The following is a 72,089-nucleotide window of genomic DNA, read 5'->3' on the forward strand; positions in this document are numbered from 1 at the left end:
TTTCAGGGGTTTCTATCCATGACATATGTGAGGCGGCTGGCTGGGCCACTCCGCACACATTCATGAGGTTTTAGAGTCTGGACCTTCCCTCTACACCCGGTGCACGAGTGCTTTCGTCCTAGTTTGTGCCTGAAGACAGCTTCACACTGGGATGAGCGGGGTTCGTTGTGGTATAGTGGGTATCTCGTTCCCCTAGTGTCGTAACCGACGCAGTTCGAGTTCCCTCGAAAGGGAACGTCTCGGGTTACGTATGTAACCCTTGTTCCCTGAGAAAGGGAACGAGACACTGCGTCGGTTCGCCACACCTCACCCCGCCTGGAGCACTTGCTTCATAGCAAAGAGCTTACCTTGCTTGTGCCGGTGTGCTCTTGTACACATCCGTGTATGCCGTCACTCGCTACGTCATCTCGCAAAGCCAATAGGATTGGATTCGATTTCATTCATGGATTCAGACGCGCTACGCTGAAGGGCGTTCCCCTAGTGTCGTAACCGACGCAGTGTCTCGTTCCCTTTCTCAGGGAACAAGGGTTACATACGTAACCCGAGACGTTATTCTTTGTTGTAAGTTGATCTATATATTTTTTTTTGTTTGTTTTCTTTAATGTTAATAAGGATACAATGTTATGCAGAGGTGTACTTATAACAATTGTATAGACAAATTATACTATTTACAGTCGCGGCATAGAGTTGGGGGGCGCAAAATGTTTACTTCTTCCTAGGGGGGGCGTAACAGAAAATAATTGAGAAGCGCTGGTCTAGGCAGTAAAATCTAAACAAGCAATAAAAATAGAAAGCCAATATAATAACAAACACAGTAATCACACGAATCACATAAAAGCCACCCTAAAAAAAGTAAGTTTTAAGGGATGATTTAAAAACTCTATTCTGCATTCCTAATCTCAGAGGGCAGGGGATTCCACAATTTAGGAGCAAAAGAAGAAAAAGCCCAATCACCCATAGTTTTTAGCCGTGTTGTTTAGACAGTTAAAATACCAGCTTCAGAAGATCGTAAAGAACGTGTAGGAGTGTAGGGGGTTAAGAGCTCACACAAATATTTAGGGGCCAAGTTATTCAAGGCCTTATAGGTGAGCATGAGAACTTTAATATCAATACGAAAATTAACAGGAAGCCAGTGCAATTTTCCAGGATAGGTTTGATGTGCTCCCTTGCACTGGTCCCAGTCAGAACCCTAGCAGCCGAATTTTGTACCAACTGTAATTTACTTAGGATAGCTTTAGAAACTCCAGCCAGCAAAGAATTACAATAATCAATACGTGAAAAAAACAAAGTGTTGATTAACTTTTCAGCCACAGAGAAAGTCAACATAGAGCGTAATTTGGCAATGTTTCTGAGATGAAAAATGATGTTTTGACTGTGTTACGGATATGATGGTCAAATGTTAAATTGGCGTCAAATATCACCCCCAGATTTTTTAGTTTAGTTTGCAATTTCAAGGCAGAGCCATCCACACTTAAGGTTATGGACTCTGCTTTACGCAACTGATGAGGTGAACCAATAAGCATCACTTCAGTCTTATAACTGTTTAGACAGAGAACATTTTCAGACATCCATTTCTTAATCTCAGTAAAACATTGAGAAAGAAAAGACAGGCATTTTAACATCAGATTTTGAATGTATATAGATCTGAGTGTCATCGGCATAAAAGTGAAAGTTAAGACCAAGTGTTCTTAAAAGTTGGCCAAATGGAAAAATGTAAATACTAAAAAGTAACGGGCCCAAAATTGATCCCTGGGGAACCCCAGAGTGCACCACACCGACCTCAGACTTGCAATCATCCATCACAACAAACTGCTTACGACCAGAGAGGTAGGACTTAAACCACTCTAATACAGAATCAGAAACTCCAAAGATGGTCTCTAAGCGGTTGATTAAAACAGAGTGATCTAAAGTGTCAAAATCGGCACTAAGATCAAGAAGAATCTGTATAGATAGACGGCCAGAATCAGAAGCCATTAACAAATCATTAGTCACTTTGACCAGTGCTGTCTCAGTGCTGTGCAGTTTCCGAAATCCAGAATGATGTGGCTCAAAAAGATCATTAGAGGAAAGATGAGAAAGTAGTTGAGAAGCCACTGTTTGTTCTAAAATTTTGGCGAGGAATGGAAGATTGGAGATGGGACAAAAATTATTCTGATTATCAAAGTCCATGTTGTTAGTTTTTGGTACAGGGGGGACAGCAGCAATTTTAAGTGCTGCTGGCACAATTCCAGTGCACATAGAAATTTTGGTAGAAATTTTGAGTTATTGATAATTCTCAAAACAACAGGAGAGAGAGAATCAAAACATGATTTAAAAAGACAAGATGGTATGGGATCAACTCTAGAAGTTGAGGCTTTCAGTTTTGAAACCGTATTACACAGAGACTGGGAGTCATGAATTGCTAAATCTTGCACCAGAAAATTCTAAAGTATTTGAGGAGGATGCAGCAACGGTTTGAGTGGCAACAATGTGGTTACGTATATTGTCAATTTTGGTGCTAAAAAACTCCAAAAACATATTACAAAGGTGAGTTGAAGCAGGAACATTAGAGAGGTTGTGATTTTTAAGCAGCTTGTTGATTGAGTGAAACCGTTTTTTAGGGTTTCTCTGATTGCTGACAATTATCTGAGAAAGATAAACAGATCTAGCTGACACAATTTCAGCCTTATATTTGAGTAAGCTGTCTTTCCAGGCCTGGTGATGTACAGTTAAACCTGATATGCACCATCTACGCTCCATTTTGCGACACAAAGTCTTCATAGCATGCAGATCATCATTGTACAAAGGAGCAGAGCATGCAAAAGAAACAGATCGTGATTTCAAGGGAGCCAGCGTGTCCAGGCCAGACAACAGTACAGAATTCAATACAGAAACGTTGTCATCCAGATCATAAGATAGAGAGTCACAGTTTAAAAGAGAGTCAATAAAATCAGAAAAATCAGAGGGCTCAATAGGTCTCCAATTGCGATAATTTATGATGCGAGAAGTGTTAGTGTTCATGACAGGTAATTCCAAATTAAAAAAGACAGCCCGGTGATCAGACAGACCTAAGTCAGAGGTTGACAACTGAGACAAAAAATGAACCATTGGAAATCACAATGTCTAAAGTTTGGCCTTTGTCATGCGTAGGACAGTCCACTAGTTGGTCTAATTCAAAGCACTCCAATATGGACAAAAAGTCTTTTGTTATTGCGGATTCTTTTATATCCATATGAACGTTGAAATCCCTCGGTAGAAGTATTCTTTCAAATCTGAGGAAGAGAAAAGACAACATATCTGATAATTCAGATAGAAAGTCTTTATTTGTCTTAGGAGGCCTGTAGACTGTAGCCACTGCAGTAGAAAGGGGCGCAGAGACACTCAGAACAAGACATTCAAATGAGTCAGATTTGGGAACAGCCACGGGACACAAGTTGAACTGTTGACTGTGCAACACAATGATATCCCCACCTCTACCAGAAGAACGCGGGAGATCAAATAATCCATAGCCAGCAGGAGTCAGTTCATTAAAAAGAAGGCCATCAGATTCTTTGTGCCAAGTTTCAGTTAAACAGACAAGGTCCAGCTTTTTTTCTAAAATAATGTCAGATAAAAGAACAGCTTTGTTGTTGACAGAGCGCACGTTAGACAGTGCTGATTTCAGCAGACGAGGGGGAGCAGATGAATCCGGTGCAACCTCCTCACGCCTGAATGCTGATAAGTTATTGAAATTGACCCCTGTAGGTCTAAACGGCAGTCTATGGGGTTGCGCAGAAATCTCGGATAAGCGACAGGTTTAGATGTTGAGCATAAAACACTACGCCTTGAAGAGCGATGTATGTAACGCTTAGGTCGTAGTATTCCAACATGACTGCAGAGAGCACGTATATCATTCGCCGTACCTAAATGTCCGTTCAGGTTCAGCAACTGGCGAGCAGTGTACCTGATAGCCATTTGGGGAGGGTCCACACCAACAGCAGCCTCACAGCGGTGTAAGCAGTGTACGTATATATCTGCACAAGTATAGTAATAACAGCAAATGTTGACCTTGTGGGGACATTTTCTTTTGGTTCCTGTGACAAAACAAACTTTTAAATCATACAGAATTATCTTTTTTTGAAAATCTAAAATACTGTAGCAGAACGTTTTCTATGATGGGTTTTGGGCTAGGGTTAGTCTAGGAGGATATAATATAGTCTGTACAGAATAAAAAACATTACATCTATGGAATGTCCCCATAAAACGTGTGTGTGTGTATGTGTGTGTGTGTGTGTGTGTGTGTGTGTGTGTGTGTGTGTGTGTGTGTGTGTGTGTGTGTGTGTGTGTGTGTGTGTGTGTGTGTGTGTGTGTGTGTAAACATGCAAGAGACTAGTTTTGTAATTGACTTTTCTTAGTATAGTTAATTAGCTGGAAAATGGTATTCTGATGAAAATGACTGAAGACAGAAGTAACACTAATGGAGATTTGGTGAGGTGAACAATAAATCTGCATGGATAAATGGCAGTACAATTGATTTTGAGAATAATCTTTTAAGTCTCGATCACATTAATGAGAAACGTCAGTCCTATATGGCGGTGGTGATGGCGCAGTGGATAAGACACATACATGCCTTTGGTGTGAGAGACCCGGGTTCGAATCCACTGTGAGACACCAATGTGTCCCTGAGCAAGACACTTAACCCCTGGTTGCTCCAGAGGCGTGCGACCTCTGACATATATAGCAATTGTAAGTCGCTTTGGATAAAAGCGTCAGTTAAATGAATAAATGTAAATGTCTATAGGGCAATGTGGTAAATTAGTAATGTGGCAAAAAGTCAGCTGGGTAAAAATAATGTAGCATTTCCAGCAAGATACATTTTAAGTAGCAGTGTAACATAACGAAATTCTGCATTGTTGTTTTTAATGTCACGCTACTGTGCAATCTAGTTTTAAAGTAGTTCCCATGTGAAAAAAATGCAAAAAATGTGTCTAATAGTCTACAATGGTTTGAATGAAAAGAGACAAACTAACAAAACTAGCAATAAACCAACAGAATATAATGAACTTTTCCTGACATGCAGATTTATTAAATATATAATTTGAAGATGTTGAACTGACATACAAATTTGAACAAAAAGCTCCACTACACCACTTTAAATGAGTCCATCCCTAGTCAATTCAAAGTTCAAGCCCACCAGATGTCATGGCATATGGCAGTTACAGCTTTATATGGACATTTATAACTCTTGCCACTCTTTTGAGACTTACAATCCAGACCAAATCCATTCAAATATTTTTCCACTTGGCATTAGTATTTTCTCACACTTCATATCTATACTTTGACATCAGGATAGAATAAAAAAGCTTTAGTGAAAAGGAAGAAAAAAGATTTGCTTTGCTGTCAAAACAGGCACATTGCATGTTTTTAATCAGGTATGGCAGTGACAGGGCCATTAGTTTTGCATCAATGTTTGTAATCTGACACATTTGTAATGTTAAGACGGCCAGCATAACTTCCCTGCTGACAAAACACGTAGTAGAGAGCTTGTTATAGGTGACATGATACATACTGGGTCTCATTCCTGTGCAGAAATTAACTCTTGTGCTGTGGCTTAGAGAACTATCTGTCTGACTAGCACATTCCGCCATAGCAATTAGCTGCAGCTTCTTTTCTACACTAATTTGATGCTTCTATCATGTGAAAAAATTGCCACTATTCCAGCCATTTCCCTATGTAAATGATGCATTTAATTATTTTATGGTTTAAATGGAAAGTTGGCCTAAAAAATTGTTGACACTCATGTTGTCCCTAACAAGTAGGCTATGTCAATATTTCTTCTCAAAATAAGCATTTTAAAGCAATTTTTTTATATAGTGACTGTTCAGACTGACTATCAGGCTTCGAGTGAAGAACAGACTGACATTTATAAGTTATTCACAAAATACTTTAAAATACTTGATGTTATTGTTGTCCAACCTGCACTGAGACATGGAATATGGTGCTTGCTTATTTATTTGACATTTTTGGAGCCTGGCAGATGTGGTGGAGATGTTAAGTTTCAGATATCAACTTTTGTGTTCTAAAGAAAGGAAATAAAATAAAATCCAAATAGGAAAAAATCCCATTTAAAAAAAAATCAATCAATCAATCAATCAATCAATCAATCAATCAATCAGAAAAAAAAGCTTTATGGAACAGTCAAAGATCATTATTTTGGTTATTATATCCCTCTTACAAAGTCTCAGTCAAGTTCTTTCCAGTGTGGGCATCTGAGGATGTATTCATGCGAGCCCAAGGCTAGACCTAAAGCTGACTGACTGTGGAGGCGTACTACCCACTCACTCTCAGCTTCAGGCTTCTGTAGTATTTTCACCCTCAAAATACCCAGATGAGCACATACAAACTTGTCTTACTCTCTGGTTAGGTAAGTCAGAGTACTGGGGTGACTCAGCATTCACAAAGGTTTTCGGAAACATCTGTTTATGTGGTTTCATGCTTTGCTGTAAGCTTTAGGAAATCTAACCTTACTTGAACTGACTGCAATGCTTTACTAGCTGGCCTCTTCATTGCATTACACAAAATATACAAATATGATTAAATGTATTAAATAAAACATAATTCAGTCGCTGGTAACGATGTTACCGAAAGGTGCCACGTCTCAGGCCACATTTACACATAGCCAGGTATTTAGAGAAACTAATATTTCCCCCCCTCCGTTTTCAATAATAACATCGTGCACACAACATCGTTTTCAAAAAAGTTGTAATTTACATCAACCCGCATAAATACGCTGTAGAGCGCCATCATAACTATGCCAAAGCTATGGTCGGCAGTTTAGGTAAAAGGAGAAAGCCATGCAAGCCAATCAGAATCCTCAGAATTGACAACAACGAATTTAATATAGTAGAGCAGTTGTATTTGCAAATGCAAACAGGCCAAAAGCGTTTGTACAAAAGTAAAAATGAGTACCACCATAACAGCATCCATGATCAGTAGCCAAACAAACTGTAAACATAGGACGCTCACATGACATTAAGCATTTTCTGACGCATAATGTGACGTTTGAGAACCTAAAACCCCGATTCTCCCAGTTGACACGGCAACACATAACCGGCGTTATCAGAAATCTCCACTTTGGCCGGAGTTTTTAGAAATAATCGTTTTCTGTGATAAAAATGGGGTTTTCGTGTAAATGAGAGTCCAAACCGCAGGGAAATACCTTCGTGTAAAGGGGCTTCAGTGTTTGTTTGTATGTTCATTAGTCACATGTCTTCATTTGTTCTGCTTTCCCGCCACTCATTTGTTTCCATGGCAACCCTCATTAGTTCACCTGTCTCACCTGTTACCTCGTTAGTCTTGTCAGCTGTGTCTCGTTTCCCTGATCTGTTTCCTTATGCATTTAAGCCCTCTGTGTTGCCTTGTTCATTCTCCGATCTCCGTCCTATAAAGTGTCAAGTCAAATCATCCTCATTTATATAGCACTTGTTCTTGAAAAATGTTTTTTTCCAGCTAAAGTTAGTTTTGATTGATTCACTTCTGTCTAAATGATCATTTGTTATTAAATTAAGGGCCGCTAAGACGACACCGTTCTCTCTTAACAGACTTTAAACGTGAATCTGTGTAAGACGCTAATGGCGTTCACATACGCATTAAGAATTGAATCTATAGTTATGTGCGTTTGAATATATGTGCGCAGGTTTGTAATTCCTTACAAACCATGCCTAAACAAACTACTTATCTTGTCTATAAATTTTGATGCAGAATTTAATTTTATCTTATCACTTTGGGTAGGTACGCAAACCGAAAAATTCCACAACGGTTTATCTGTAGAGTGGTATAGGGATCCTCTATAGGGAGAGGCTAGTTGGCACTTCAGCACTGCATTGTCATCAGGTCCAGGCGAAAGTCCTTCGTCAGATCTGGATACGGCCTGGATCCGGCAGGTTGCGGGAAAACCTCGGGATAAACAAAGAAACTAAAATTAGCGTAGATGCCATTCTTCTTATGATGTAACGAGTACATCAGGATTTAAGGGAAGTGTTCCCAGTTCCGGCTGACCTAATCTAAGCAGCATAATATTGAATTATAGAAGTCTATAGAGTGTTATTTGAATGCTAGGTCAAAGAGATGTGTTTTTAGTCTAGCTTTGTACTGACAGACTGTGTCTGCTTCCCGGACAATGTTAGGAAGATTGTTCCAAAGTTTTGGTGCTAAATAGGAACAGGATCTACCGCCAGCAGTCGATTTAGATATTCTAGGTATTATCAACTGGCCAGAACTTTGAGATCGCAATAGATGTGAAGGACTATAATGCGTTAAGAGCTCGCTCAAATACTGTGGAGCTAAACCATTTAGTGCTTTGTAAGTAATCAGCAATATTTTAAAATTTATACGATGTTTAATAGCGAGCCAATGCAGTGTTGACAGAACCGGGCTAATATGGTCGTACTTCCTGGTTCTGGTAAGAACCCTAGCAGCTGCGTTTTGAACTAGCTGTAGTTTGTTTATTAAGCGTGCAGGGCAACCACCCAGTAGAGAAATTACAATAATCTAGCCTTGATGTCATGAACGCATGAACTAGTTGTTCCGCATTTGTCAATGAGAGCATATGATGTAATTTATATATATTTTTAAGATGGAAAAATGCGGTTTTACAGACACTAGACACGTGACTTTCAAATGAAAGATTGGTATCAAAGAGCACACCCAGGTTCTTAACTGACGACGAAAACTTAACAGAGCACCCATCAAGTGTTAGACGGTATTCTAGATTATTACGTGTGGAAGTTTTTTGTTTTTTGTTGTTATCAACTATGCATTCCGATAATTTTGTGAATTGGTGAGTTTCGTTAGGTTTGGAAGAAATATAGGCCTGAGTATCCTCAGTGAAAGCTAATTCCATGTTTCCTAATGATATCTCCTAAAGGTAGCATGTACAGAGTGAACAGCAACGGTCCTAGCGCTGAGCCTTGTGGTACTAGCCTCGCGAGACCATCCTGATCTCGCGAGCTTTCAAGTTTTCACTCGCAGATCAGTCTGGATACTTTCCGTTAAAGAAAATTTGGGAGCAGTTCACCAAACGAACGTCCAATCAGCGTTGGCTTAGAGGCGGGTTGAGGTGTGACGCAACGAGAAGTGCGACAGTTCAGTCTAAAGAACATGGCGGCTTCAGCGGATGAAACTAGCATCAGCGTGGCTATCGAGCAAGTTTTATCGGAATTACCGAGTATTTCTTCACTGAAAGAAGAGCAAAACACTGCTCTGGAGGCTTTTCTCAGAGGAAAAGATGTTTTTGCTCTTCTCCCGACTGGTTTCGGCAAGAGTTTGATCTATCAATTGGCTCCTCTTGTCGTGAAGAAAATAGGAAAGGTGAAAAATCCCATAATAGTGGTAGTATCTCCGTTGGTTGCCCTGATGGAAGATCAGATCAGAGAGGCTGGGAAGCTTGGAGTCTCTGCCATACAGCTCGGAGGAATCAACGATACAGACATCCTCCATGGCCGAATACAGTTGGTGTTTGGTAGCCCTGAGTCTTGGTTACTCAATGAGAAATGGAGGGATATGCTTTCCTCCGAAGTATACCGAGAAGACTTGGTGGGGATTGTCGTTGATGAGGTGCATGTAACATATAAATGATAAGTTTAAAAACGTTAACGTTAGTTACGTTACCTAACTTAATTGTATGTTAAACAATGGCATTAGGTCCTTGAAGCCAAACAAACGATAGCTAACAATATGCACTAGCAATTTGTTCATAAGCAACGTTGGCTCAGTCATATAGGATGAAGATTAAAATGTTTTTTGTATATATACACGTCTATATTTATGTTGTATGTGAACGCCAAACAACCTATACAGAGTGATGAACTAGCTAGCGTTACCTAAGTTAACATTGCCCTGGCTGTAAATGCTCCTATTAGAATTAGAATTAGAATTAGAAAAACTTTATTAATCCCCAAGGGGAAATTGCAGTGTTGCCGCAGGATTTAACACACAATACAAACCAAACACAAACATACATATACTAATAAATAAATAAAAAAGATTAAATAAATAAAAATATTACAATGTATCTTATCAAGTATACAATTTATACACAAGTGCAAGATGTATACACAAGATGTGAAGTTAATATCACATGCGAATTTTGAGTGTTAAATATACATTAAAATAGTATAATGACCTTTATATTCACTATCCATGTTATCAACCTTTACTCAGTAAGACTCATTGTTGGATCTCTGTTTCTCTGTTTTGTGTCGACCAGGGGAGAGGGTGCAAAAGGGGAGGCTGCCTTCAGGGAGAGCTTTGCCAGACTGGGAGAACTCAGATCCCTTGCCAAAGAAGGTGAGGTACTTGAAATGGTTATTGGGGGCCAAAGCAGTGAAGCTCTGTAATCATCCATCGTGTTTATACCTTTTCTTATTATGTGTGTTTGCCTTTTTGTCTTTCAGGTACACCTGTGTTAGCGCTGACAGCATCAGCTGATACTAAGAATAGATGCCGTGTGACCAAGCTGCTGCGTATGGAGAATGCAACTGAAGTTACTGTGAGCCCAACAGGACAAACATCAGGCTTGGACTGACACAGGTTCCTTCCAATGATCTCAGCTGCATGGACTGGTTAGTAAAGGATGTCAAAGATAAGGCACTGTCTATGTCCCCCATCATTATTTATTGCAAATCATTGAAATCAGTTGGAAAGGTGTACAGCTATCTTAAAGCTGAACTTGGTGAAGATGCTTGGATTGACAGGGACAAGGATCATAAGGCTGAACACCTTCTGATAGGAATGTTTCACAGTAAGACACTCACACAGTATAAAGATCGAGTTCTGGCATCGTTTAATGGAGAGGGGAGCTGCAGAGTTGTTGTAGCAACAACAGCTCTCGGGATGGGATTGAATTTCCCGAATGTTTCTCATGTTGTCATGTATGGATCACCAGACGACATAGAGGATATTGTTCAACAGGTTGGACGGGCCGGCAGAAATGGTTTGCAATCACATGCAATTCTGTATGTTATCAAACAGTCTGTCAAGGTTGATAAAGTAGTTAAAGGAGTGATTGCCACAGGCACACACAGCTGCTTTAGAAAAGCTTTATTCTGCCATTTTGAGGAGCACACCACAAGTGTGGAGCCAGGACATCTGTGTTGTACCCATTGCCACTCTGTATGTTCATGTGCATCTTGTGTTTGTGGAGAGCCTATTCCTAAATATGAGTTGTTAGAACCAGATGTTTGCATTGATTTGAAATGTAGATCGGTAACAGATGATGATAGAACCTTAGTAAGGGATCTGTTGGAGGAGTACAGGAGCTCTTTACTTAAAGACACAGCCCGTCTCTTCACTAGCAGGTCAGCCTGTACAGGATTTAGCGCTGAACTTATAGAGGCAGTGGTAGAACACAGCGAACACATATTTGACTTGACTTACATTATTAACAACCTTCCAGTATTCAGAGCACGCCATGCAAGAGAAATTCTACTAGTAATAAGTGAGGTTTTTGGTGATATTGAGTTGGACATACAGCCTACTTCCCACGAGGACAGCTTCACAGAGCCAGACATTGATTACACAGGTTATTTTGATGATGAAGATGAGGACTTAAGTGAGATAGGAACCCCATATAGCAGTACAGACTCAGACTATCACCACCATTCAGGTGCAGGCCATTAGTGTCTTGTATTTTGTTAAGATTTGAAATTACTTTGACATGTACAATTTTTTGAACCAATGCAATTGATTAAAGTTGAATGTCACTGTTGCTCAAAACTGTTTCTTTTCACTTGTTAAAATAGATTGATTAATGATACTTGCATCATTATGAAAAAGTTTGGCATTTGTCTATGTGTGATAATAAAACAATGACACATGATACCTTTGTTTGTTTTTTATTTAAGTTTCAAAAGTGACAGCTGGTAAACATGCAAGTGCAATTAAGCAAATATTTACAGTTTTATTTACAAAGTTTTCAAATGGGTAAGTTCCTCCACTCTTTCAATTTGGACCTCATCCATCCCCGCAACTCACTGTACTTAAGTTTTGAGAGAATGTCTCTATCAAACTTGGGGAAGGCTGTAAACTCTCTGCCTGGTTGGTCTTTAAACAGCTCGGCCTCTCTGATAACCTCTACCAGGATCAGGATGTCCTGATTCTGGCGAGCAGCATGGTGGATGCCACTGGACTTTGACACCTCCAGCTCCTTGTCGGTGGTGTCCATCAAGTCCTTCAGAACCCCAATGGACCTGCTGATCCTGTCTGCGGCTTGTTCAGTCATGTTGGGGCCCATGCGCCTCAAGAAGGACTTTAAAAAGTTATTGAGGTGTTCGAGGTGTAAGTCAAGGGAAATGTTCTTTCCCGCCCCTCCCTTCCCATTCCAAAACCTGTTCCAGGTGAGGCTATGAGCCAAGCGAGGGGAGAGCATGGCGTTGACCTGCAGGGTCAGTAAGAGTGTACTGTAGGCGTATTGTGTATGTCCGTAGGCCTTATAAAACAACAGTGCTACTGTGTACAACCTCAACAGCCTCTTTCCATCTCCCTCCTTCACTGCATCCTGCATGTTTGACAGAAACAAGCCAAAGCAGAGTCTTGCTTCGGTATGTTCTTTTTTGTGGTCCCTTGAAACTGGCCTGGTTGTATTTGACACAGACACTGAAGCTGCAGCAAAGCCATGTTGTTTTCGCTCATGGTTATCCCTTGCTTTTCTGTACTTATAGACCGCCTTGCAACCTGGCATGCGGCATGGGAGTTCCTGTTCCTTTAGAGGCTGTTCGCTAGCAGCATCTCTGGCTCCAGTTAAAATGTCAGCAGTGTTGGGAAACACAACAAATCTGTCCACAACTTGGGACACAACTTCATGCAGCCAGCTCCTTCTCAGCTCCAGTGAACCAGTCTGGATGTGGTCAGGGATAAAGCCTTCTGGGATATCTGTTGAGACATACAAAAAAGTAATGATGATGATTACATATTTTTAGAGGCAGCATTACATATACATGACATTTCACTTGCTTCAGAAAACATTGTGACTAGTCACTGGTATTCCATGTATAACTATGATTTTGCTCAATTGTTTAAGCCATTAAAGCCGTGAAAGTTTATGTTTAAGTCGTTGTACCATTAAGTTGAATTTTTGGTGTAATGTTGACTTGGTGCTGACAAAACAACAAAAACACCTGAAGGAGTAGCTGCTGTGCTGACCAGAGTTGTTCCATTTTAAATGTTATTGTCCTGCTCTAGCAAACGGCTATGTGCTCAGCAACTTTTATCTAGAAGAACTCGTACCGCCAACATCCTTCAGTCCAAAATGCTCCAGCGCAGCGGCCAAGAAGAGAGCAGCCGTGTCCTTCTGCAGAAACTCTTTATATGCATTGAATATAATATAGGGCCTTGTTTCGCATTGCTGCTCCTGTAAAAGGATAAAGATTGCATGTGAAAATTTTTGTTTTTGTTTTAGGAGCAGACTCATGCCGAATTCATGGTGGCAAGTCTTAATCTCCACAGTACACGAGTAAAAAAAATACCAAGCCTTAATTCATGGTGGCTGGAGTTCATCTGCACAAAGAATAGTCCTGGAAAAAAATATGTACATGGTAGTTAGAAACACTCGTAGAATGGCAACACATGCATGCAGAATATGTGTACATACAAAACGCACATACAAAGAACAACAAATAAAACCACAGCGAAAAATGTTCAAAGTGCTACTGTTCTACAATCAAAAATACTTGTTTTTCATGGTGTCGTTCATGATAGATAAATAGATAGATATATAGATACTTTATTGATCCCTAGGGGAAATTCAAGAAAAAAGTGAATGGCTACCCAGGGCCAAAGCCACTCAGACTGGGGTGTATGGGTGTGGAAGGAGTGTATGGGTGATAGGCAAATATACAGACCTCAGCCTGTTCATGTTAGAAAGCAGTGTCCCATGATCTCTTTCAGAGCCCTCTTTGAAGAAGACCTTGTGATAGATCTAAAGGCATAGATAAACATGAATGAAAAGACGGAGTGCTCAGGAAGAGCCCATTAAGGCAATATGTCTGCCTTGCCATCCCAGCCTTGTTACCACCTATTGACTGTTAATGCAGTACAGTTTTGGTTAAAGTTTGAGGTCAAACATTTAACTTCACTCACCTCAAACAAGTTTCGGATTGCATGCCAGTCCTCAAACTTGAAAACAAGCCCTTCAAGTCGGTCTTCCACACTTTCCCCTTCAGCAAAGCTCCACTGAAGGTTCCTACTGTTCCCCTCCGTCAGCCGGTCACCGCCGACTAGAATGCTCTCCAGTCCATCTGGGCCCTTTGGAGCATACCTACATGACACATAAGTAGATTTTCATGCTTTATCAATACCAGCTAACAAGATTACCCCTTGGGCCAAATGCCGACTGTGACATTTTCCCAAAAGTGAAATTGTCCCCTGCTGCCCTAGTTCACACATACTCTTTCTGGAGGTGCTGTAGAACATCCACCAAGTCTCCAGATTTGTTTTCATCCTTGAACAGGATTCCAAGAGGGTACTATAAAGAGAGGATGCATGGATTGTGGCGACAATAGTTTGTGTTGAAAAAACAAACCGGTACAGTGGTTCTTAAGCAACACAAAGTTAAATGAATGTCCAACGCACAATGTAGTGTATATCATAAATACTTACGTGGGTGGAGGCCTCTGACATAATCTTTGAAAACTCATGAGGGATGTGACGAACCACGACTCTTGAGAAGGGCTTGAAGGCATCCAAGTGCTGTGTGAGGATGCGGCTGCCCAGGACTATGTGTTCACGGCGCATATGGGCTTGGGTTTCAGGACCCGGGAGGGAGTACCCAATGTCGTACTCCATGATTGGCTGAGTGGGCTTGTCCTTGCTGAGATGATGTGAAGGCACTCTATCTTCCACCGCAAGGTGGTGGATCCAGTGAAGTGACTTGTTCCCTCGGACGACAGACTGGTGGTGTGTGCGAACAAAGAAGTCAAGATTATCAAATATGATGGCATATGTAGGTGGTGGAGTTGAGCATGTTGGCGATGCTTCGACGGGCAATACTGCAACACCCAGATGTGCCATTTCCTCATCAGTACGTGAACCAAAGGTGAACACAGTTGTGCCATCGGCAGGCCCCTGGTCAGTCTGCAGATCCGTCTGTAAAGTGCTGGTAGTGGTGCCAGTAGCTCCATGTGTCGCAATGGTGCCACCTGAAGTGCTTTGGGTAGTTTCATCTGTAGAGAAACAAAGAAAAAAAAACACAATGTATAAGTGGACTACACAAGTTAGCATTGAGTGCTGACACATTAATACCCCAAAAGCATGAATAAGATCTCTGACAATTGTCCTGGACAGAGCAATTTGGCCATCTTAATGGCTGGTCCCTCTCACCTGTTAAAATGCAATGTTCCTGTGACGAACAGGACGGCCGAGGGACGTGAGAGAACGGCGCGAGGCCGGTGGTGCGATTGATAATGAGCAACACCTGTGAGCACACCGGTCTCGCATCTCTCACGGAGGAGCGGAAGCATAAAGGAGGAGCGACGACGTTGATGATCGAGAGAGGAACAGGCCTGATTTTAGTTGTTCTGGTTTTTGTATTTGTGTTTTATTTTAGCCAGCAGTCGTCCGCGAGGGGCTGCTGGCCGTTATGTTTTATTTTGGGTAAGCCAGCAGTCGTCCGCGAGGGGCTGCTGGCGGTATTTTAGTTTGTTTGTTTTATTTTAAATAAAGTTTATTTCGATTGTTCGCCGGTTCCCGCCTCCTTCTTCCCTGAACATTGCTACACTGGTGCCGAAACCCGGGAAGAGGGAGGAACGCGCTGTCAGAGAGTCCTCGCCGCTGTGGGGAATCCGCGGTGTCATCGAGCATGGTGCGCGAGTCGCCGCCGCTCGCCGTGGGCCGGAGCCTGCTGCCATCCGCCAGAAGGGGAGGAGCAGGGAGCGGGGGACTCGCGGCCATGGACGCTCGAGGCGGTGCGCTGGAGAGAGTTGCCGGTTGGACGGTCGAGCTCGCTGCCGGCCGCCTGTGTATTGGAGGGGCGGCTGCCATCCGGGAGGGAGAGGAGGAGTCGCCGCCGCTCGCCGTGGGCTGGAGCCTGCTGCCGTCCACCAGAGAAGGTGAGGTGCAGGGAGCGGGGGACTCCTACCGTCTGCCCAAGGCACCCGAGGAGCCGTCGCCGTCCACCGGGCGGCGGAGGGGCGTCGAGCCGTCCACCGAGGGCCATCCAGCGTCACCGCCAGGCACCGCGGAGGAGATCGCCCAGCTGGTGGGGGACCAGATGGCAGCGCGTTGTGGGAACCGGACCATTTTTTTTTTTTTTTTTTTTTTTTTCCTCTCTCCCCTCTCTCGATCTGTCGCTCCTCATGCTTCCGTCTCCATTTCCCTCGGCTTGTCGGTCCATACCCCCCAGGGATCGCCGCCGCCGGGGGGGAGTAGGCACAGGCTCGTGGGTACCCCCCGGCCTGTGAGGGGCGATGGGGGTATGTGACGAACAGGACGGCCGAGGGACGTGAGAGAACGGCGCGAGGCCGGTGGTGCGATTGATAATGAGCAACACCTGTGAGCACACCGGTCTCGCATCTCTCACGGAGGAGCGGAAGCATAAAGGAGGAGCGACGACGTTGATGATCGAGAGAGGAACAGGCCTGATTTTAGTTGTTCTGGTTTTTGTATTTGTGTTTTATTTTAGCCAGCAGTCGTCCGCGAGGGGCTGCTGGCCGTTATGTTTTATTTTGGGTAAGCCAGCAGTCGTCCGCGAGGGGCTGCTGGCGGTATTTTAGTTTGTTTGTTTTATTTTAAATAAAGTTTATTTCGATTGTTCGCCGGTTCCCGCCTCCTTCTTCCCTGAACATTGCTACAGTTCCATGCTTAGCTTAGCTGTGTCCAGGTCCACTGTGTCACTTAGTGCTCTTGTTGCACTAGCTCCCTCCACATCCGTGCCTCCATGTTCCTTTTGAGACTTGAGGAAGACTTCATGGGCTACTTTTAGTAGCTGTAAGTATTCACCGCATGTAGTTGCGAACTGTTTCTGTTTTCCAACAGCATGATTGTGTGCAGTAGTTATACACAGTTTGCTTAATCTTTTATAAACAGCTTTTTTGGCCCCACCATACTGCAGCACACTGTTTACATAGTAGGCAAAGGCCGACAAGCGTGGTTCCCTTCCTCGCAAGGCTATAGCAGCAGAAGCACAAGTGGGATGGTGAGAGCCTTTGGTGATTTTTGAAAAGATGGAATATGTGAATGGTGCCATAGACTGAAGATCTGACTGAAGGTTTGCAAAAGAAAATGCCTTCAAATCAGCAGCTGAAGACCGCCAAAGCATGAAACCCTTAAGCGGGTTGCAAAGGAACTTTATCTCATCCTCAATAACTTGAAGGATGTTTTCCTTAAGTGCTTCTAAGAGGTCTTTGTTTTTGATTATCTGATTGGCAGCCCGTGACCAATTCTGCTTTGCAGTGTTTTCAACAATAGATGCCGTGTTTGCCTGACATACAATTCTGTCACCCTTTGGATGGGATGGGTAGTGAATAATAACCTGAAACACAAATAAAAAGGGTTAATTAGTAAACAACCAGTATACTCAGATTCAGACAATTATTAATATGTTATCATGGGGTGCAAAATCAAAATGCATCAAGCCTTTAACAACAATGTAGCTAAATTCCCGATATCAAGATGTTATCACAAGACAACAGTGTTTATTACAGATCAGAAAAAGATACACTTTTTTAATTACAGCCGATCTGTACACTATAAATACAAGGTACTTGTGTGGTTGAATTGTGTATGTCATATGGATATAAGTAACATGGGTGTGTATCCTATAGCTATAATAAATAATAATAAAAAAACATGCTGGTGAGACAATCTAGGCTCAAGAAGATTATCTTACATAGTCTACTGTGTAAGGAATGGCGTTTGATGTTCGAGGATGAGCTTTTCTTTTAGTCCTTTGGGATCCTAGCAGCTACATTTCCTACCCGTGTACTGGGTCTGACGTTATACATCAGTGATATCAGCACTTTGACAAGTCAATAACAGACTTAACCAAACACAAGTTATGGTTCACATTCAATTCAAATTACCTCCGTCAAACTTTGCCGTCCCGTCTTTGGGGTTACGTTGTCTGTCGGCCTCGAGTATTTTGAAGCTCGAGGAGCTGTTGGTGTTGGGGGTTGGAGACACTTGGAAGGGGTCGGCACTCTGTCCCGTTTCTTGCCTAGTGTTGATGATGTGTTTGAAGATTCGGCACTTGCCTGTGATGTGCTGGTTGAGGTTGATGCTTCTGCTGGGTTTGAGTCTTTCTCTGCTCTTTGCCATCTTCTAAAAACGTTGAAATCCTCCTCTAGTCTACAAATCAAGCGGAAGCAACGCAAGCAAATACGACCTGATCTAGAAACATTTTCAGACAGCGGTAGTCCTATTTCTTTTAGCCGCTCGCTAATGCTTTTTTCTCTTGCATCCTTCTTGTTAAATATAGACCGGGCACCTGAAATGGTGCCTTTTATTCTCAAATTGTCGTTACAAAAACGGCAAATATCCTTTGCCGACATGTATCTTATTTGCTGAGCTAACGAGCCTTTACCTGCAGCAGCAATAGTAGCCTGGCTTGTGGTTGTGTTTTCGTCGTCGCTGTTAGTACGTCATATGCTTCGTTGATCTGATTGGTTGATTTGGCCCGTCTATCACCAATATAGGCCAATCAGCTAACCAGTATTTACGCCCCTTCCCAAAACTACTTCAACGGAAGGTTTCCAGATGGATATGCGGAGCAAATCCATCTGGCGGAGTCAGGTTATTGTGGTACGCCATACTGAACTTGTGATCGATAAGACATCTCTTCATTTACTGCTACAAACTGATAGCGGTCAGATAAATATGATTTAAACCATGCTAATGCAATTCCACTAATGCCAACATAGTTTTCTAGTCTATTTAAGAGAATGTTGTGTTCAATGGTGTCAAATGCAGCACTAAGATCAAGTAACATTAATAGAGAGATACAACCACGATCGGATGATAAGAGCAAATCATTTGTGACTCTAATGAGAGCTGTCTCAGTGCTATGGTGCGGTCTAAATCCTGACTGGAAATCCTCGCAGATACCATTTCTTTCAAGAAAGGAACACAGTTGTGAGGATACTGCCTTTTCTAGTATCTTTGACAGAAAAGGTAGATTTGAGATTGGCCTGTGATTGACTAATTCTGTAGGATCAAGTTGCGTTTTTTTAACAAGCGGTTTAATCATAGCCAGCTTAAAGGTTTTTGGTACGTATCCTAGAGACAAAGACGAATTAATGATGTTAAGAAGAGGATCTATGACTTCTGGAAGCATCTCTTTCAGTAGTTTAGTCGGTATAGGGTCTAACTGTGATGCTGTAGTAGACGGTTGTATAGTTATAATTTTGTCCCTAATATTATCAATCTTATAAGTGAAGAAGTTCATAAAGTCATTACTGCTGTGTTTCTTTGAAACTTCTGGGCTTGAAGCTTTCTTTTTCGTTAGTGTAGCCACTTTTTCAAATAAATACCTTGGATTATGTTTATTTTCTTTTAATAGGGTTGAAAAATAAGCAGATCTGGCAGCTTTTAAAGCCTCTCTGTAAGCAATCGAGCTCTCCTTCCATGAAATCCGAAATACCTCTAGTTTTGTTTTCTTCCAGTTGCTCTCCATGTTTCTGGCTGCTCTCTTAAGGGCCCGGGTGTGCTCGTTGTACCATGGCGTTGGACTATTTTCTTTAATCTTCTTTAAGTACAACAGAGCAACTGTGTCTAAAGTGCTGGAAAGGAGAGAGTTAAAAGTTTCTGTTGCAATATCAAGTTCTTCTAAGCTATCTGGGATGCTGAGACGATGAAACTGATTAGGAAGATTATTGATAACGCAATCTTTAGTGGCAGAAGTGATAGGTCTTCCATACTTGTAACACGGAGTTGGCTTTGCAGCCATGGCTAAATGTAATTTACATGAGACTAGATAACGATCTGAGATGTCGTCGCTCTGCTGCAGAATTTCAACAGCATCAACATTGATAACATTTGATATTATTAGATCTAGAGTATGATTACGACAATGAGTAGGTCCTGACACGTTTTGTCTAACTCCAATAGAGTTAAGAATGTCTTTAAATGCCAATCCCATTGCGTCTTTTCCATTATCTACATGTATATTAAAATCACCAACAATTAGGACTTTATCTGCAGTCAATACTAATTCTGACAGAAAGTCAGCAAATTCTTTTATAAAATCTTTATGGTGGCCTGTATACAGTTGCCAGCAGAATTCTCAAACTTGATTTATCGTTTACATTATATATTTTTACATTAAGCACCAACACTTCAAAAGAAGTATATTTAAAACTCGATTTTTTAGTGGTTTTGAAAATATTACTATAAATTACAGCAACACCTCCCCCTTTGCCTTTCAGACGAGGTTCATGTTTATAACAGTAATCATGAGGGGTGGACTCGTTTAAAGTAGTGTAATCGTCTGGTTTTAGCCAGGTTTCTGTCATACACAGCACATCTAGGTTATAATCTGAAATCATATCATTAACTATGAGCGCTTTTGAAGTAAGGGATCGAATATTCAGCAACCCAAGCTTTATCGTTTGCTCATCTGTATTATATCTATTTTTTTATTTGTTGAATATCAATTTCATTTTTAACCTTATATCGGTTTGGACGTTTTTTGAACGTGTGAACCTTCTGCCTGTCTGTACCTGTTTGTATTATTATATTTTTATTAAACCTTTGCTTTGGAATTCTATTTTCCCTCGTCGTCTTCTGCCTGCACCAAACCGTAACAAAAGGTTTACTTAGAATTTCATTGTCATTTGTTTCATTCAATATTTAATATTTTGTATTAAATGTTTATGCTTCTATAAATACAGCATGACATAAAATCATTAGAAATGCTTGGATGTAATGTCCGTTCTTTAAATACAATATAACTATATGACTTGTCTATTATTCAAAATTCTCAGGAATTTTGTTCAATTATCTGCCTCTATTCAATAACTACTGATGGAAAGAACCAAGACACCACCCTACTTTTGTCACAAAGCAGAAGAAAAGTTCCCTATCTGTCAGTTACTTTGAAGTTATGTCGACTGATAAATGGGGTCTCACTTGGGAGCAAATAAAAAAAAAGGCCAATGAAATTGGCAAGTGAAATTTGCTTGCAAAGCAAAGGGCATGGATGCGGTGGCACACAGCTGGCCCCAGGGCCTACACAAATATGTGTTTCCCCCACTGCCGTGCAAAGGCAAAATACCGTCTTTGTTTTTGGTTGAAAATGAGTTATTAATATATTTGGCACATTCAAGACCTCCTTTATCATGTGGATAAGTACCTTGAGTCAATTCCGTTGTGTTTTCGAGAAAATAATGGGTTGTCTTAACATTAACTTCCAAAAGCCCACAAGAATCCAAGGCAGAACATCGTAACACCAGTTACCGCTCTTTGGCTTTGTTTTGGAACACTCATATTGAGTTACGGTACTCTGCCTTTGTTTAGCTGTGCGTCAATATAAAGTTACTGTGCCGTCTTTCTATCAAATAATGCTACCTATCAGATTATACGGTGTTCTGCCTTTGTTTTACACTATATTTAAATTGAAAATACGATGTAGCCTGTGTACTTTGTACAGCTGCCATCAGTCCCTATAACTTCTGATGTCCTCAGAGCTTTGTCCTGCACTAATGCGGTCAGAACATTTAGTATGCTCTGAACCCGCTCCATCGACAAACGTGCGATATCGATCACAAAGGATATGAAGAGTTGACAGAAAATTTTTACACATGCTGTAGCAGGTGAATACAACAAAGAACTAAAGCCCCGCCTCACCCAGTTTGGGTAGCGGACCTGGTTGAAACAATCATGCATCTAGTTGGCAGACTGCCAAAACTTCGCCGACGCCTTCAGCACCGCCCTGAACACGGTCGAGCCGACGCAGAACTAATACAGTTCCTTCTCAAAAAATTAGCATATTGTGATAAAGTTCATTATTTTCCATAATGTAATGATAAAAATTAAACTTTCATATATTTTAGATGCATTGCACACCAACTGAAATATTTCAGGTCTTTTATTGTTTTAATTCTGATGATTTTGGCATACAGCTCATGAAAACCCAAAATTCCTATCTCAAAAAATTAGCATATCATGAAAAGGGTCTCTAAACGAGCTATTAACCTAATCATCTGAATCAACTAATTAACTCTAAACACCTGCAAAGGATTCCTGAGGCTTTTAAAAACTCCCAGCCTGTTTCATTACTCAAAACCGCAATCATGGGTAAGACTGCCGACCTGACTGCTGTCCAGAAGGCCATCATTGACACCCTCAAGCTAGAGGGTAAGACACAGAAAGAAATTTCTGAACAAATAGGCTGTTCCCAGAGTGCTGTATCAAGGCACCTCAGTGGGAAGTCTGTGGGAAGGAAAAAGTGTGGCAAAAAACGCTGCACAACGAGAAGAGGTGACCGGACCCTGAGGAAGATTGTGTAGAAGGACCGATTCCAGACCTTGGGGGACCTGCGGAAGCAGTGGACTGAGTCTGGAGTAGAAACATCCAGAGCCACCGTGCACAGGCATGTGCAGGAAATGGGCTACAGGTGCCGCATTCCCCAGGTCAAGCCACTTTTGAACCAGAAACAGCGGCAGAAGCGCCTGACCTGGGCTACAGAGAAGCAGCACTACTGATCTCTTCTGGAAGCTGGTTCCAGCTGTGGCTGGCTTAAGAGCTAAAATCAGACTCTCCTTGCTTTGTGTCAACCATTGGTATTTCTGACTTGATCTGTGTGATCTGTTCAGTTTAAATTCAATGAGCCAAATCTCCCGACCACTATGTCGGTCTGAGACAGCGAGACCTAGACAAGACCGAGAGGTCCGAGACCAAGATAAGACCAAGACCAAAGACCGTCAAGGCCATGACAAGACCAAGACCACGTAAAAGTGCACAAGACCGGTCTCGAGACATACATCACTAATGACTGCCCCTACCTGGTGGATTCCCCTGAGGAAGGACCTTTTTTCTTAGAGACAGGGCACCATGTGGCACCCCCGTCCGGACTTCTGGAACCTCCACACGTGGCGTGGAGGACTTAAATGGCCTACCAACAGCTGTGATAGACACTATCACTCAAGCCAGAGCTCCCTCTACTAGGCAAGCTTTGAAGTTTTGAAGTGAAGTATGTTCGCTGAGTGGTGTTCTTCTTCAGTGAAATATGCCTTGAGTTCCCACCACTCCCTTTCAGGACCAGGTGGTGAACTTGCAAGCACTGCCCTAAGAGGAGACAGACCCAGCCCTTGTGTTGCTGTGTCCCGTTTGCACCCTGCAGAAGTAAGGAACAGCAGCTAACATCCGTCTCCATAAGTCCTGTTCATTCCAACTTGAAGCCATTGAAGGTACTGGGTAGGTTACGACTTAGGCAAGGCAAGGCAAGGCAATCTTATTTATATAGCAAATTTCATGCACAAAGTGCTTTAAAATAGTCAACGATCACAACAGATGCATAAGAAATAACAATAACAATAAAAGCAGAGAATAAAACAGTTCTAAATATAATTAAAAGAATAAAAGATCATACATAGATAAGATAAACTCCAATCAATCGGACATACAGTGACACAGTGCTCATTCAGTAAATGCAGAGCTAAACTGATGTGTTTTGAATTTGGATTTGAATGTGACAACTGTTGGTATCTGATCTCTTCTGGAAGCTGGTTCCAGCTGTGGCTGGCTTAAGAGCTAAAATCAGACTCTCCTTGCTTTGTGTCAACCATTGGTATTTCTGACTTGATCTGTGTGATCTGTTCAGTTTAAATTCAATGAGCCAAATCTCCCGACCACTATGTCGGTCTGAGACAGCGAGACCTAGACAAGACCGAGAGGTCAGAGACCAAGATAAGACCAAGACCAAAGACCTTCAAGGCCATGACAAGACCAAGACCACGTAAAAGTGCACAAGACCGGTCTCGAGACATACATCACTAATGACTGCCCCTACCTGGTGGATTCCCCTGAGGAAGGACCTTTTTTCTTAGAGACAGGGCACCATGTGGCACCCCCGTCCGGACTTCTGGAACCTCCACACGTGGCGTGGAGAACTTAAATGGCCTACCAACAGCTGCAACAACTTGAAGCCATTGAAGGCACTGGGTAGGTTACGACTTAGGCAAGGCAAGGCAAGGCAAGGCAAGGCAATCTTATTTATATAGCAAATTTCATGCACAAAGTGCTTTAAAATAGTCAACAATCACAACAGATGCATAATAAATAACAATAACAATAAAAGCAGAGAATAAAACAGCTCTAAATATAATTAAAAGAATAAAAGATCATACATAGATAAGATAAACTCCAATCAATCGGACATACAGTGACAGTGCTCATTCAGTAAATGCACAGCTAAACTGATGTGTTTTGAATTTGGATTTGAATGTGACAACTGTTGGTATCTGATCTCTTCTGGAAGCTGGTTCCAGCTGTGGCTGGCTTAAGAGCTAAAATCAGACTCTCCTTGCTTTGTGTCAACCATTGTTATTTCTGACTTGATCTGTGTGATCTGTTCAGTTTAAATTCAATGAGCCTATCTGCAATGTATTGAGGTCCTTGGCCATTTAGTGATTTATAGGTAAGTAAAAGTACATTAAAATCAATTCTGAATGTATCTGGAAGCCAGTGCAGGACTTGAGGACTGTGATGTATTTTCTGTTTCTGCTCAGAATACCAATTCTTTTAAAGGTTATTCTGAAAATGTATCTAGCCTATCTATATATTCATAATTGATTGTAATTCATTGTAATTAATTATCCATATATATAGATACAAATACATGGGCTGTGTATTCCCTTTTTGGGCGATTTAAAATATGTAGGCAATTATCATAACCTGTCACGGCAATAATGGCAAGGAAGCAATATGCAAGTAAAACTCTTCTATTTTAATGAATGTAGAATCTGATGGTGACTTGACACGGGGTGTGGCGCAGGGACGTCGATGGCCAACAGAGGCCAGGTGGAATGATGAGAAGAGGTGACGATGATGATGGTGGTGAGTAATCCAGAACACGGAGACGAAGACACGACCGGAAACCAAGGGGAGGAAAAAAGAACATGAACTGGACGCCAACCAGGAACACACACACGACAACACCAAACAACGATCTGACAAAGGAGAGGACAAAACGGTGAGTATAAGAAGGGTAAGGTGGATGAGCTGCAGCTGGTGTTGAAAGTGAAATCAGCTGCGCGCCGATCAGCGATGATGGGTTGGTCACGCCCCCTACTCGCACACCCACACACGTATAGCAACAAAGACAAGAGACAAGAAGGAAACAATGAATTCATGAACCGTGACATAACCATTATGATTAATTATTAATTATATATTCCTTTTTTGAGCTAATTCGCTACAGTGTCATCGGCAAGGCTGTGGTAAGCAATCTGGTGCTTTCTCAGTAAATGGTTCAGTGGAATCATATACAGGTTGAATAGGAGTGGGACAAGAATTGAGCCTTGTGGGACTCCACAAGTCATGGATGTCCACTCAGGCTTATGGTCATCTATGTTCACAAATATGTGAACTAAGTATGACCTGAACCAGGTATCCCAGAAAGCCAGACCCAGTTTTCCAGCCTGTCAAGAAGTATGTTGTGATTTTAGGCAATAGGCATGCTAAGCTAAGCTGTTGTCCCGAATCCCGAATCTGGCCCCAATTGTCCCGAAAATAATACTAAAGCAAAATCTTGAGTAGTTATTGTCTGATTAAACATGAAAAACTATCCATGGAGGTTAAGTCATCCTGCAGCCAGCCCCCGCCGGCTGCTCATTGGCAGCAGCATCTTTTTTGTTTCTTTATTTGAAGTTCTAGAAATATACCATAGGCATGAATTTAGATATGCATTGTTAAGCTAATTTTCATTCATTTGTTTCGTTGACATGGCTGGTGTACCACAACCCCAACAAGCCCGTTAAAAAGAAAAAACGTCTCTGCAGGTACCGGGAAGAGTGGGTGGGAAAATATTTATTTTATAGACACAAATATGTTTGGTTCAGGTTTGAAATGCATTATCTTTTTTTATAGGCTATGTAGTCTAATCAGATATCAATCTAATATCTTAGTAGGTCCGAATTTCAGCCAGTCTCATCTGGTCACCCTAGTAGTCTCAACTTGTATTGTTTCTCTCTTGGATTAGGTCCTTTGTTTAGTATTCTCATTTTTAAGTTGCTTTGGTGTAAAATCATCTCTGAAATGTACTGTATAAATGTAAATGTTGCATTTACACTGTTTTTAGCCGATTGAGGCCTACTTTGACACTTCAAAGTCACTTTGTCAGCCTTGACAGAGAGGAAGGTTTGAACTCAAGTAACATTTTTTTAAGCTTTGGAAATGAATGTGTATGACCATTTGAGGCTTTTATGTGACTTGATTCAAATTTTAATAGTAAACCCTTCTGAGCTTCACCACAGACTGGACAGCTATGGAAAAACAACATTGCATCAATCAGTTTGTCCGTGGAGGGTGGAGAAAGATAAGAAGCTGTAGGTGACACTCACATCTCAACCGTCTCTTTGAGCACTTCAATAGAGCCACTGCCTCACTTTACCCCTCAAGAGAGCTTTGAATGACCCTTCACCATTACACAGCCTTTATTTTCCCCTTAACACACAGATACAAATGGCATCTCTCATGTTTCAATGCTCCCTGTCTTTGTCAAGAACACAAGTGGTTTGCATGCAGTTCACTGTAGCTGATGTAAGCGCTCATGCATACAAAAACTGTGGTGTTAAATCAAGGCTTATTTCTTTTTTTTCCCCCTGTCATGGTTTCAATTAAAATTGATATTTTTCCATGGAAATGAGAGCTAGTTAACACCAATTCATGAAAGGTGGCATTTAAAGTTCATTATTGTGGTCAAGGTTTGCAAACATTTAAAAACGTTCCTCATTTGAACTCTTAGCTTTGACCAATGACACTAGAATAAGAATAAAGAATAACCTTGCAGTGGTTATTCTTGATAATCACCCAAAAAGGTTATAATTCTGCCATCATTTACTTTCATTTACACACATATTGTAAATGAATACATGTACTTATTTTCTTCTGTGCAACACGAAAGGAGACAATTTAAAGACTTGCTGGTTGTTTCTTTGTAATTTCAATTGCTTTCGAGTTTAAAGGGGACCTATTATGCCCCTTTTTACAAGATGTAAAATAAGTCTCTGATGACCCCAGAGTGTGTATGTAAAGTTTTATCTCAAAATACCCCCCAGATAATTTTTTATAGCATGTTAAAATTGCCACTTTTTGGGGTTGAGCAAAACGCGCCGTTTTTATACCTTTAAATGCAAGGTCCCGGCCCCCTTTCAAGAAGAGGGCAGAGCTTTAAGAGCTTATGCTTTGGCATACTGGCAAACAGCAAATCATGATAATCTATGAATCGCTGTACAGGAGCTCATGTGGGAACTGTTGTAAGATGCCTTCAGAGCCAAAGAATATACTCTAGATGGAGATAGAACAGATATAGTTTAGTTTAATGAAGGTTATAACTTATGTTGTCATCTTGCTTTATCTATTATTAGGACAAGCCTATTGTAGTGTTTACTGCTGAGTTTTATAAAGATTATTGTGCATCACACAAAATATGAAGCATCTGTTTTTTTTTACTCCAGAAAATCACCGTAAGAGCTGAATACACAGTACAAGAAGTGTGGGTAACACTTTAGAATATGGTTCCTTCGTTAATGAATAACTACACAAGAACCAATGAGTAACACAATATTAACAATCTAGTAACTATTATTAACTAACAAGAAACTCTGATTAACGAATTAGGAAGTAATAGTGCTCAGATGAAAGTGGTACTTCATACTTCTATGGGAATAACTAATTATTTGGATCCGTATTCTAAAGTGAAGATCATGGGAACTAACTAGTAATGACTCAAGTGTTACTACATGATCTAGTCATGATTTGTGCAACCAAACACAAAAGTCATTTCAAGCTTTTGAGATTCCCTTTCAAGGGAACTTCGAGCTGCGTCAAACGCTGCGGGAACGCCCCTGCGTTGTGCGTCATGAAGCACGTATGGAATCAGCCCAATGGAGAGATGAAACGTCATAGGCGGGTGACGTCATCGACCAGGAAACTATAAAGCACCCCAAAAACACAAGCGCATTAGCTTCTGTGCTTTCAGTCGCGCTACATGTGAATCTGTCCCTGTGTGATATTGTCTGTCTTACATACCCTGCACCACACAAACAATTTATCCCTATATATATATATATTGAGAGATTATGGCGGACGAACAGCAGTTTAGAAAGTGTGTTCCTCCCTGCTCGCGTTATTTAACGAGCGGGGATACACATGATCTTTGTGTTGTTTGTTTGGGAGTTCAGCATGCCCAGTTTGCTCTCGAGGGAGCAGACTGTGAGCATTGCGAGCGTTTGCCGTTAAGGACGCTCCGCTCCCGCCGGTCGCTCTTTGAGGAGAGCGGTTCGGTGCGCGCTCCCCGCGGTTCGGGTCCCGCTTCTGCCGAGGCAGAGCGGCGGCGCTTATCGTGGGGATCGCAGATGGATCTCACAGCGGGGTTTGAGACGGGCTCTGCCTTATCTCTCCCTTCACCTGTGAGATCCAGTGCCTCAGTCCCGGGTTCGGAAGCACGCGCTGCGGTTTCTTCCGCTCGGGCTGAGGCACCAATGCTATCCAGTTCTGAGGAACTTGATGTTGTTAGTGTTGAGGGAGATGTGGAGGATTCGCCACCCCACACTCCTGAGAGTGATGAGCTTATGGAGGTGTTAACAAGAGCTGTTGAAAAACTTAATATTGAATGGCCAGTGACTAGACAGGAGTCTGTTTCTAAATCAAAGTTGGATGAGAGATTTTTGCCGTCACGTGTGCAGCCTCCACGCCGGTGCCTGCCGTTTTTCCATGATCTCCACACCGAGGTGTCGAAATCATGGAGAAAACCGGTGTCATATAGAGTGTTTAGTCCCCAGACTTCAACATACGCTAATATTATGGGAGCCAAGGCTCATGGTTATGGTGCGTTGCCTCGTGTGGAAGAGACGCTTGCGAGCCATCTCTCCCCCGAAGCAGCATCATCTTTTAAGGCACCGGCATTACCCACCAAGCCTTTAAGAAACACTTCGGCTTTGGTGGGTAAAGCATATTCGGCAGCAGGTCAGGCTGCGTCATGTCTGCATACTATGTCAATCTTGCAGGCATACCAGGCTGATCTGCTAAGGGACATGAGTGAGAGTGAGGAGGTCAGTACTGACGTAGTTCGCGAACTGCGTCAGGCTGCTGATTTATCCCTGCGTGCCACCAGAGAATCGGCCAAATTAATGGGTCGTTCTATGGCAGCTCTGGTGGCCGCAGAAAGACATTTGTGGTTAAATCAGACTAATATTAAAGAGAGAGAAAAAGCTTTTCTTTTAGATGCTCCTCTTTCTCCCATGGGGTTGTTTGGTGATGCTGTGAATTCAGTTATCGATAAATTCCAAGAAGAAAAGAAACAAACTGCAGCTTTTAAAAAGTTTCTTCCCCTTAAAGTTCATGTCCCTGGGGCTGCTGGGCGGGAGCAGCCCCGGCCGTCTTCGAGCTCATCACATAGAGCGCAGCAGAGGCAGAGTGTCGCGTCTCGTGCTCCCCCTGCTGGACAGTGGGCTCAGCCGCGACACTCTCAGCCGAAGCCTTCTCCCAGTAGAACTGATCTGAGGACAGTTATATTGGCTAAGAAGGCTTCGGCTAAGAAGAAGTCCTGACGCCAAGCCGTTCAGGATGCTGAGGGTGGTCCCCACCGAGGCGGAAAGGTGTTCACCTCTTTTTACGGTGCCCATTCCTCCTCGGTGCCCTCAGGGGCTCGTTCTGCCAACCCCGCCTTTATGCCGGGGCACAGACGATCCCAGCGAGCGCTTTCCCGAGGGACGCTCGCTCCCTCTGAGGAGGGTCTCAGAGCGGTCAGACCAGTTGTTCCCTGCCGGTGCGCCGTTACAGGGCGCTGCGTCTGCTGCTCAAGTTACACCAGAGGCCAGTCTCGAGAGGCTGGTACCCTTAGTAGAATTTCTGGCAGAGTGGAAAAGCCTTCCAAAAATATCTCATTGGGTCCTGCAGACAGTAGAAAAGGGTTATGCTATCCAGTTCAGGTGTCGTCCACCAAAATTCAGAGGGGTTCTGCACACAGTGGTGGGCCCCGAGCAGGCTCTGGTATTGGAACAAGAGGTGAAAACGCTCCTTCAAAAAGAGGCTATAGAACGGGTTCCTCCTCCCAGTTTGGAGTCAGGTTATTACAGCCGATATTTCATCGTTCCAAAGAAGGATGGGGGGTTGCGTCCAATTTTAGACCTGCGCATATTGAATCGCTCGGTAGGGAAGCTAAAATTCAAGATGCTCACTATCAAGCAGATCGTGTCTCAAATCAGGTCCGAGGACTGGTTTGTCACGATAGATCTGAAGGACGCATACTTCCATGTGTCCATCCTTCCACAACACAGGAAGTTCCTGAGGTTCGCCTTCGGGGGCGAGGCGTACCAGTACAGGGTTCTTCCGTTTGGCCTAGCTTTATCTCCCCGCACTTTCACGAAATGCATGGAGAGACTGTTGGGTCTGATGGCAGCAGCGTCCAACGTTATACCTTGCGGCCTGTTGTACATGAGACCGCTACAGTGGTGGCTCAGGACCAAGGGATTCTCCCCGAGGGGAAATCCGCTCCGCACGTTCAAAGTCACGCGGCGCTGCCTTCGTGCTCTGGTCATGTGGAGAGAAACTTGGTTCCTATCCAAAGGTCCTGTGCTGGGGGCTCTTTGTCGTCGCATAACGCTAACGACGGATGCTTCCCTCACAGGGTGGGGGGCGGTCATGAGTGGTCGCCCAGCCCAAGGTCTGTGGCAGGATCATCATCTTTCGTGGCACATAAATTGTCTAGAGATGTTGGCTGTGTTTCAGGCTCTGAAACACTTCCTAACAGACCTGAGAGGCCATCATGTGTTAGTTCAATCAGACAACACGTCGGTGGTCTCTTATATAAATCATCAGGGGGGCCTGCGGTCTCGCCGGCTTTACAAGTTGGCCCGTCAGATCCTCCTGTGGTCCCAAGGGAAGCTACTATCTCTGAGAGCAATGTATCTCCCTGGGTATTTGAATGTGGTAGCAGACTCCCTGTCGAGGCAGGGGCCGAGGCCAGGGGAATGGAGACTCCACCCCGAGGTGGTGGAGCTCCTTTGGTTGAGTTTCGGTCGCGCCGAGGTGGACCTATTCGCTTCCAAGGAGACCACTCATTGTCATCGGTGGTTCTCCATCACTCTTCCAGCCCCCCTGGGGTTGGATGCTATGGTGCAGCCGTGGCCGAGGTCACGTCTGTACGCCTTTCCCCCGATTGCTCTGTTACCAGGAGTTCTGGAGAGGGTCCGCCGGGACGGGGTCAGTCTACTACTAGTAGCCCCGTTCTGGCCGGCCCGAGTATGGTTTGCGGACCTGATTTCTCTCCTGGACGGTTCTCCTTTGGAGCTCCCGGTCAGGAGGGATCTACTCTCCCAGGCGGGGGGCACGATACTTCACCCCCGCCCAGAATTGTGGAAACTGTGGGCTTGGCCTCTGAGGGGGCCCAGCTCATAGACTCCGGTCTCTCAACCGAGGTTGTTGAGACCATTCTTAACTCCAGAGCTCCATCCACGAGGAAGCTTTATGCCTTGAAGTGGAAACTTTTCACTTCTTGGTGTGGAGAACACCTGCAGGACCCAGTTAACTGCCCAGTGGGTGCAGTGCTGGAATTCCTGCAGGAGCGCTTCTCCACAGGGTTATCCCCCTCCACACTAAAGGTGTATGTGGCGGCACTAGCTGCTTACCACGTCCCTTTCAGTGGAGTTTCTCTTGGGAGACACCCGCTTATAACTCGTTTCCTCCGTGGCACTTTGAGGCTGAGGCCAGCAGTTCGTACGAGGGTGCCGACTTGGGATCTGGCCATTGTATTAGAAGGTCTTTCCCTAGCTCCTTTTGAACCTATCGAAGAAGTTCCCGAGAAGTTTCTCACTTTTAAGACTATCTTTTTGCTTGCTATCTCTTCACTAAAAAGAATCGGAGATTTGCAGGCTCTGTCGGTTTCACCCTCGTGCCTGGAATTTGCACCTGGCATGGTTAAAGCTTTTCTGCATCCTAGACCAGGTTACGTTCCTAAGGTTCCTACTAATATTGTTAGACCTACGGTTCTGCAGGCTTTCTGTCCTCCTCCATTTATGTCATCGGACCAGGAGAAACTTAATTCACTCTGCCCTGTTAGGGCATTAGACGCTTATGTCCACAGAGCTGCCCTGTGGAGGAAATCAGAACAACTTTTTGTATGTTTCGGGCCACCCAGGAAAGGGTGTCCGGCGTCTAAACAGAGAATGAGCAAGTGGGTGGTTGAGGCTATCTCACTTGCTTATGAGTCGGCTGGCCAGCCTTCACCTTTGGTTGTCCGAGCTCACTCTACCAGGAGTATGGCTGCTTCTAAAGCTCTTTTGTCGGGGGTTTCCCTGAGTGATGTTTGTGATGCGGCTGGATGGTCTTCACCGCATACTTTTATTAAGTTCTATGACCTAGACTTAAGCTCTACCCCTGGGGCACAGGTGCTCTCGTCCTCTGTGCGCTAGTCTCACATGACGGTCATTTGGTCCTATGGCGACGTGGGTATTCGCGTTCCCGCAGCGTTTGACGCAGCTCGAAGTTCCCTTGAAAGGGAACGTCTCGGTTACGTATGTAACCCTAGTTCCCTGATAGGGAACGAGACGCTGCGTCGCTCCGCCATACTCCCGGCACTCCCGTTAGCGCTTCCTTCAAGCCTATCAGAAGCTAATGCGCTTGTGTTTTTGGGGTGCTTTATAGTTTCCTGGTCGATGACGTCACCCGCCTATGACGTTTCATCTCTCCATTGGGCTGATTCCATACGTGCTTCATGACGCACAACGCAGGGGCGTTCCCGCAGCGTTTGACGCAGCGTCTCGTTCCCTATCAGGGAACTAGGGTTACATACGTAACCGAGACGTTTTTGGTGAACTTTAGTATACTTTTAGAAAATTTCTTTCGAAGTATAGTAACACTTGAGTCATTACTAGTTAGTTCCCATGATCTTCACTCTAGAATACGAATCCAAATAATTAATAATTCCCATAGAAGTATGTAGTAACACTTGAGTCATTACTAGTTTGTTCCCATGATTCTTACAGTAGTTACTTATGAAAAGCCAATAAAGTGTAGAATCTTCTCACTCACTCACAAGACGCACGCACGCACGCACACACACACACACACACACACACACACACATATATATGAGCTAGGAGACATACATACAAACATATTTTTTGTGAGGTAAGTTAAATAATATAATCACTCTATATGGTATTTGGGTGGCTGATAATAACTCAATATGTTCCAGTCGTCACCGTTACTCTAGTGATTCAATGCCAGTCCAGAGGAATGCCGGAAAATTGGCCGCAGGACAAGTAAGGTCCCGACAACTGCATTTAAAAATCAATTTCTTTAAAATTATTCAGTTGATAAATAGACAGCATAGGCCAATTATTAACAGCTTTCCCAAATCATAAGTCTGCTGTGCTATTACATATTGATAATGTAATCAACCTCGTGTATTCGTTTACAGTAGCAGTTCAAATGTTAATGTAGTGCTAGTCATTTATCCTGCATTGGTTATTGATTAGTTTATGAAAATTTTCAGTAGTTCTCTGGGAAGCATACAAAAATATAGTAGTTATTGAAGTACCACTTTCATCTGTGCACTATTACTTCCTAATTCGTTAATCAGAGTTTCTTTTTAGTTAATAGTAGTTACTAGATTGTTAATAAACTTTTTCAGTAGTTCTCTGGGAAGCATAAAAAAAAGTAGTTATTGATTAGTTAATAGTGAACTACCACTTTCATCTGTGCGCTATTACTTACTAGTTCGTTAATCAGAGTTTCTTGTTAGTTAATAATAGTTACTAGATTGTTAATATTGTGTTACTCATTGGCTCTTGTGTAGTTATTCATTAAAGAAGGAACCGTATTCTAAAGTGTTACCCAAGTGTGCATTAAAGTCTTATCCATAAATCTCTCTCTCTGTCCCTTGTATTATCATGAACATACACAGTGAATTACACAAAAACACTCGTTACAACTAACAGTAAACAAATACATACATGCCTTATGCCTTTTTGGAGGTGCTTAATAAACTGGTAAACTTTATATATGTAAAACAACTTTATTTATATCTGTTAATGAACTGTAATAAAGTGTGTGCTTTCCCTTTCATTACTGCCGTAACCAGTATCCCTCCGGAGACTATAAGCTGGATCATGAACAGTTGGTACTGATCCATCCTTGAGTAATAACTTTTTAGCAAAATCCTGCTTTGTATTGATGTAAAATGGTCTCAAATGATTCACGCATACATAAACGAATTTAGGTATATGGGGCCGCATACCCTTCAAATACAAAACTAATCCACTACGTCTTCAGCAGCTCAGATGTCGGGAGTAAATGAAGACAGCTATGTTCATTCTTACATCCAACAACAAAGCACCGCAATCGCTTAGGAGACATTATTGGATTTTTATTATTATAGGGTGGTTTTGTAGACACACTGACAACACACATTTATGTTCAAACACCATTTTGCATAATAGGTCACCTTTAAATGAATTGTGAACCATATCAACCGATTCATTAAATAAATCCATTATACATTTATGACTTTACTCAAGATTTTAAGTGAATAAAGTCTTACATTTCTATTTGTTTCTCAGACAAAGGTTTATTATTGCTCATGAGTCATGTGAACCACTTTTTAAAAAATACCTTTTAGTGCTTCTGTGTTCTTTTTTGAAGCGTGCCACTTACAGTCCCAATTCATTATTATTGAATGGAAATCAGAAGGCAGTCTTAAATGTTTTCTTTTGTCTTCTCTTGAAGAAGGAAAGAAGGTAAGTTAACATGAGGGTGAGTAAATTATGACAGAATCTTAATTTTAAAGTATGACTGAAAAATATAAATCATGGTGGAAAGAAACTGAGTCACAGTGTTTAAAGGACAATGCCAACATGGTGAATGTAGTATGTCTGGGAAAGTATTTGTAATACACACATTCATACTGACAGAATGTACTTCATCTGCATTCAAAAAGTAAGTTCTTAACTGAATGCAGTACATTCTAAGAAAGTACAGTAATTCAGAGGCATTTTAATTTATGTGCAAACTGCCAAAGCAGCAGTGCTCAGGATCTTGTGAGAGTATAAGTGTGTGCATTGAAATGTGCAGATCTGTATCTATTCATCCACTGAATTCTCAGGAACAAGAGTGAGGAGAGAAACTTTGGAAAAAAGACAAGGTGGAAAAGTAAAATTAAGCGTGAGGACCCCGGCACAAGGGTTTGTTTCTCACAGGGCAATGTACTCAAATGGTAATTGCTTGGCATTCAGAATCTATTCCTGGCCACAGAGACAGAGCTATGTGTCTCTGCATTTGTACACATCACAAAATGGAGCACCAGGTGCAATCTGTGAAAAGAGCATTGGGTCAAATCTCTGAAACACAATCAGTCTGGCCAAGCAATTCGAATCTAAAAGTTCTCCATTAATACTAAACACGCAGAAAGAATTGCACTAAATAGTTAAAGGTCGGGACAAACCAAGCTGACGGTCGGCCATCGGACAATGCCTCTGATTGGCTGTTCAGCTTAACGAACGAGTCAGTGCCTGAGAATAAAAGCGAAAGTGATGAAAGCAAGGAAAGAAGTCAACACGGAGGCTGTTATAATTGTATGTCATCTTACCAGACCATTCGAATGCACAAATACTTTCATAATAACATGAGCTGCCTGGAATGAAGAAAGTGATAAGTGTGATAGATATTCAAAATGGTAAGCAAGCACTGCTTTGTCTACGGTTTGTATATCTTCAGTCCTAGGTTCGGTTTCCCTTTTCCCGTTTTAATGACGATAATAAACTATTGCCCTACTAAGGCAAAAGACCTTAACTCACCAGAGTCTGAAACTGAGAAACTGAGTGTGAAATGACTTTAAAGTTATCTTAATGTCCTGACAATTGAGTTATAGACCTAAATTTGTAATTTTCACTTTTTGTTGGGTATACCTGTATTACCCTATCTACAAAAAAAAAATGCGAATTCAAATTCGACCTTTGACCCTTTTTCGGAAGTTACTGTATTCTGCCTTATTATTGTTCACAAAATGACAATCGATCATACCAAGGCATAAGACCTTAACTTCTATTTTATAGCACAATGTTATGATAACACTTAAAATGTAAGCAATATTATATTGGACTCACTATGATAAAAAATGGCTTCACATGTATAAACAATAAGTTGAAGTAGTGAGAATAGTTGGAATGTCCTGTATGAACAAATGACGGAGTATGTTTTTATGTTTCCACTGTTCGATCGTGCCCTCTCTCTATCTCTCTCTCTCACACACACACACACATGCGCGCGCCACACACTCAAACAACATATTCCACCATTGCAATCTTGAGATCGCACCTTGTTCATAGTCACAGAGCTTCAGAGCTAAGGCGGGGCTACAGATTAGGTGTCGCTAAAGAACTGTATCTAGTAGTTCCGCATTGTAATGGATTTGCTTTCTCAGTGGCGTCATGCCCATTCAAAGTGCCCCCTCAGATTTTTCCTCCCTGATAATTTTTTTGTCACAACTTTATTCCTATTATGCTCCATAATTACCAGAGCCTATAACGACTCAAATATATTCTTCTGGATGTGTAATAAATCGGTCAGCATCAGCCCGCCCCTTTTTCCTAATATGGTGTCTGTGTATATCAAATCTAGAGCGCTACGCGCGTAGCGCTCTTGAATCTTTGCTGTGTATGTTCAAACAACTCACTCGTCTCGCACGTTGAGCTGGCAATTTACTTTACAGATGGTCTTGAAGTGGTAAGTGGGCAAAGCAACAAATCAGCACTGAATTAGTTATCGGATGATATTAAAAGGTAGTGGGATTATTTGTGGTTGACCTGGAAATTTTAACTTGTTCAAAAAGATATGGATTTGATATTAGCTGCGAATTCAGAGCATTAACTTAAGTTGTGTCAGTGTAACGTTATCGATAGCTAGCCTAGTCTAACCGTAAACTAGTTGTCAAACTTCTTTCAAAGTCCTTCATCACATATTAATATTAAAATAAGTTAATTTCAGAGCACCACAAAGTCAGACCCAGGCACCTTTATGTACCTGTAATGTAAGATCGTTCTTAGGTCACATACCAATTTAAAATCATAACATAAAAACTGCAATGGTACTGTTTTTAAAATCATCTGTAGTAGGCCTAAGTGTACAGTAAGTGTGTGTGTAAACATGCTTTAATGAAGTAGACTTCAAAAGCTTTTGAATTTGAGCTTACAGTTCTTTCATCAACCTGTCTTTTACATAAACTTACAAAATAGATACTTTAACTTAGTCCTCAGATAGAGGAGGGCTGCTGCTAGCTCCGTTAGGGTATTTTTGCCCCCCCCCAAACTGCATTGAAATGGTATGTTTAGCAGCCAGAATTAAAAAAAATTCAGGGGGAGAAAACCCCTGACCCCTCCTAACATGATCCATATCACCCGTCAGAAAACAATTGCAACGTCTCAGATTGTGTCCGCCCCAGAATTTTGGCTTGCATGACGCCCCTGCATCTCGGCGGTTGTTTGACATGGATTTTAACCAGGGTTCAACAAAAGGTAGGCTCTAAATTACTACATTCCTGCTGCTGGTGTATAATGGGTGTCGTTGCGGCTCCAACTAACCAACTCGCGTACGTAGTTTTCAGTCAGTGGACTTTCATTGGCAGGCGAGAGCTAGCCTATGAGAAGCACATTTTATTTCAGTTGTACATGTAGCCTTGTATTACTGGCTGTGAATTAAGATATCCTACAAGCCTGTTCTAATGCAGCGCTGTTACTGGATAAGTTGATTATGGCTCGAAACGTGCTTGTGTCTAGTTTGCGAAGTAGCATTGCTAGCTAAAGGCTACCGTTAGCTATTACTGGACTTTAAAGATTATCTTTTTTTATGCACCCGTGTCGTGTCATTTTTACCTTGATCTTGGTGTTTACGTTTCAAAGCCATCTCCACCATCATTTCCCACCGAGAGTATGCCACAAAAGCAATCACTGTGAAACATGTACTTGTGTGTCTGAGGTGATTTAATTGCTACATTATAACCCCGTAACTCCAGCGCGGCAATACTTTGATGGTCGGTCAGAACAAGGCAGAGTGCCGTCACTTCAGGAGCAGCGAGAAACGAAGGCACAAAACCGTAACTGACGGTATGGGCTTCTACCACAGTTTCCCCTTGGCTTTTTGAAGTTATGCCAAAAACATCATCTTATTTCCCCCAAAAAACAATCAAATTGAAACTTGATGTTTGTCTATTTGATAAAACTTATGTTTATTGTCCTAAAAATGACAATAACTCATTTTTGCCAAAAATCGAAGTTACGACCTTTTGCCTTAGTGCGGCAGTGCTGATATATAGACTGATATTGGTTTCACTTTATTTTGATGGTCCCTTTAACACATTCTGTTGACTATAAGTAATGTTGCACCTACATGTCTGCTAACTTGCATTAGACTATTAAGGGAGTGTTAGTAGACTGGTAGGTTTAGAGTTAGAATAAGTTGACGTTGGAAAATTACTTGTAGTCAGTAAAATGTCTATTGGAAGACAATCACAATAAAGTGTCAGCAGATATTAATCAGACAGTCTACTAATACTCTAATGAAAGTTAGTCGACATGTAGTTGCACAGTTACTTATATTCAACAGAATGTTTATATATACCAGATATTTATACTTTTAGTCTAGAGTTTTTGGTTATTAACCCATTCCATTTGACGTCAGAGTTTGTTGATGTTAAAGTGGTTTGCTTAACCAGCATCTGCATGTTTTCTATTATTATAAGAGCAGTCTGGCTGGCGTTATAAAGTTTAATAACTGCTTGTTCTCTGAATAAATTGTATTTGGAGAGCAGCTCGCATCTTTTGCAAGGTGGCAGACAAATGCAAGTGCTTGTGTGAGTGAAAAATTTTGGTTGGAAATCCAAAGGGACGAATAACTCAGAAACAATAAAACAACATATTTTCTCATTTTCTTCTCATAGAGTGTTTTATTTATTTGTATGGCATGGCCTATATATATATATATATATATATATATATATATATATATATATATATATATATATATATATATATATATATCGTGGGCATCCTTCCATCTTCAGGAGACGATGGTGTAGCTTCCTTTTTATTTATTTATTTATTTTCTATTTGCACCTTCACGAGTGGCTATAGAGCCTGACTCTAGAATGGCAATCTCTGCTGCATTTTCTGCAAGTGAAAGACGATGGAAGTCTGCAGTTGCTTTTCCTTCCTCTTGACTCTCTTTACGGCAAGGTTTTTATTTCTGGTTTCCTCAGCTTTCTGTACGCCCTGTCTGACAACAAGCTGCCAGGCAGAGCGGTCTTCTGCCCGGCTCTCCCACGTGCCAACATTGATGTCAGACAGCTTCATGTCTTTCTTGCAGATATCTTTGTAACACAGTCGTGGACGTCCAGTCAGTCAGGAGCCCTTTGGCAGCTTGCCGTACATTAGGTCCTTGGGAATGCGGCTTGAGGCTATTCTCCTGACATGGCTGAGCCAACAAAGGCAGTTCTCACTAAGTATGGCAGACATGCTTCTAATGCCTGGCGCGTTCCAGAACATCTGTGTTAGGTACTTTGTCCTGCCATTGGATGCGCAAAATATGCCGCAGGCACCTCAGGTAAAAGCTGTAAAGTTTCTTCTCATGCTTTGCGTGAGTGGTCCACGCCTCACTGCTATAGAGGAGTGTGCTGAGCGTGCAGGCCTTATAGACGCGCAGCTTGGTCCTCTTTGTGAGGTTAGTGTTGTTCCAGACCCTCTGGTTCAGTATGGCCATGACCGCTGCTGCCTTGGCGGTCCTGCAGTTTATCTCTGTGTCGATGGAGAGAGAGCTGGAGATGGAGGACCCGAGGTAAGTTCTCGACAACTTCCAGGTTGTACCCATCAATGGCGATGGTTGGAGGGGAGTCTATTTCCTGGGCCATAACTTTGGTTTTCTTCAGACTGATGGTCAATCCAAAAACCTTGCAGGCGTAGGAAAGACTACCGACAAGCTGCTGCAGGTGTGGGCCGTCAAGGCTGCGTCGTCGGCAAAGAGCATCTCACAAATGAGTACCTTTGTGACTTTAGTCTTGGCGCGAAGACTAGCGATGTTGAACAGCTTCCTGTCAGCCCTGGTATGGATGTATACTCCCTCACTGCAGTCATGGAAGGCGTACTGGAGGAGCATGGACAAGAAGATGCCGAAGAGAGTGGGTGCGAGGACACTGCCTTGTTTCACTCTGCTGCTGATGTGGAAGGACTCAGATGTTGCACCATTAAAGCAAATTGTGCTGTGCATGTTATCGTGAAACGAGGTGAGGCCAACAGTTGTGGGGGGGCAGCCGATCTACTGTAGAAGCCTGAATAGCCCGCTTCTGCTAACCAAGTGGAATGCCTTCGTAAGGTCAATGAAGGCAGCGTAGAGTGGCATCTGCTGCTCTCGACACTTCTCCTGCAGCTGGCGTAGTGAGAAGATCATGTCTACAGTTGACCGGCCAGCTCTTAAGCCACACTGGGACTCTGGGTAGATGCGGGATCGCAGGGTCTGTAGGCGCATCAGGTGACACGGGTGAATGCCTTGACAGCAATGTTGAGGAGGGAGATACCACAGTAGTAGTTGCAATTGCTGCGGTCTCCTTTGTTCTTGTACACCGTGACGATGTTGGCATCACGCATATCCTGATATATATATATATATATATATATATATATATATATATATATATATATTTGTGTGTGTGTGTGTGTGTGTGTGTGTGTGTGTGTGTGTGTGTGTGTGTGTGTGTGTGTGTGTGATTAAATGTCAAAATGTTTAAAATTGTTAAAATCCAGCTTCCTGGCACCCAGCATATACAGTAGATATTTTACTGTTCCAGGGAGCATATGGAAAGCAACTTTACAGTGCATTGCGTCAGAATGATTTCTGGGAATCGCTGTCCCATCATCCATTATTAATATTGACATGCTACCAGACCAATTTAGCTCATCTGTTGCCACCAGATAATGCATGTCTAATATTTCCAATACCAGGTTATTAAGAATAAGGTGACATTGCTGGGAGAAAACAGGCTATATATATTTGCCTATATTTTTTCATCAGTTGCCTAAATCTTTTTTCAATGCCAAAATGGTTCTGGATCATTAAAAGATCAGTTTACTCTACGATCTTAACACTTTGTCTTTTGAAAGCACAGACGACAACCCGATGATATTTATTCACATATTCAAATATTCAGATATTCTAGACAGCTGTAATTTCTTATTCAAACAAATTGTTCCTCTTCCTAAACTGTGTAGTGAGTCACAAGCATCAGATATTTCCCACAGAAACTCATTCATGTTTGCCTTTGGTCTGAAGTAGAATCTTGAATCAACAGTTTTAGACCATACAAACTTTTCACTTTACCATCTCAAAAGTAAAAACTTTGATACCATGTGAGTGAAATGTTTTATGTTTAGGGTTTTAATCTAAATCCAGTGTCATGCTTCATTTTAACTTTCTCTTTAACCTGTGAAAAAAATAATTGTTTACACAAAAATATTAAGCAGCACAACTGTTTTTTATAATAAGATTTCTTAATAATACGAAAGGTTTCTTGATTCAGCAAATCAGCGTATTAGAATGATTTCTGAATGATCATTTGACACTGAAGACTGGAGTAATGATACTGAAATTGTAATAATATTTCACAATATTACTGCTTTTACTGTATTTTTGATCAGTTTTTTCAGAGCTATTAAAACATCTTAACCAAAATTGACCCCAAACTTTAAGCAGTAGTGTATTTCTGCTAAAAATATGATACATATTGTGCATGGTGTGCTAATTTTTAACATGCATGGATGTAATATAGGTCTATAATATGTAATATTTAAGATGATAACTGAATTAAACAGTTGCTGAAATAAACATGCAACGTGATGAGGTTGAGTCACAAAATACTGCAGCATACTACTTTTTGATGTTTATGATTGTATAATGTGTGGTGTTTCACATACTATTTGTTTTAACGATGGGCAGTGTGGTGAGTGTTTTTATTTTGAACTTAGCCACTGTTTTCAGCTCTCCATGCATGCTGTAACTGCCTCTGTGTGACTTCCTCAGCAAAGCTGTCTTATATTGTGGTCTGATGATAAGATTACAGTCCAGGCTTTAAACAGCTCCGTTTTGGAATGTTCTCATGCTCAGATTATGATGACAAGGTTAGTTCGTAAAAAAAATACCTGCTGTTATTCTCCTGCATATGGCCACAGTGAGAGCCAGGATTATAATGGGGACATGCATGTAATGGGGAACGTGAGAAAAGAGCAATCAGTCATGAAATGACATTATTCTTTTGAAATAAGGAAGATAAATTAGCAAGAAATCTGGAGACATGTATACAATCAGATAGTGGCTTTTCTAAAGCTTTGATCCACCCAGTGGCTTTCATGGCTAAATGCCAGAGTGATTAGTCTTTTATCACTTCATATTTCATCTGCTTGCGTCTTGTGATCATCAGCTTTTGATGTTCATTTACCTTGAAAGAAACACTCGATGATTTTCATTTAATGAGCCGCCTTACACTTACAGACAGTTTCAAACGATATGATTACATGTTATTTTAAAAGTCCAGAATCTATCAATAATAACAGACACTATTAGTTTGTGAGAAGCTGATGATATAGGAGCTCCCTGTTTCTATCAAGAGGTTTTAAACAGCAGCTGTTCTTTGCTATTACCACAGGTGGTTCAAACCAGCACTGAAGCGCTCAAAAATGATGAGAAACTTTCAGGTGTTTCCTCGGCAACCGCTCGGAAATTTGCAGTTGCCTGGCGATGTAACTTTTCCCTTTCAACCGAGCATAGTGAGGTCACGTACAGGTTTAGGGACATAAAAACACTTAACTTCATGGTAGAGCGTATTCCCTTACACCTCTCTTAAAACAAAAACATACCAAGTACCCATTGGAATTAGTATTCTTGTGAATGTATTGGGAAAGCTTAAGAGTCAACAAACCCTTATGGCAGTTTGTAACTATTTTGGAGAATTGATTGCTAATTCATTGAATCTCATACGTAAATTTTTGCAGTTGCTTATGCCCCAAAAGTCCCTTTGATGAGCTGATTATGGCTCACCAATTACCACAGATCCTATTGCAAAGCCTTCACCTCTCCACATCTAGCAAACCCGCAGGAGTGCTTGGTACACAAGATTAGTACAATCTCGCTTTCTCTCTAAATAACACGTCATTATTTTAGTCTGTAACCAGAGAAAAATCCTTGCCACTGAGATCACTTACTAGTAATGTGCTTTACTTATTAGTATAAGTAAATTACTTATTTACTTATTAGTAATCATTACTAATAAGTGATCTGAGTGGCAAGGATTTTTCTCTGGTTACAGACTAAAATAATGACGTGTTATTTAGAGAGAAAGCGAGATTGTAGATGGTTCAGTTTTACCTGCCCATAACTAGCTGCTTTACATTGGACACATTTATTTACCATTGGATGATTTTTGTTAATTTGATGATTTCTTGTTTTGTCTTTATGCTAAAGACAAGTTAGCATACAAATATTGAAGCACACAGGCAGCCCTCCCAGTTGTCGCACGAACAGTGCTCGGAAGTTTTAGTCTCATCTCCAGTGTAAATGGCTTGCTACTTCTCCACTAGTTGCTCTGATCGGCTAAAGGTTGATTTATATGAAGAATTTTAGCAAGGAGGTATGCTGATGTGACGCCACACAGCGACAACTCCTCATTCGCAGCCGCAGGTGTGTGGAAGGAGGTGGCCTCACTGAGGCGGTTTCCTGTTTCCGCATCAACTTCACTGTCCCCACAAAGGACATTTTTTGTTTCCGTTGAGGTAAACTGCTTATAAATCATACTAAAAAATATGTTTTGAAAAAATTCAGAAAGTTTTCTGTCTCTGAGATGGGTAGTTTTAGGGGTAGGATTAGTGTAGAGCAGTGGTTCTCAACCTGTTTTGAACAAACGCCCCCCTGACCTCTTCATTTCAGTGTCAAAGGGGAATGAGCGAAATTTTAACAATGTTTTGTTTCATTTTCTATTTCGGATAACAAAAAATAAAATTACTTTAAAACAGAAACGAAAAAAAGCCCGTTTGTTCACATTCCGAGACCAGATGTGGCCACTTACGTGACAAGAGCGCCAAATTTGACAGGGTGCCATTGTTGCTTTAGCCCAGAATAGAATGTATTTAGAGCCTTACTCAGTTACGATTTTAGACATGGCAACAAGGCATGTCATCCACAGAAATCTCAGCGCAGATATCACAAGCAAATGGGGGAGTAAGAGGATGTTACTCTCTCTTTCTCTCTCTCTTTCTCTCTCTCACACACACCCTGTAGCAAAATGGAAATAAAGCAGGATCATACCTTGGTTATGGCTTTTGCCACCTCCAACTCCAAATGTGCGTCAGGGAGTCCCATCAAACTTAAAGGGTAACTAAACCCCTGGTCAGAGCCTGACTGCACCCACTGGCAATATTTGAAAAATGCTGGAAAAAAGGGCAGAGCCCAGCGGAGGGGGGCGTGCACCTGAGACGCATCTGTCTATATGGAATTTGCCTACCTCACAACAACCCCTTACGTCACGAACCACCCCAAACATCCAATAGGAAAACTCAACTGCAGTAGCCACCGTTCAACCTGAAGAGGGCAGCACTCAGACGTTTTTACACCATATATTGTAGAATTAAAACTCTTTATACACAAATGTCAAAAAAGTTACTCGAATCAATGAACAGTACTAATAAAGCCCCATTCTTACAGATCACTAACTAAAAAAAGTTGGTTTAGGGTTTAGTTACCCTTTAATCCATTTGTTTACACCTTATTAGGCCTCCTTAGGCTAATACTCTAATGACAGTTAGTTGACATGTAGCTGCAAAGTTACTTATAGTTAGTTGAATGTCTAAAGTGGACTATCGAAATAAAGTGTTACCATCCATTTTCATTGCAAAATCTCCTCACGTTTTTTGCAAAACATCCTCTCCTGCTTTGTATTTAAATTAATTTTTTTGTTTTTTAAAACAAAAATCAAATAGCCACTTGTTTTTTTAATACCCGTTTTTGAAAGGAAAATCAAATGACCAAAAGATACACGGACCGTTCGCACACTCAATTAGGCAATATCTATATATACTAGGCTTCAAATTTGAATAGCCTTCATTCGACTTCAAATGATGAACAAAGACAACAGCTCGGCCACCTGAACTGAACCAAAGAAAAAATGACAAAGGCGTCAAAAACAGCCACCGTAATTAATTACGGTCATTAGTGTGAGGCAGCCAACTTTTTAACATCAGGACACAAGGATGTCAGCTTGAGCCGGAGTGCACCTGAGGTAACCAAATTGAGACGGCTGCGGTACTTCGTCTGCATGTGCAAAGCTTAATAGACTCCTTTAGAAGGGACGGTTTCATTGCCTCGTTAGAGAAAACCTGCTGGCAAAGCAGGCACATCGGGAGCTGGATGTTCGTGGGTGAGGGAATAAAGCCATATCTAATGCACTCAACACTCTGCAGTTCTACCAGAAAGACTCGGGAGAATAAATACTGTAAAAATAAATACATTTATTGATAGCCCAGCAAGCAATAAAGTTCTTTGGCGTAGGCCCCGTCCATAGCTCGCAATCCGAGGGTCTGGACTCTGCATTTCCTGCCTGAAAATGAAGGCAGGTGCGCAGCCAACCTGCTGGGAGGTATAGGAAGGGACCATCCTGGTGGTGGTGGGGAGGATGGAGGGGAAGGAACCATCTTGGAGGTGTTGGGGAGGATGGAGGTAAATGAAAGCGTCAGCATCTGCGAACTCAAACATCTGTAAGAACCGGTCTTTTATACCGCAAGTATTAGACACTATTGGATAGATGAGAAGGTAATAAGTGACGTAGCAATTGAGTCTTCCTGGCAGAACTTAACGCTAAAGCTTCCATTTCATGTTTTCCATCATGATGTTTGAATGTTTTTTGATATCAAAATTGTTTTAGCCTACATAATTGTGCTTGTGTGCATTTTGATTGGACACATTAATCTTAAACCGCGAAGCTTTTGTACATTTTGATTGGACACATTTATCTTATCTTAAACTGCGAAGCAGAGTTCGGAGCCTGCTGTCAAAGTCCTCAGCGTTCTTGTTACCTACCACTCTGACAGCTGCCGGCTGCGGCATTTGTTTTTAGGCGTTGCTATGGAGATCATTTGCCGGTAACTACCCGGACAAGTCTGAGTGGGCTACTAGCAACATTTAAATATTAATTCATTAATTTGCACAGACATCATTTTATTTAACATTCAAATGAACATTGTATGTGTTGTTAGAGGCTTAAAAGTTGTGATGAATAACAGTGAGTAACGCCCCCCTCTCTACTCCCTCGCTCACACCGCCCCCCAACACTGTCCAAATGCCCCCTAGGGGGCGGTATCTTTTTGATCTTTCATTAAAAAAAAATACAAACAATTAAAATAGTAAGTTCAGAGACATAGATATAATGCTAATATAGTTCATTATACTTAACGAGCCAATAGACATTGGCATGCAAGATTTGCATTCCGCGACCCGCCTACCAGCGCGGGTATAAAAGGCGGAAGTAAACATTGTGCAATGCTTTTTGCTGAGGAGCCGAACAGTGTCCAGTCCTCGCGAAGGTACAGCAACATGGCGAAGGGACGAAACGTCTCCGTTCCCTGAACTCGGTTACATACGTAACCGAGACGTTCCCTTTCGTTTCCCTTTCCCTTCCAGCGCCCAGCTAAGCTACCCTGCAGCAGTTTATGGAACAAGTTTGCGAGAGCTAGCAAGGGAATCACACTGCTGTTTCGCAAGATCCGCTCAGTGGATATCGGATAACACTGGGAAAGCGTTCCCCCCAAAAGAAAGGGGGGGACGCTGCGGAAGCCCCAGCCTGACTGAGGAAGGCCAAGAATACACATATGTACTCGCCCAATGGGATAGTGAAACATATGGCAGTCCCTGAGGGGGTCCGAGTCTACCCAGTCTACTATCAACTCCCTAATAGAGGTAGCAGACCTGGCGCCGGGCGGTCCACCGCGCCCAGCACCGAGAAGTGAAGGAGGAACTCACGAGGCTCACCGACGTAGGGTGCCATACGGAGCAAGGAATGCGAGGCGGAGTGGCGTAGCAAGCTGACACAACCTATTCCCTCGACCCACTGGCCGTAGCCAGAACTCGGGAGGAAACAGGTTCCACATGAAGGCTATACAACCTAGCGAACGTGTTCAGTGTCGCCCAGCCCCTAGCTCTACAGATGTCTGTCAGCGAGGCGCCTTGAGCCAAAGCCCATGAAGCGGGAACACATCTAGTAGAGTGAGCGCGCAACCTGGGAGGACAAGGCTCACCCAGAGACTCATACGCTCGGGTGATAGCATCCACTAACCAGTGGGCTAACCTCTGCATGGAGATGGCCTTCCCCTTCTGCTGGCCTCCGTAACAGACAAAGAGCTGATCTGAGGTTCTAAAGCTTTGCGTTCTGTCAACATAAACCCCCAGAGCGCGGACGGGACAGAGAAAAGCTAGGGCTGGGTTTGGCTCCTCCTGGGGCAGCGCTTGCAGGTTCACCACCTGGTCCACGAAGGGAGTGGTAGGAACCTTGGGCACCTATCCGAACCGGGGTCTCAATACAGCGTGAGAAAGGGCCGGCCCGAACTCCAGGCACGATTCGTCGGCCGAAAATGCTTGCAGATCCCCCACCCTCCTGAAAGAGGCCAAAGCTAACAGGAGATATGATGTCTTAACAGGATATTAAGCTCTACTGTCAGCAAAGGCTCAAAGGGAGGACTTTGAAGAGCTCTAAGTACCAGAGCTAGGTCCCAAGAGGGTACGAAGTGCAAAATACGAGGTGGATTTAACCTCCTAGCACCCTTAAGGAATCTGATGACCAGGTTGTGCTTCCCCAAGGGAACCTTCTACCTTCAACCTTCTACTGCAACGTGATGTGCGGCTATAGCAGCGACATACACTTTGAGGGTGGAGGGAGACAGCCTTCACTCCAACCCATCTTGCAGGAAGGAAAAGGCATTACTCTGATCGGGCAAGTTCGGGGTTCCTCCTGACGGGAGGAACACCAATCGACGAACAGGTTCCACTTCAACACATAGAGGCGCCTCGTAGAGGGGGCTCTAGCAGAAGTGATGGCATCTACCACTGCATGTGGTAGACCACCTAGAACCTCCACCAAAGAGTGCCCCGTCTTTTAGAAAGGAGGTCCTTCCTCAGAGGAATCGGCCAAGGAGAGGCTGTCACAAGGAGCATGAGTTCTGTGAACCAAGTCCTAGTAGGCCAATACGGCACCACTAGAAGGATCTGCTCCTCGTCCTCCCTGACCTTGCACAGGATCTGTGCAAGAAGGCTCACTGGGGGAAACGCATACTTGCGCAGGTCCCGGGGCCAGCTGTGAGCCAGGGCGTCTGTGCCGAGGGTCCCCTCGGTCAGGGAGTAAAACCACCGGCAATGGGTCGTGTCTGGAGAGGCAAACTACCAGGTCTACCTGTGCGACTCCGAAGACACTCCAAATCAGCTGGACCACCTGGGGATGGAGTCGCCATTCTCCTGGCAGGGGAGGCAGCCGTGAGAGCTCGTATGCCACATGGTTGAGCTCCCCTGGAACGTGAACGGCACGAAGCGACCTCCTGCTTCTGACTCCATAGGAAGAGGTGGGAGGAGAGTCGCGACATACGACGGGAGCGTAGACCACCTTGATGGTTGATGTACGCAACAGTAGAGTGCTGTCCGTACGGACCAGTACGTGCTTGTGTCTGAGAAACCCCTTGAGGCGACACAAGGCTAGGCGTACTGCTTGCAACTCTAGGCAGTTAATGTGCCAATGCAGTTGAGGCCCCGTCCACAGACCTGAAACTGCATGCCGTTGTACTTGGCCCCCCACCCGTTGGCAGAGGCATCTGTGAAAACCACAGCATGCCTGGAAACCTGGACTAAGGGCACTCCGGCCTGTAGAAACTCAGGATCCGACCACGGGGAGAAGGTTTGGCGACAGTGCGGGGTCACTTTGACCCGGAACGTGCCGCTCTGCCACGCCCACCTCGGGACTCGGTCATGAAGCCAGCGCTGAATCGGTCTCATATGTAACAGGCGAGCGGCGTTACTGCGGCTGCGGCTGCCATATGCCCCAGGAGCCTCTGCAATTGTTTCAGTGGAACCGCTGTCCTGCCTCAAAAGGACCTGAGGCAGGTGAGCACTGACTGGACGCGTTCCTCCGTGAGGCGCGCAGTCCGGGTGACCGAGTCCAGTTCCATACCCAGATAAGAGATCCTCTGCACGGGGCAAAGTTTGCTCGCGATCGACATCTGATCCTCATGCGGCGCCCCGAAGGAGACAACCGGAACCGCACGAAGCGGCCCCGAAAGCTCCCCCGGGACAACCAATGGCAATGAACTACTAGAGGAGTGAGAAGCCCGTGACGATCTTTCACCAGACGGAGCGCTCGGCACTGTAATCCTCATCGTAAAACTGCCTACCACGTGTGATTTAAATTTTGCTTTTATCTTGTTTTAATGTTCTATTGTTTTGACTTTGCTGCTTTTAAATGTTTAGCATTTCTGTATGGTGTCCTTGAGTGCCAAGAAAGGCGCCTCAAATAAAATGTATTATTATTATTATCCGCTCATCAACAGGTATCACCAAAGTAGCCGTCTGTCGAACTGAACCGGCAAATGAACTAGACCAGGGATTCTCTGAAGGGACTCCCCCATGTTTCAGGGATCTTGATCTTGAGGTCTTGAACGCAGCATCCCCAGAGTCATATTCCCGCAATGAGAACATGACTCATTCACAAACGATGCCTAAGCGTGCTTTAAGCCCAAACGGGTCGCGGAATGCAAATCTTGCATGCCAATGTCTATTGGCTCGTTTTTAATTCTCTTGAAGGCAATTGGCTCCCTAGCGTGATCCCAATTCTTCAGGGAACTCCCCCGACGACACACATCGGAGTTCCCAGGACGAAAGGGAACTGAAGGATTTAGAATACAGATTCAAAATTTATACAAGGTTTACTCCACAAGAATGCGTAAAGACGTAAAAGTGTATCCAAAAGATAAACATACAAAAACTGACCACCAAAGACTGAAAACTGAGGAACTAAATACATAGAGATAATGAAATGATAACTAACAGATGTGATGATTGTGAAGTGTGTGCAGGTGTGAGCCTGGAGGGATTATAAAAAAATGTGCAAGGTGACTGGTCTGGTGACTGAGGATTGTGACAATCCACATGCAGCAGTATTGATCTTGACTAAGGTACTACATGTTTCCTATTATCTGATGACCCTGCAAAATGGCCAAGGATTTTTAGTGATCTGGAGCGCTGTGAAATTGTGAAAAAAGACCCAGTCCAAGCTACCAATCAGCGTTTCCACAAAATAAGAAAAAAGTTCCTTGACAATTCACAAAAAGACAATTATGAAATTTTATTATATGGCACAATATTGTGGCTTGGATATACTCTATCAGCACAGATGCAGTATTTTGCTTTGCATTCTGTTTGGTAAATGTGAAAATGTAGATTTTGCACATGGAATAATATCCAGTCATTTAAAAGAACATGATTATTCAAAGGCACATGCTGAAGAGGTTGTTAACTAAAACAACCATTGATCAAGTCCATCAAGATTGAATGCAGCTTGAAGTGATACTTTGGAAAGGTGTTGTACGGAGAGTGATTATATCTGAGTGCAATCAGGCTTTTAGGGGCCACACAAATGTTTTATTTGACCCACAAAAGGGCAATATCTTGTCACAGGTGGAGTTGTTGGCACAATTCGATCCCATTCTAAATGAACACGTAAGGAGGATTTCAAAACCAAGAGGTAAAGGTCCATTACCTTAGCAGTACCATACAGAATGATACCATAATTAATCACACATTAATTGGAGACAAAATATTGCAGGAGAAAGTTCGCTGGGTGACCAAAGTGAAGTACTATTCTGTCACAATGAACTGAATTCCTGAAGTCGGCCATACTGAACAACTTTCTGTTTTGTTGAGAATTGTGAATTTTATCTCATCTGTGCAGCGCTGGGCAGCACTACAGAAACATTTGAAACTTCTAACTGTGAAATCTTTGTCAACAACAAGATGGGAGGCTCGAATTAATAGTGTGAAGGTGGTATGTTACCAGCTGCCAGGGAATGTGGAAGTTCTGTCTACCCTCCAGACATTTGCTGTGGAGAAGAAAGACTCAGCGACAATGTCCATGGCAAGCAGCTTACAGAATGAACCAATGACCTGGCATTTTGTCCTATGTGTGGTGATCTGGTACAATGCCTTGAATCAGATTAAACATGTGAGCAAAATTCCTCAGAGCCCAAGTGATTCTCTAGAAAAACTGAAAAAGGAAACTGGGAGTGCAAACATACTTGAATAATTTCAGGGTAAGTGGACTTGCTGCCTGTCAAACGGATGGAAGAGAGATAACAGAAGCTCTAGATATTGAAGCCAAAAATATCATGGCAATTCCTATTTGAGGGCAGAGATTAGACACAATCCACTTCAGAAGAGTACTTCAGAAGATATTTTTTTCTGCACTTGGTTGGCACAGCCATCGGATGCTTCCGTGACCGATTCTGTAAACTGGAGAATTTTTATTGCCTGAGCAATGCATAATAACTCATAACTCAAAGACAATTGCAAAAAATGGGAAAGAGTCTTACAAGACATACATTCAGAGGATTTGGTCTTGGAGGCCAGGGCTGCTACATGTTAGATTACATCTGCATGGAGCAACTTCTAATTTTGTTCGAAATTTGATCATTGTTCTTCATCTGCTTCCAACACTTCCCATCACCATTGCCTCTGGTGAGAGAAGTTTTTCAGCTTTAAAGCTGATTAAATAATATGGCAGGTAAACAATGAACGAAGATAGCCTCCCAGCACTGGCACTAATTTCCATTGAACAGAACATATGAAGGTCTTTGGATAGAGGACATAGTGACAGCATTTGCTGTAGCTAAGGCTCGTAAGCACTGTTTTTGTTGTACCAAAATTAATTAATATTATTCAGGTTTACTACTGTACAGTAAGTCAAGGTTATTACATTAGCCTGCAAACTAAAAAATGTATTTGTCACACTATTTATGGTGTAGCAAATTAGATTGCAAATAGTTTACAGGTGTGTTATGTATTTTTGCAGTCAGATCTCTAATGTTTATTTGTTTGTTTACTTTTATTCAGCTCTTACGGTGTTTTTGGAAATTAAATCCTTTATAAACACCAGTTCCTGAGAGTAAATTACATCTGTTCAGCTGTTCACTTTCTATTTCAGATAAATGCTATTATTTTGAACTATGGTTTGTGTGTAATGTGACTTTTTTTGTATGACCTTAAAATTCGTTTTAGAATTAAATTGTACATAAATATGTTAAGCAAAACAAATGTGTTTATGTCTGAGAACCTTTTAAACACGAACCTGAAATGACATAATACTATGTCTTAAAGTACAAATATTTTGAGTGTCCCTTATCTTCCTGTAAAGAATCAAGATTGTCCCGTATTTTTATTTTCTGATGTTGGCAACCCTAGTCAAGAGATTAATTGTGTGTTTGTTTGTTTGTGTGTGTGTTTGTTCAGGGGTAGAAAACGAAAGTGGTAAAATACGTCTTAATCACCATAATGTTGTTTGGCAAAGAAAAAAGAGGTCCCACTCTTTTCAGCACTTTGCCTGAGGTGAAAAACGAGTGTGTTCAGTGCAATGGCAAAAATGGAAGAAGACATGGTAAAAGAAAGAGGTGTCAACATCTCTGTAAAAGGCGAGAGACTGAGAGAGAGAGAGAGAGAGAGAGAGAGAGAGAGAGAGAGAGAGAGAGAGAGAGAGAGAGAGAGAGGGGGGAGACTGATAGACAGAAAGTGGGTGTAGAGATGAGAAAAGGACAATTTGCCCCTTGAAATGAAGATAAATATAGTGAAGGCAGATTTGAATTGAAATGAGAGAATACTAAGTAATATTCAATACATTTAACATATTTTTAACATATATATTTAACATATTATTTTACATAATTTTTTGGTGTCCACAGAAGAGCATCATCTGTGTCCACATGTATCAGTGGCAGAGGTGTCTTGTGGTCTGTGGTCTAGTCTGTGTATAAATAGAGCAGGACATGTCTCCAGGGAAGGCCACTCTGTCAATATCACACACACATACCACACACACACAAATACAAATGTTTTTTTTTTTGTCATGGTGGAGATTTTAATGGACCTTTTAATGCTTTATACAGATTATATTTAATCCTCTAAACCTAAACGTAACCCTCAAAGGAGTTTCTTTGAAGCCCACCTTCGGTGAAAATCAAGCTTTGAGTGTTGTTTATATGTCTAAGTGGTGTTTTTAATATGCTTTAAGATAAACCATGTACAAATGTATAAGTTAGCACCATTGCTGAGTATTTTCTCCTTAAAACTGCAGTAAACCAAAGACAGTCTCAAAAACGCGGTTTGAAATTGCTGGTGTTTCTGGTGTCATAATCTACCTTGTAACCAATCACGACAACGTGTGATCGTCAACGAGTGGATCTCTGAGCTGGTGTAAGGGAGTGGAGGCAGGGCTAATTTGCATATTCATAGAACCACGTAAACGAGGCAAGGGTGTAGAGTTACATTCAAGCTATTTTAACCCTCTGGGTACGGGTTGAGCGGTACCACCCAAAATGACATACTTTTACAAATGTGTAATTATTTTAAAAATTATTGATGATAGAGAGGTGCGGTCTTTTTTGCCGTCTTCCTCAGATTCCGCTGAAACAATGAAAACAAACTTACCCGGCTTGTATACACACTTCCTTGTTACGCAATACCACTTTGTCAAAGGCCAATGAAATCGATGTTGTTTGGCAGATTCACGAGCAACAACCAATGGAAAAATTGCCGATGGAGGAATATTTTTCTTACCCAATCAGAGTAAGGTTACCATGACGTATTCTAGCAAATCGGAGGACTCTGTAGCCTTGCAAGGGTGGTACTATATACTATCACGCAAACAGCGTTGAGTGGCAGAGACGACAGAAAGCGAACGGACGCGTCGAGTATAAACATGGCTTTACGGAGCGAGAGCGCACAGAGATATGAGAGAGAGACAGAACAATTATAATATATATATATATATATATATATATATATATATATATATATATATATATATATACACATACAATTATAGCATTATTTATTGTTTTAGCACTTTTATGATGGCAGGCAGTAAACGATTTACGGTGGAATAAGCTCTGGAACAACTACTGGAGAGTGACAAGGGGAAAGCATTGCTTAGAAAATTCTAAGCATTCCTAAGAAAAACGCCTGGGACAATTTGTAAATAAAGTTAAATTTTTCATTGTTCTTTACACATTCTATTTAACAATTACACATGTCTGTCAAGCAAAGGCTTTGACAAATATATTTTTTTGTTCAAAAACTGTTCACTATTGTTGTGTGATGCGTGATTTACAGAAAAATAAATGCCAAAAATCAAATTTCCGTTTTTGAAATTCTCTAGTTTATGGTACATTTTCACTCATACTTCCTTTATAAACATATTACATGTGTGCTTATGTTAGCTTAGGGTCTTCTGAATCCATAGATACCAAACACATAGTGTTCCATCTCCAGTCATATAGTTTATAAGCCCAAATGTAAAAATAGAGAAAACGGACCAAAAAGAGCTTAGTCCCCGGAGGGTTAAGGGCATGATTTTCAAGGAAAAAACTTTAAAATATGTAATTTTGGTGATCAAAGATGAGTTTTATATATATATACACACTCACCTAAAGGATTATTAGGAACACCATACTAATACTGTGTTTGACCCCCTTTTGCCTTCAGAACTGCCTTAATTCTACGTGGCATTGATTCAACATTCTTTACAAATGTTGGCCCATATTGATAGGATAGCATCTTGCAGTTGATGGAGATTTGTGGGATGCAAATCCAGGGCACAAAGCTCCCATTCCACAACATCTCAAAGATGCTCTATTGGGTTGAGATCTGGTGACTGTGAGGGCCATTTTAGTACAGTGAACTCATTGTCATGTTCAAGAAACCAATTTGAAATGATTCGAGTTTTGTGACATGGTGCATTATCCTGCTGGAAGTAGCCATCAGAGGATGGGTACATGGTGGCCATAAAGGGATGGACATGGTCAGAAACAATGCGCAGGTAGGCCGTGGCATTTAAACAACGACCCAATTGGCACTAAGGGACCTAAAGTGTGCCAAGAAAACATCCCCCACACCATTACACCACCACCAGCAGCCTGCACAGTGGTAACAAGGCATGATGGATCCATGTTCTCAATCTTTTTACGCCAAATTCTGATTCTACCATCTGAATGTCTCAACAGAAATCAAAATTTTACACCATTCTTTGTCAACCCTAGAAATGGTTGTGGGTGAAAATCCCAGTAACTGAGCAGATTGTGAAATACTCAGAACGGCCCGTCTGGCACCAACAACTACGCCACGCTCAAAATTGCTTAAATCACCTTTCTTTCCCATTCTGACATTCAGTTTTGGAGTTCAGGAGATTGTCTTGACCAGGACCACACATGTATATGTATATGTATATGTATATATATATATATATATATATATATATATATATATATATATATATATATATATATATATATATATATATATATATATATATATATGTATATATATATATATATACTCTTTTTGTCAGCAGTCTCATTCCTGACCAGCCAGTTCACCCATTGTGTCTTGCCCCTTTGGACTTTGTTCCCACCTCTTTAATATTGTGCTGTGTCTATTATTGTAAATAGATACCAGAATGTGTCAGCATACTACAAGACGAACAGTATCTTTTGCATTTTTAATGAGCAATTACATTTATCGCAAACCTGTTCTGCCTCTTAGGAAACCCGAAATATTCATAAGTAAAAAAAAACAACAACAAAAAAACCACTAGTGGTCTTTATCTGAGATGCTATTAAAAAGCTGTTTGAGGCCTGACCCACAGCTGTTGTTTCTTTTGATTCACATCAAGAGCCTGTATCCAGTCTCCACTTTTCCTTTTTTTTTTTTTTTTTTTGAAGGGGAATACATTTAAAGCAAATACATTTTGAAACACACACTCTATTTTTTATCAAACCCTATAGTCTATACAGTATAATCTGGTCGATTGACCCTCTCTCTTTCTCTATCTCTGAACAGATACAGAACTGATTAAGAATGTATTTTAAATTCTCAATGGATGAAGCAAACAATACTGTAAATCAAATATGAAGTTAAAGGATTTGTTCACTTCAAATGGAATAAATTATCACAATTATCACACTTCATCACAGGAATAAATTATTATTTTTTTTAATTTTGTAATAATATTTCACACTATTAGGCCTACTGATAATAATACTTTTATAATACTTAAATAATACTTACTGTATTGCAATCCTGTCATTCTGTTTTAAACTGCAATCCTCATTATGTAAGCTGTAGTCAAATTGAATGAATTCCAAATTCCAAATTGTGAAGTCAAAATTCTATATTTGCTTTTCTTATTAAAAATCGTCTTATTGTGCGTGATTCATCAGTGCATGTTTTTACAAAAAAAGAAAATGTTTGTCTTTGTAATCATTCATCATACTGTTTTTTTCTGAAAAGACTTTATTACAGTGACAGCAGAAGTAAGTGGAGTAGGAGTAGAAATGGTGATTAGTAAAGTTGGTGGAAGGTTCCACAACCTGGTTCCACAACCTGGAACATCACAGGGCTTTGAAACGAGTTACGATGACAATGAGATGGTGGATGATCATGCTTGTTCGGAAATTTCTGAATTTGGTTCCCAAGTTATAGGTGATTTGTATACATTGCAAGAAATAAATGATTTCTTGGATGTAACGTTTGGTAAAATATTTGAAGTAACTGATTTCTTCCCAGATGTGGATAAGTTTATTGCTTCGGTTATTATGCTACAGAGAACGGTAAGCTATGATGAACTAAGTAAAAAGAATAGATTTCGTTTGAAGAAACTCTTAACGAAATTACGTCAGGGTAAACCTCGTGCTTCAAATTATTAAACAATGACTACGTTGCACAGGGTGTCTCTCTTACTATGTTTTTTTTCTGTCCTTTTATCCTTTCATTTTTCTATGGAGTGTTTGAGGGTTGGCTCCTTAAATATAAATGGGGGTAGAGAAAGGAAGAAATTGGAAATGGTTTCAGAATTTTTGAAAACGAAACAGATTAATGTTGTTCCCTTTCGAAGGGAACTCAACAATACGTCAACGACGCTATGGGGAACGCCTCAGGCGTGACAGGTGTCTGAAATCACCATCAAATCACGTCAATCATATTGACCGGCGACAGCCCGTGAATCATTAGCGTGAATGATTAACGTGCGACCTGGAAGTATAAAGGGGCGCCTTGCAAACATGACAAATCATCTCATCGTCTTCAGGGACTGTCTGTTTGAAAACGCTACTCAATGAAACGGTAAGAAAATGAAATGTACAGCACACGAGTGTGTTTTTTCCTGCCTGGGAGAAGAGCGCGCACGAGAGGTTCTCGAGGGAATCCTCTGTGTGAACTGTGAGCGTTTTTCTCTTAAAACGCTCCGCTCTCGTCTGGCCCTCTTCTCGAGTGAAGGGGGTTCAACGTCTGGTCCGCGTGGTCCCGCTCGTGCCGAGGCAGAGCGGCGACTTGCATCATGGGCTTCCAGATAGAGCTCATCGATCATCTTGAGAGTCCTGTAAACCTCTCAAATGATTCGACGGCTGACGAGGGCGAACTGCAGGCACCAATGGTTTCCTGCAGTTGCTGCTCTTCAGGACGAGCAGGAGATAGCTGAGGAGGTTTATAATCAGGTAGATCCTGAACCCTCTCAGCCACCCTGCCCCGTGTGTGCAGACCTGGTGGATGTTGTGGAGCGCGCCGCCAACAGGCTGTAGCTGCCATGGCGACGCGCTAGAGGAGAGACCGCTCGCGGTAGGCTTGGCGATCGGTTTCTCCCCTGCCATACACACCAGCTCAGGTGAGCCTTCCATTCCTTCCTGATCTTCACACGGAGATCGAGAGGGCATGGAAGAGCCCATACTCTGCCCGTATTCACCGACATCAGCGGGTTAATTTCGCTGATGTTGAGGGGATCGCAGAGCATGGGTATGTGTCGATGCCGCCCATTTGACGAGTCGTTGGCGAACTATCTCGTGTCTGGGCAGGCGTCGACACTGAGAGCTCCAACCCTGCCATCCAAACCGCTAAAGTCAACAGCACGTTTGAATGGCAGAGCATACACGACAGCGGTTCAGGCTGGTGCTTCCCTGCACACTATGGCGGTGCTGCAGGCATATCAGGCCGACCTGCTGCAGGATCCTGCATACCGCTGAGATCCGGTTCCACACCCAGGCAGGCGGGAGGGCCTGGCCCTTCACGGTCCGAGGACCGTAGACAGGGCCAGAGAGCCAGTGTCGCCTCTCGTGCGCCCCCTCCGTGGAGGAACAGGGCGCAGAAGAGGCGTGACTCCCGCAAGAAGAGGGATCTGAGGGAGGTTATCCAGCACAAGCGCACACAGTGTCGCTGATGGATAATCTCCCCGGAGGGCTTCATTAAAAAGAAATCCAGCCCTCTCCTCTCTTCTGACTCCCCAGACGTTCATTACATCAGGCCTGGGGCTGGGCCTATGATAAGAACGATGTTCCAATGGCCCGCCTAGGCTTGGCTAGTAGAAACGCCTCTTTCAGGCATGTAAAGTGGTGGACCCCAGGGTCATAAAGAACTATCTGGCGAGTCTTCACTCCGCACGCCGCAGGTGAGCTGACTGGTCTTTTAAGAGTAATTTTTTGTGAATTAAAATTCCGAGATGTATCTCTCTACAGACCTCGTTCCCTGTATAGAGCTATGGGGTCATGTCAAGGTAATAAGGTAAGAGAAGTTTCCTGGATCATTAGGGCCCTGAAGTTCCCCGTTAGGTGGCCAGAACGATAACTATGTTAGCCTTCGGGCTGTTAGCCACCTCAGGGTAGAGTAGTTGGTCTCTCTCTTAGAACTTTTTACTTAGAGTGTTGACTGACGCTAGAGCTTCAGATAGATCTTATGTCCGGCCCACGGGTCCGTTGACTTCTTCCTGAGTATTTCGCCCCTTGAGCTCTGTTTGGGTTTCATTAGGCTGAGCGATTCTGCAGCCCTTTGTATGAAATAATACAGACTATATTCTTTAGTAAGGCTGTGGCTCCTCCGAGCCCTCAGATTGATCTATGCTTGCAGGCTGGCCCTCACCAGGGCCGCCTCTGTAGCTGGCCTAGGCTGTGCCAGGGATATTAGAGGCGCTCTGCTAAAAGTTTTAGCATTTCTTCCTCTGACCCTTCACTGTGTGAATGTTGGTTTCTAGCATCCCTGTATAAACAGCCTCCTCCCGTGGGAGTCGTTAGGCCAAGGCCCGCCCCCTTCTCTGCATTCTGGGGTGACTAGAGTAATGCAGCGTGGTGCTGAGGATGGTTTGTAAGGACATGGTAGGCCTCAAACAGGCCTCCGTGGTATATATGTCTTTATTGAGCAGGGTTAGGCCGTCTTTCGCTTCACGAAGAAGACTGGGTTTCCTGCCCGACCCTGCCATGCAGAACTGGCCTATGGATTTAGGCCGCCAGTTTAGGCTTCACTCACCTCGCTGAGCTACTGCTCGAGCGCTAGGTTGTAGGTGGTTGGCTTTCATTCAAGCCCCACTCCCCTAGGTTGGGCACAGATACATTTCTGTCACCCCTAGAGCCGCTGGCAGGCCCGCACCCTGATAACCTCAGGGTGAGGTGTGAGTATTCCCCTGTGATACAGGGTAGGTCTGAGCACTTCACTCCCAGTTCTGTTTTATCCCACCTCGCACCACTATGGCTCGGGTCGAGTATGAAGTAAGCTTCACTTCTTCTTTGGTCGAAGTACGCTCCCCTGAAGCCAGAGCATTGCCCTGAGCTGACGCCCATGCATAGATGGTAGGCCCCTGGGGCCTCCGTTGAGGCAGAGTGGCGTATGTTGTACTCCCCTTGTTTTAAGGGTGCTAGCTTTCTTGCGGAGTACACTGCCATGGGCAATGTGATTAGGCACCAGGATGCTGTAGGCGCTGTGTAAACAGTTTTTTCTGCCAACGAAGGCGGCGCCATTAGGTAGTAGGCCTCAGCAGGCCTCCTTGATTGGACAGCCCCCCAGAGGGCACTGTAGGCCAGCTCACTTTGGCTGGCCTTGGTGGTTCGGGCAGTTGACTCACTGATGGGTAGTAGGCCTTAAACAGGCCTCCTCGGAGGTGAGTCCCAACATTGTGGGACATACCTTATAGCGCTACTGGAAGCCCATTAGTGAATTATGCTGTGTAGTATGGTTTCCAACAGTGTACTTTATGGCAGAATATGACTTGCTATTAGCTAGTAGGCCCGACCAGGCCTCCCTGATAGGCGAGTCCCCAGCTGGCTGGCCTTAGCAGGCCACCTTATACTTTCACCCGGACTCAGGGCTCAAAGCTACCAGTGAGTTCCCACAGATAGTGGTGACCAGGTGGTAGGCCTCACCAGGCCTCCCTGAAGGTGAGCTCCCCACATACTGTGGTTGTAAGGTAGCAGGCCTCTCTTGGCCTCCCTAAAGGATCAGGTAGTAGGCCTCTCCGGGCCTCCCTGTAACGCTCCCTAGTGGTGCTGGGTTTATGAAGCTAGTGGTCTCTTGCTATCAGTTTCAGCTAGCCTTAATAGGCAGCTGCTGAAGGCGAGCTTGCGCCCTGGCTCGCTAAAGTGTTCATTCTCTGCTAAAGGTTCCCTCCCGGAACCCTTTCTGCCTACAGCCTGGTTTGCCTATCAGGCAGACCTTGTGCTCCCCTCATGAGGGTCTCTTTGAGCATGCGGCTGCCTGAGTCTGGTCAGACGGTCGTAGGCCTCTCGTGAGGCCTCCCAGTTAGATCAGCCCTTAGGCCTTCACAGGCCTCCTCAGTGTTTTGAAACACAGACACTGGGTTGATCCGTGGATCGAGTAGAGAAACTCCCCTCGCTGGCAAGGGTCGGAAAGCACTATGCTGAGTCATACTCTCCGGGATATCCCGTCTCTGAGATCCGGGCCGAGTGGTTCACTGCCAGCTTCGCAGTCCCTCGGGTTGGATGCCTTACTTAAGGCATTTTTCCAGAGGCTCTGTCTTCAGACAGACAGGATTTGGCCAGACTAAGTGTCTATGTACTGGCGCCAGGTCAGGCCGTCCTGGTGGCATTTCGGGGTGAGTACGTTCCCCTGAATAGTGACTGGCGGGGGTTCCCTTGGGTTCCCTAGCCACATTCCCTGAAGGGACCCCTTCTAATTGGAAGCTGAGGTTCCAGGCCCGGAGCCGGCCCAGGTAGACCTTTCATTTAACCATGTTTATGAAGGTTTTTCTGTGAGGCTGTAGCTTGGGCTATGACCGTAGGGAATGCTGTCACTGACAGCCCAGTGTGACCTGAGGGTGAGTGGTTCTAGCGTTTCATTTGAAGTTGCTGGTTCTGACAGTTGTCACTGCCACTTGGCATGCACTCCCCTTAGCATGGCGGCGTTGGTATATCGTTCCCCATAGCGTCGTTGACGTATTGTTGAGTTCCCTTCGAAAGGGAACGTCTCAGGTTACGACTGTAACCTATGTTCCCTGAGAACAGGGAACGAGACAATACGTCTCCCTGCCATGCCGCGGGGCTTGCCTACCGTACAGTCCCTTCAGACGATAAGGTGATTTGTCATGTTTGCAAGGCGCCCCTTTATACTTCCAGGTCGCACGTTAATCATTCACGCTAATGATTCACGGGCTGTCGCCGGTCAATATGATTGACGTGATTTGATAGTGATTTCAGACACCTGTCACGCCTGAGGCGTTCCCCATAGCGTCGTTGACGTATTGTCTCGTTCCCTGTTCTCAGGGAACATAGGTTACAGTCGTAACCTGAGACGTTTTTTTACAATAAACGCATACTGATAATAATAATGAAATAGAATGGGGTATGTGGTGGGATGGAAAGCTCGTTCTTAGTCATGGGTCAAATAATAGTGCTGGGGTTGCTATTTTATTTTCAAAGAACATGAATGTCAATATTTTAAATGTTGAGGAAATTGAAAAGGGGAGGGCTATAATAACAAAAAAAAGAGTTTGGAGGTTTTTTGTTTGATTTTGTTAATGTATATGTCCCGAACAATGAGTTAGAAAGGATGAGGTTTTTTATGAAATTGAATGAATATCTTAAAAAATTGATGATGGTGTGTGTATTATTGTAGGGGGAGACTGGAACTGTACAACAGATTCCACTGTTGATAGAAATGGTGAAGAACCTCATAATCAATCTAGTTTAGTACTATCCAAAATAATGGGCAAAAGAGGTTTGGTAGATATATGGAGAGTGAGGAATGGAAGGGAAAGACAGTACACATGGGTTAAAGTGACTGACAATATTGTCTGTGGGGCTAGATTGGACCGTTTTTATCTTGGAAAAGAATGGAACAACAGAATAATGAATGTTTTTCATTCACCAAATGCCTTTTCAGATCATCATATGGTTGGTTTAGATCTTAACATGAAAGAATTGTCGAGACGTACATATTATTGGCATTTTAATGTAAAACTGTTACAAGATGTTTTGTTTTGTGAAAGATTTACAATGTTTTGGAATGAGTGGAAAATTAAAAAGAGTTTTTTTCGAGAATATCAGCCAGTGGTGGGAAGTGGTTAAAGCCCAAATAAGAGTTTTTTGTCAGGATTATACCTTGCATTCTTCATCTCATATTAAAGTAACTGTACAAAGACTGGAAAGAGACATTTTGCAGTTAGAAAAAGAACTTATGGATAATCCTGGAACTGTGCAGAAAGGTAAGGTAAGGTAAGGTAAGGTAAGGTAAGGTAAGGTAAGGTAATTTATTTATAAAGCACAATTAAAAACAACGGGTAGTTGACATATGTGCTGTAAAATTTTTGAAAACATGCCAAGGGCAAATGTACAGAACATTTATACAAAGCAATACATATTCCTAACAACTCTCACAAAACAAACAAGCTACCAACATATCAGCAATTAGATTTCGACAGAAAAGCCAGAGAAAAGAGATGAGTTTTTAAAAGGGATTTAAAAGATACCACAGTGGAGGCAGTTCTAATATGCAAAGGCAGACTATTCCAGAGTTTAGGAGCCAACACTGAAAAGGAACGATCACCCCAAAGTTTACGTCTAGATTTTGGGACAGTTAAGAGTTTCTGGTCAGAAGACCTAAGTGATTTTGATGGTGAGTATTTCTGCAACAACTCTGAGAGATAAGGTGGTGCCATACAATTTAGCGATTTAAAAACAAACAACTAAATCTTAAAATCAATCCTGTAGCGGATCGGCAACCAATGTAATGAAAATAAAATTGGAGTAATATGATTCCGCTTTCGGGAACCTGTCAACAATCTAGCTGCGGCATTTTGGACAATTTGCAAGCGTGTCAACGTCGACTGATTAATCCCTGCATACAGGGCATTACAGTAGTCCAAACGTGAGGTCACAAATGCGTGCATCACTCTCTCTAAATCTTCAATTGACAAAAATTGCATGACTTTTGCCAAGGTTCTTAATTGGAAGAAGCCTGATCGAACAACAGCGTTAACTTGTTTGTCAAATTTTAGTGAGTTATCAAAAATTACCCCCAAGTTTTTCACCATTGATCGACCATAAATAGATAAAGGTCCTCAATCAACACAGGGGAACTCAGATACATTAGAGGGTGCAACACAATAATCTCAGTTTTGCATTAATTTAGATGCAAAAAATTAGCAGCCAGCCAGGTTTTCAAATCATTCAAACATGCTAAAAGAGGCCCTAAAGAGTTATCATCTCTTTTTACTGGCATATATATCTGTGTATCATCTGCATAACAATGGAATGATACTCTGTGTTTTTGAAAGATTTCACCAATTGGAAGCATGTAAAGCGAATACAGAATGGGTCCCAAAATTGACCCTTGAGGTATTCCACACTTAAGAGGGGCAGATGAAGATGTAAATTCCCCCATGGTGACTGAGAAACTTCTGTTAGTTAGATAGGAATTTAGATAGAAAAAAACAATTTAAAACCACACCTCGCATCCCTACCAACCTCTTCAGCCGTGCAATAAGAATTGCAAGATCTATGGTATCAAATGCCGCGCTCAAATCGAGTAACACCAAAACTGCAGCATTTCCAGAATCCACAGTTATTAAAACATCATCAAGAACCTTTAAAAGTGCAGATTCTGTACTGTGATGTTTCCTGAAACCCGACTGGAATTTTTCAAAAAGTAATTTTTTATTCAAAAAAGACTGCAGCTGAATGAGAACTGCTTTCTCTAATATCTTTGGGAGGAATGACAATTTTGAAATTGGTCTATAATTATTTAACTCACTTGAGTTCAAATTAGTATTTTTAATAAAAGGCTGCACCACAGCATGTTTAAAAATAGCAGGCACAGACCCTGATACAAGACAGCTATTTATTATATTTAAAACACTAGGCCCAACTGTATCAAAAGCCTGTTTGATTATCGTTGATGAGACTATATCAAGTGGGGAGTCTGATGGCCTCAACTGGTCTACTATTTTTTCCAAATTAGAAAGTTGAAGAACTTCAAAGTGGTCAAACACCATAAGACAACATGGTATAGCTGGGACACTACAAACAGCAGGAGGAATTTGAGACCTAATTTTTTTGATTTTTGAAACAAAAAATGATTTAAAATTATCACACGTATCCATCGACATATCAGGCACAATTACATTAGGTGGATTTACGATAGAGTTTATAGTACTAAATAGTACTCTAGGTCTATGATAGTTTCTCTCAATAATATCAGAGAAATATTGTGCCTTCGCTGTTTTAACAGCACCTTGATATGTCTGCAAAGAGTCCCTTAATATATAATAGGACACTTGGAGTCTGTCCTTTCGCCATGTATGCTCTGCTCTTCTGCAGACTTGCCTAAGTGCGCGTGTAGTGTCATTTATCCAAGGCTCTACCTTAGTTTTTACACGCCTCACCTTCAAGGGTGCAACATCATCTAAAATAGTTGTGCATACAGAATTAAAAGAAAAGAGCAAAGACTCAGGGTCTGAATAGGATAAAAGATGAGCATCAGCCACATTATAATTGTTCTCAAGAAAGACTTTGTGGTAAAGAAGAGAATGGAACTTGGATCCTTTTTACAGGAACGGACTAAGGGAGCACTGATTAGAGCAAGGTTTTGCTCTATTAAAGATATGGATGCTCCTAGTTCTTATTTTTTTAACCTGGAAAAGAAAAATTTTCAACAGAAACAGATGTATCGTCTTCGTCGTGCAAATGGAACTTTAACCTCTGATCCGGTGGAAATCAGAAAGATGGCAGTGAATTTTTATGAGTCATTATATATTGAGGCAATAAAAATTGCTGGACAATGAAATTACTTTTAAGGAACTCACAGAGGCAATGCAGCAACTGTCTTCAGGTCGGTCTCCAGGAATAGACGGATTGCCAGTTGAATTTTATAAGCAATTTTGGAATGTAATTGGAGTGGATTTGTATGATTTGTGGATTTGTATTTTTAAATTGTTTTAAAGAAAAATCACTCCCGTTAAGTTGGCGACGTGCAGTCCTCTCATTGTTACAAAAAAAAGGGGATTTATGTTTATTGAAAAATTGGAGACCAGTGTCCTTACTATGTCTGGATTATATGATCAGAATCAGAATCAGAAAGAGCTTTATTGCCAAGTGTGCTTGCACACACAAGGAATTTTCCTTGGTACTGAGGCTTCCAGTGCACATATACAAATACAGATACAACAAGTAATAGTAATACAAATAGTAATACAAATTCTACAAAGAAAATTATAAAAAATATGAAAATACTATAAAAATATATGGTCACAGTTGGCTTTTGTCAGAATAAGCATTTACAGATAATGAACATACTTACAGTATTTTGTATAGTATGAATAAATATAAATATAAATATCACCTGAATTTTTAAGATATTGCACTAAACAGTGGGAGTATTGCACTTACAGGCATATGCCTTGGGAGATATGTTAACTGTTCAGAAGGGAGATGGCCTGTGGGAAGAAACTGTTCCTGTGCCGAGATGTTCTAGTGGCCAGTGATCTGAGTCGCCGTCTTGACGGTAACAGTTCAAACAGGAGGTGTCCGGGGTGAGTGGAGTCTGTGATGATTTTACCTGCTCTCTTCCTCACTCTGGAAGAGTACGGGTCCTGGAGGTTTGGCAGGGGGGCACCAATAATCCTCTTCACAGTCCGGACTGTCCGTTGTAGTCTCCTGATGTCTGATTTGGTAGCTGAACCAAACCAGACAGTGATGGAAGAGCATAAAACAGACTCAATAACGGCTGAGTAGAACTGGATCAGCAGCTCCTGTGGCAAGTTGTACTTCCTCAGCTGTCGAAGGAAGTACAGTCTCTGCTGGGCCTTTTTCACAGTGGAGTCAATGGCCCTCATTTATCAAAAGTGCGTACACCAAATTTCCAGCGTACACCTGGCGTACACCCAAAACCACGGTGACTTTGAGATTTATCAATATGGACGTTGGCGAAAATCCTACGCCAGGTCAGGAGGTGGGGTACATGTACGCACGTTTTGAGTTAGTGCGGAAATGCGCAGAAAAACAATTCCTAACACCACAAAACGCACTGACAAACTAAAAGATATGACATATTCTGACCCACTGTAAAAAAACAACAACAACATAGTAATTATAAACTTCAGTGTTTATTTTTCCACAACATGGACTTCAATGTCTAATTTGTGTGACTTTACCAAAGCATTTGATTTGTAGGCATATGTATTCCTTCAGTTGCGAGCCTGTGCGCATGACGTTTCAAAATGACATTCTTCTTTTAAATAATAATAATAATACAAATAATAATAATAACGACATTCTTCTTCTAAATAACAATAATAATAATAATCATAATAATATTCTCCTCGTTCTGTGTCAGCTGGAGGCTTTGATCTGGTGGTCCTCCCCCAGTCTGACTCTGGCTCCTCTGACATTTAACAAAAAGAGACAGGGTTGTGTAAATTTATATATTCTAAAATATAAAGAATATTTTTTATATATATTTTACTATACATTCTCTTCAATGTAGCCTACATGTATAATCAAATAAAATGACACAACCCTGTCTCTGTTTGTTAGATGTCAGTTTTAATGATCAATGTTTCATATATTTAAAATGAAAACAAAAAAGAAGCAGGGTTGTGTTTTATATTTCGTGTTGTTATAAATATATACGTTGCCTGAACCACATTTGTGTGGCCATTAATATGTTTAAGATTTTTTTTTTAATGAAAAGAGGCAGAGTGGTGTTTTATTACATATTTTGTTTTATTGTTGATGAAAAGAGGCAGAGTTGTATTATACCATATTTCGTTTTATTGTTGCCTAAAATATACATAAAGAGATAACCGGAGTAGCCAGAGCGTGCTGAGTGACTCGATCAAGAACGCGCTGTTGCATTTGCAGAATAACCGGACTTGCGTCCTCTCGTCCTCGGGAGTTCATTCTCCGGAGTCGAACTTCGCAAGTCTGAACTACCAAGGACGCAAGTCCGAAGTTTGCTTACTTGGTATTGAGAAACGGCCACGATCTCCACGTCGGAGAAGTTTATCTTCTTTGCCGTCTTCCGTGTGCCCATGGCGTAAAATGAGGGCGTGTGGGAAGCGGAGACTTGAATATATAGGGGCGTGTTATTCTAATGACGATCATTTTCAGCCGCGGCATTTATCAAGGGCAGGTATTGCGTACACCTGGATTTCAAAGGTACGCACAGCTTCGTAAATCAGGCGGTGAGAGGAGTGTAAGCATAATCTTACGCCAACATATAGGCCCGTTTCCACGCAAGAATGATAAATGAGGGCCAATGTGATTGTCCCACTTCAGATCCTGAGAGATGATAGTGCCCAGGAACCTGAATGACTCCACTGCTTCCACAGTGCTGTTCATGATGGTGAGTGGGGGAGTGCTGGGCTGTTCTTCCTGAAGTCCACGATCATCTCCACTGTTTTGAGCGTGTTCAGCTCAAGGTTGTTACAACTGCACCAGACAGCCAGCTGTTCAACCTCCAGTCTGTAAGCAGACTCGTCACCATTTTGGATGAGACCGATGACAGTGGTGTCGTCTGCAAATTTCAGGAGCTTGACAGTGGGGTCTTTAGAAGTGCAGTCATTAGTGTACAGGGAGAAGAGCAGTGGGGAGAGAACGCACCCTTGGGGGGCACCAGTGCTGATGGTGAGAGTCCTGGATGTGTGTTTCCCCAGTCTCACTCGCTGCTGCCGGTCCGTCAGGAAGCTGATGATCCACTGACAGATCGAGGATGGCTTGGAGAGCTGGGTCAGTTTGGCTGTGAGAAGACCAGGCATGATGGTATTGAAGGCCGAACTGAAGTCCACAAAGAGGATCCTTGCATAAGTCCCTGGTCTGTCGAGATTTTGCAGGATATAATGTAGTCCCATGTTGACTGCAACATCCACAGACCTGTTTGCTCTGTAAGCAAACTGAAAGGGATCCAGCAGGGGTCCGGTGATGTCCTTCAGGTGGGCCAGCACCAGTCTTTCAAACGACTTCATGACCACAGACGTGAGAGCGAAAGGTCTGTAGTCATTAAGTCCAGTGATTTTGGGTTTTTTGGGGACAGGAATGATAGTGGAGCGTTTGAAGCAGCAGGGAACTTCACACTGCTCCAATGATCTATTGAAGATCTGCGTGAAGACCGGGGCCAGTTGGTCAGCGCAGGCTTTTAAACAAGCAGATGAGATGCAGTCTGGGCCTGAGGCTTTCCTAGTCTTCTGTTTTTTGAAGACTCTGCCCACGTCCTCCACACAGACCTTAAGCTCAGGTTGGATGGCAAGAGGCGGGGAGGGGGGGGTGCGAGTGCAGGAGGTGATGGTGAATGTGTGAAGTGCAGATCAGACCGGGTGTGTGGTGTGAATGAGGGCTTTTCAAAACGGCAGTAAAATGAATTTAAATCGTCAGCCAGGTGTTGATTGTCCACAGATCGAGGGGATGGTGACTTGTAGTTGGTGATGTTCCTCAGGCCATTCCAGAGTGATGATGGGTCGTTGGATGAAAACGTCTCGGTTACGTATGTAACCCTCGTTCCCTGAATAGGGAACGGAGACGTTACGTCGGATGACGACGAATGGGGTTTCGCTTAGAACACCTATCGACTTCGAGTATTACAAAACGAGCCAATGGCAAAGAAATGCCATGGGTCTGCAGAATTTGCATGGCGTAACTCCGCCCCACCTCGTGGGTATAAAAGGAGGAAGCCGGCAACAAGCAGATATGTTTCTTCGCTGAGGAGCCAAGACTGAGCTCAGGCGATCCCCGCGGTACAGCGGAAAGTGGCAGGCAGACGTAACGTCTCCGTTCCCTACTCAGGGAACGAGGGTTACATACGTAACCGAGACGTTCCCTTTCGTTGTCACTCCGAGTTACGTCGGATGACGACGAATGGGGTTACCAGTCTAATCACGCCACCTTCTCGGCTGTCTTCCAGTGCCCTGCGTAAATCTGAGATCCTTGTCGTGAGACTGGCACGGATGAAGGACTCCTATTTAGCACAGGAATACCAAGGTACACTGGGGAGCATATCCCGTAGCTTAGAGGAAATATGCAATTATTGCCAACCCAGAGGGGGGGACTTAGAGAATACACATGTGACCCGAAGGAGACATGGAGAACACTGGGGTGTCCAGCCGCAGATGGAATATTTCAACCCCAGGGGTGGCAAGGTGGCTTGCCAAGGGAAAGACACATGCTCAAGAGGCTTACAGTGGAAATACACATGTGGGGGTCGCTCAGGGGAGGGACCATGCACACGGGAGGCACCTAGCCGACGCACAGGCAATAGACACTGGTGCCAACGTCAGGAGTGCAGGAGGAACTCAGGGCTTTCGGGGAAGCTCACCTGAGGAGCATATCGCACGTATCCAGTCCGTGGAGTGGAATGGCGAGCAAGCGAAGACACCTCAGCGGGTCCAGTACTAGCTGGTTGAAGCGAGTACATGAGAGGACACTGGCTCCACTCGGAGATTGTAGAATCTGGCGAATGTGTTAGGTGTCGCCCAGCCTGCAGCTCTGCAGATGTCTGTTAGCGAGGCGCCATGCGCTAGAGCCCAAGAGAATGCCACACTCCGGGTGGAGTGGGCAGTCACACCAAGGGGGCACGGTCGACCCTGCTGCTGCTATGCCAAAGCAATGGCGTCCACTATCCAGTGAGACAACCTTTGCTTGGAGAGAGCCTTTCCCTTCAGCTTCCCACCATAACAGACAAAGAGCTCATCAGAGGTCCTGAAACACTGCGTCCTGTCTACATAGGCGCGGAGGGCGCGTACTGGACAGAGCAGTGCCAAGGCTAGGTCTGCCTCCTCCGGGGGCAGCGCTTGCAGGTTCACCACCTGGTCCCGGAAGGGAGTGGTAGGAACCTTGGGCACATATCCAGGCCGGGGTCTCAGGATCACGTGAGAGTAAGCCGGCCCAAATTCCAGGCACGCTTCGTCAACGGAGAATGCGTGCAGGTCCCCCACCCTCTTGATGGAGGCCAATGCAACCAGGAGCGCTGTCTTCATAGACAGGAACTTAAGCTCCACTGATTGCAACGGCTCAAAGGGAGCACTCCGCAGGGCAGTTAGAACCACTGAGAGGTCCCAAGAGGGAACGAGAGGAGGGCGAGGAGGATTCAGTCTCCTCGCTCCTCTCAGGAACCTGATGATCAGGTCGTGCCTTCCAACAGACTTACCTTCGACCGGGTCATGGTGTGCGGCAATAGCGGCAACATAGACTTTCAGGGTGGAGGGAGACAGCCTACTCAAACCTGCCTCGTCCCGTCCAGGAGCCACACGTGGAGGTTCCAGAGATCGGGACGAGGGTGCCATAGGGTGCCCCGTCCCTGAGAAAGGAGGTCCTTCCTCAGGGGAATCGGCCAAGGAGGTGCTGTCGCGAGGAGTACTAGTTCGGAGAACCAGGTCTGGGCGGGCCAGTATGGCGCGACCAGAATGACCTGCTCCTCGTCCTCCCTGACCTTGCGCAGGGTCTGCGCAAGAAGGCTCACTGGGGGAAACGCATATTTGCGGCCCCGCGGCCAGCTGTGCGCCAGTGCATCCGTGCCGAGCGTGCCCTCAGTCAGGGAATAATACAGGTCGCAATGGGTCGAGTCGTGAGAGGCAAACAGATCTAACTGTGCGTCCCCGAACTGGTCCCAAATGAGCTGAACCGACTGGGGATGGAGTCACCAATCTCCCGGGAGGGGCTGAAGCCTTGAGAGCTCGTCGGCTGCACAGTTCAGGGCTCCGGGGATATAAATGGCAAGAAGCGACCTCAGATGCTTCTGACTCCATATGAGGAGGTGGCGGGCGAGTTGCGACATACGGCGGGAGCGTAGACCACCTTGATGGTTGATGTACGCTACAGTGGCGGTATTGTCTGAACGGACTAGTACGTGTTGGTTCTTGAGCACGGCCCGGAAGCGGCGCAAAGCAAGACGTACGGCCACGTCCATTGCACATGGCACCCCAGCCCGTGGAGGAGGCATCTGTCGTTACAACAACATGCCGCAAAGCTCGTTCCAGGGGCACTCCGGCCCGTAGAAAACTGAGGTTCGACCACGGGGTGAAGGTCTGACGGCAGGTCGGAGTAACTGGTACTCGGAGGGTGCCGTGTTGCCATGCCCACCTCGGGACTCGGTCGCGGAGCCAAAGCTGAAGCGGTCTCAAATGAAGCAATCTGAGCGGCGAACCGCGGCTGCAGATGCCATATGCCCCAGGAGCCTCTGAAGAAACTTCAGTGGAACCGCACTCTTGCGCTTGATAGTCTCAGGCAAGTCAGCAATGGCTGAGTGGAGAAGGCGAACAAGTCCAAACCGAGAAAAGAGCTCCTCTGCACGGGGCAAAGTTTACTCCTTCCCCGGTTGACCCGAAGGCCCAGACGAGCTAG

The 72,089-nt window shown here is 43.0% G+C and overlaps 2 protein-coding genes and 1 long non-coding RNA gene across 3 annotated transcripts; 1 reads left to right on the forward strand and 2 right to left on the reverse strand.

The window, feature by feature from the left end:
* Window positions 1-11,836: 11,836 nt before the first annotated feature.
* LOC143722550 (uncharacterized) lies at window positions 11,837-13,426 on the reverse strand. The gene is made up of 2 exons (XM_077213932.1): window positions 13,243-13,426; window positions 11,837-12,888 (listed from the first exon to the last, which is right to left on the reverse strand). Exons 1-2 carry the CDS (start codon window positions 13,424-13,426, stop codon window positions 11,933-11,935), a joined length of 1,140 nt encoding a protein of 379 aa, XP_077070047.1. The 3' UTR covers window positions 11,837-11,932.
* On the reverse strand, window positions 13,343-15,184 carry LOC143722710 (uncharacterized). Its single transcript, XM_077214210.1, has 6 exons — window positions 14,614-15,184; window positions 14,403-14,479; window positions 14,095-14,272; window positions 13,857-13,933; window positions 13,460-13,529; window positions 13,343-13,366 (listed from the first exon to the last, which is right to left on the reverse strand). Exons 1-5 carry the CDS (start codon window positions 15,022-15,024, stop codon window positions 13,493-13,495), a joined length of 780 nt encoding a protein of 259 aa, XP_077070325.1. The 5' UTR covers window positions 15,025-15,184; the 3' UTR covers window positions 13,343-13,366; window positions 13,460-13,492.
* A 20,577-nt stretch (window positions 15,185-35,761) lies between these two features.
* LOC143722783 (uncharacterized) lies at window positions 35,762-50,963 on the forward strand. Its single transcript, XR_013196997.1, has 3 exons — window positions 35,762-35,842; window positions 50,295-50,402; window positions 50,905-50,963. It is a non-coding gene; the product is annotated as an uncharacterized LOC143722783 (long non-coding RNA).
* The last annotated feature ends 21,126 nt before the right edge of the window (window positions 50,964-72,089 follow it).

Source organism: Siphateles boraxobius, unplaced genomic scaffold (genome assembly GCF_051911475.1).
Source record: "Siphateles boraxobius isolate OS27281-9 unplaced genomic scaffold, OSU_SipBor_1 68, whole genome shotgun sequence".
NCBI classification, from domain to species: Eukaryota; Metazoa; Chordata; class Actinopteri; order Cypriniformes; family Leuciscidae; genus Siphateles; species Siphateles boraxobius.

Bases quoted from the DNA above. Each gene is read 5' to 3' on its own strand.
- LOC143722550 (XM_077213932.1), bottom strand. From the start codon at position 13,426: ATGAGTCTGCTCCTAAAACAAAAACAAAAATTTTCACATGCAATCTTT. The intron at 12,889-13,242 runs GTACGAGTTCTT...ATGTCTCAACAG, and splicing joins TGGACTGAAGGATGTTGGCG to ATATCCCAGAAGGCTTTATC.
- LOC143722710 (XM_077214210.1), bottom strand. From the start codon at position 15,024: ATGGCACATCTGGGTGTTGCAGTATTGCCCGTCGAAGCATCGCCAACA. The intron at 14,273-14,402 runs GTATGTGTGAAC...TGTGTCATGTAG, and splicing joins CTACAGCACCTCCAGAAAGA to GTATGCTCCAAAGGGCCCAG. The intron at 13,934-14,094 runs GTGAGTGAAGTT...CTATGCCTTTAG, and splicing joins CAATCCGAAACTTGTTTGAG to ATCTATCACAAGGTCTTCTT.